At 33.0% G+C, this 72089-nt stretch overlaps 1 protein-coding gene across 1 annotated transcript; it reads right to left on the reverse strand.

Annotated features, from left to right (window-relative positions):
* Positions 1–908: 908 nt before the first annotated feature.
* On the reverse strand, positions 909–58301 carry LOC114330847 (facilitated trehalose transporter Tret1-2 homolog). The gene is made up of 3 exons (XM_028280270.2): positions 58071–58301; positions 13864–14676; positions 909–5781 (listed from the first exon to the last, which is right to left on the reverse strand). The coding sequence occupies exons 1-3, from the start codon at positions 58213–58215 to the stop codon at positions 5258–5260; spliced, it is 1482 nt and encodes a 493-aa protein (XP_028136071.2). The 5' UTR covers positions 58216–58301; the 3' UTR covers positions 909–5257.
* Between the last annotated feature and the right edge of the window lie 13788 nt (positions 58302–72089).

The following is a 72089-nucleotide window of genomic DNA, read 5'->3' on the forward strand; positions in this document are numbered from 1 at the left end:
CCTACGAAGGTAATTAAATCCATTTACTAAGGCTGAAAATCAGTACACAATGAGATATAATATTTTTCCAAAATTAGGCATTTTAAATAGGTCAAACTCATTGAGTGTATTGATAATATGAATATAAAAGGAACTACAAAAAAGTGAAGACCAATTTTGAATTAGGAAGGTAGTTAGGGGGTTGATTTCATTGATTTTTTCGTAGAGAAAAGTAGGTAACGACATTTATTTTTATTATAAGTCGCTTAATTTTCATGCTAGAAACTTTTTATTATTTTTTTGAAAGGTCTAATTGTATGCTTGAAAAAAGATATTTTAAGTTTTCCTCGAAAAATGCAAATTTTTCCCATTATTTGGCTTTAAATATTTCAAATTATGCATTTGACGAAAAAAGCTAACCTTTAACATGCCGTATCTCGGTTTGTATTAGTCCTAAAGGTATTATTGGAAAATAATTTGGTTTGTGTTACTAAAAGACACAATTTTGATATCTACAGTTTTTTTTATTAAATGCATATTTTTCGAGATATTCTCAAAAAACACTCTAAAAGAGTCGATTTTTTCGTCGAAAAACTGTTATTTTCAAGCGCGAATAACGCGAAAAATATTAGTTTTACGAAGAAAATGTAAAAAGATTTTTTTTCTTAGAATCACTTTTTCCATCGAATTACATGGTTAAATGTAATAAAATATTCCCACCCCCGAGATGGGGTGGCAACCACCCCCAAGGTTTAAGCGTATGATAGTGGCATGATATATAAAATTATCCTTGGACTATTCCCTACCTTCTGTGAAAATTTTTAAGTAAATCCATGCTGGACGAAAAAATTGCGAGCCAAAATGCTTCATTTCCTCAATCGACTATTGGAGCCGACCGACCGGCTCTGTCCCGTCATACAGATGACCGACTATAATAACTTTTATTTATATTTAATTTAGAATGTGTGTACTGATTTTCAGCCTTAGTAAATGGAAATAATTACCTTCGTAGGAAAGCAACTTTGATACCCTCTCAGTAACCCCTGTTCTACGTTTCGCTTGACCGACCGCAGTATGTTTCTCTACACACTCACAGTAATCAACTGTGAAAAATCTAGCTTTAGTAAATTTAAATAGATTTTTCAGCGCTGCCTCTCCGTCTATAACAATCTGAAAGATGTCCCTCGAAAGTGACTCTCAAACCTCTCAATCCAACACTCTGGGCTAGAAGATTTGATGCAGTCAATGCATTGAAACACAGATTTTGCGATGTTTTGAAGTGCCTGTCAAATCTAGTTTTTACAAGTAGTAACAAAAGAAATCAAAGAGACAAAGCGGCACAACTGAAAAAAAAAAACTAGAATCATTCAAATCTGTTTTGTTACTAGTTGCGCAAAATAAAATCCTTGAAATCCTCAACTAAGTCTCGAAAACACTGCCATCAAAATCTTTGGACCTTTTAAGAGTTTACAGTTTACTTGAAGAGAGCCTCTTAAAACTAAATGAAATGAGAGGACAACTTAAAACTTTCTTTGAAGAGGCTTCAAATATGTGTCAACGTTGGGGAATACCAGTAGGGTTCGCTTCAAAAAGAATGCAGAAGACGAATAAATATTTCGATGAAATGTGCGAAGATGAAAGACTTCCAGATTCCACTGGAATCTGGAAGTCTGATTTTGTTGATTTTAACTGATTTTATTTTGAATGGAAACGAACAAGATCTTTAAAACGAATTAATCAACTTCGTAAAACGTTTTCCAGATAATTACAGATGAGAGATGGGGACCCCCCGGTAGGGGGCCCCCAGATCACGTTTGCCTCGGGGCCCCCAACATTGTACTTACGGCCCTGTGCCCTGTATAATTTAAAAGTTACGATTTGTTATGATTTAGTTTTTAAATGATTGTCAAAATTTATAAAATTAATTGATTTTGCTAATATGCTTTAAACCTAATACAGGACAAGTCAAAACACAAATTCATTATTTGCTCAATATTTTTAAATGCATCGCTCTGTATTTTATATCTCTGTCATAAACTAAAGTCAACGTTGTTTAATTTTTGTCCTAAGTATTTCATACGCGTATATCCAATAGCTATCCAATAGGGGTATTTCATGAATTAGATTTATTATTTTTATTTACGTTACTATTTATAAATATTTCAAGCAACACACAAACAAAATAAAATAAAGGAATTATTTTCTTTATAGAATGTGTTTGAAATATTCGTTCAGATCAAGCTAGCTATGAAGGTATGTTTCACAAATTGACAGTTCAGTTTTAGATTACATAGTACATTGTTTTAACATTGTATTCAATTTTAATTATTTTACAACAGTCAACAATGAATTTTGAAAGGAAAGAACTGATAGTAGGTAGACATAATATGTCATGGTAAACATGGTAAATACAATAAGAGCTGTTTACCTGGGGCAAGAGTCTATTATCAGCGATATGCAGATAGTTGGCAACCGAAAGCCAGCATTTCAAAATGAAACGGATAGATTTTTCAATCACAATGGCTTAGAGTTATATGTTATATGAGACTAAAGAAAAAAACAAAAACGGTTATAACAGAAGAAGACGAATTAAATATTACATATATGAGGATACTTAGTATCATCATACAAGTATCCGAAATATTACAAGTGAGCAAGACATTACGTATTTACGGATCTATTTTTACGGACTGCAAAAATGGTTTTGAAAGAAGATAGATTTATGTGAATGGGCACAGCAAAACATAAATTGTACAAAGAAATTTTTCGATTTTGTTTTATTGGAAGATGAAGCAACGTTTCACAAAAACATATTGTCAATTGGCTTATCTTTCCCTATTACTCCACATAAAATCCGTACTACATAATTACGAAGAGTTAAACTAGGTGATTCTTAAATGTTTGAGACGGTAACAGTAAACGGAGAAGTTCTTTGCTTTTTTTTAGTAAAGCATTTAACTATTTTATTTGAAAACCTGTCACTCAAGATCCGTTAACAATGCCTGGGCCCTTTTGGCTCTGCCAGCGCCAGCTCTGCCAGCGCCATTAACTTAGGGAAAAAAGATTCTTTAACAATTGAGGGGGTTAGAAGTAAAAGGGTTTGAGTGCACTTTTCCAAAAATAAGCTCAAATACAGATTCGCATACTTAAATGGTATTTTAACTTGGTGGTAAAAGGATTCAAGCATATTTCGCCCTACAGTCGCGATCTATCGCCATTACATTAAATTTAATGAAAACAATTGCATTTTGCATTGGTGGTAAATGGGTTTAAGTACGCTTGAACCGTTTTACCACAAAATTATTTTTATAATTCTGTAAAAACAAGTAGTAGTAGTAAACGGGTTTAAGTTTAAGCACTTGAACCGTTTTACCACAAAACTATTTTTAGTATTCTGTAAAAACCTCAGGTTAATACAGGACTAATTTCAAGTAAATAAATATTAGATTTGTACCGAATTTTGAAAACTAATTAAGTATTATGCAATGTGCCAGTTGTAGTTATACTGTGGATAACAGCTGGGATAAAAATGATTAGTATAATAGTTAACATCTGCATTTGAACCGTTTTACCAGCAACATTTATCAACACCATGTACCGATTCAAGTACATTTTTTTAATAATTGAAAAAAAGGAAGGATATAGTAAGAGTAATAACGAAATAATAAGAGATATTTTTATCATTTTACAGAACATTGTGCACTAGACATATTTTAGTTTAATGACTTTTAGAATTGATGAAACTCAAAGCTTTGAAGCTGATTATCTCACAACTATCAAAACTGCACTTAAACCCTTTTACGTCTGACCCCCTCAATTATTATGGTATTGATTACATGACCGAACTCCTCATCATATGTCACTTATAAGGTAAATTTAATGAGCAATTTCCTAATTGATGGATAGTAACAGAAGGATCAATCCAATGGTCAGCTTGATTACCAGAATTAAGTAAAGTCAATTTCTTCTGCTAGGCTATATTGAAGATCTAGTATACCGTGACCTCCAACAACAACTGATGACAGGCAGGTCAGAATTTATGTAGAAACGAATTTCATAACGTTCCCCCACAAATGCTTACAAACGTAAGTAGATCATTTGAAAACAGTCTTCAAGTCTGAAGCTAAATTGGAACAACTTCTTCTACTTCTTCTTCCTCTTTATAAGCAATTTCTACTTGTTCATTGCCGGATTGATACATCTATGGAAGGTTCCATCTTTTGCGGGGTCGGCCGATAATTTTTTACTGATTGGTGATTTATCTCTCGCTATTTTGACCTCATGAGTCTCCCTTATTCATTCTGCTTATGTGGTTATTCCATTCTTTTTTCTATTTAGTGTCCATTCGTTTATAAACTGCACGTTAAATTTTCTTGTAATATCTTCACTCCTCTTTCGATCTCTCAGCGTATTTCCTGTAATTCTTCTCAGTATTATCATCTCTGCAGTTTCCAGTGGGTATCGTCATATAGTGTTATTAGTGTTATTGTCGCTCTCTCCTTTGGGGGTATCGTCATATAATGTTATTAAGGCATCCTGTCAATCTCTTTACTTTTGGTACTTGATTTCTCACATCTTTGTTCAAACCTGTGTAGCTGGATACTGTTATTCCCAGGTATTTTATTCCATTAGGTATTTGTTCAATACTGATGTCATCAATGTCTATTTTACATCTGATTCGTTCTTTGTTGATTATTCTTGCTTAAGTTTGCTGAGATGATGATTGTCACATTGAATTCTTTTGCTCTTATGTTCGAACAACAACTGCTACAACAAAATACCATTTCTTTAATTAATTTTTTTTTAATTTGTATTGCTTTTAAATATTTGTAAATAAAAATAATACATTTAATTAATGAAATACTACTTTTTCCACTACAATTTAAAATATCTTCAAAACTGTTAAGTATACCTAAGGATAGGAAATACTTAGGAAAAATTAACCTACAGTTAGTTAAGGTTATGATGGTGAAATAAAATGTAGGGTAATGCATTTAAAAATACTGAGCAAATAATAAATTTGTGTTTGGACTTACCCTGCATTGGATTTAAAGAATATTAGCAAACTCAATCAATTTTAAAAATTTTGATAATCATTTAGAAATTATAGCCATAACAGGTCGTAGTTTTTGAACCCCTTTTCAATTATATAGGTCGTTGAATTGGTTAAGATTTTCAGTGAAATTTGGATATTAGTCTTTAAATACCCCATACAACAAAAACAACTTCATATTCATGTCTAACGGTTTTGTCAGAAAAGTTGATCACCCTGTATATACTATTTATTTAACAATTTTTGAATTTCACTAATGCTTTTACCCTTAGTTTCTGGTAGGTAAAAATAAATTAAAGTTGTTCCCCCAAAACAACAAATACTAAATAACCACATACAACAATGTGTTCCAAAATTGCGTTCTAGAATTGGGAACAAAAAATTAAGAGCAGAAACAAGAATGCCATTAAGAGTTACTAAAAAAGATAATGCGACTGGTCTAAATTTGCTATCAAATAATTCACTCATAACTGCCATAGGAATCGGTCCTAAGCCTATTGAGTATACAATTAGATTTAAAAGTAGGCACAAAATTGGCAGCCACACTACGTGAGATAAGAACTGCCATTTTATATGGTTCCAATATAAAAAAAGTCCAAGAAGGAAAAGGGAGACTCCAGTACCATATCCAGATAGTAACAGCAAGGGTCTTCTTCCAGTCTTTTCAACAAATAGGGCCGTGATAATGAACATTATAATTTTTATTGTTCCTGCTATCACTGATACTGTAGTTCCAGATAAGTTAGTTCCTAAAATTAAAATATTTAGCCATGAGTTACTACAAAAGAAGAAGAAAAGAAGGAGTGAAAATGAAAAAGTATTACAGTTTGGATATAAATAAAGTCCCCCTACAATATTAATAAACTTTTTAAAATTATCAATTCACAAGTAGTAGGTTTTCATGACTTATGTTTTGTAATAATACATTAGTTTCAAAAGTTATGCATCACACCTGGAATTCACGATTTTTCACTTTTATAAGTCCGTATCCTTATCACGTAATATTTATTTTTATACAGTCGAACCCGCTTATTAGAATCCCTGTTACAGGAATATCCCGGTTTATGGAATATAAATTCGAGGGCACGAAACGTTTCCATTTACTCCTTAATAAATTTGTCCGTTTATTGGAATATGTTCTAATTAAATAATACCGCTTATTAGAATATTTTTCAGGTTAACGAATAATTTGTTTTTTACAATTTACTAAAAATTTAAATTGTTTGTCGTCAAAGGCATGTAGTGCTGGATTATATATTATTAGGATAATAAATATTTATTACTTTGTTACGAGTATCAATTCGATATTTAGCCGACAAATGCTTGGGTTATAAAGTAATTTTTATTTGTCTACAAAGTTCTGTACATATTCTCACCCACTTAGATGCCTGTTATAAAATTTTTAGAAGCAGTTTATTTAGAATTCACCCAGAGGGTACCTACTTGTTTGCAAGATATGAATTATGGCTTTGTTAAATTCGAAAAGAAAAAATCTTACTTTAACCCGACGCGACATGAGGTTGAATAATGTAACAAACCATTTCTTGCCGCCAATACAACTTCGATTCAACCAATGGATTAAGGACGGCCACACGGATTAACAACAAAAAAGCTATAATTAACGATAATTTCTTAAGAAAAAATAAGTAATTTTGTTATAATATGCATTTTATTAAAAAAATATTTACGTATCTACATATTGCATACATTTCATATTAATTACTGTATTAATTATATTGACATAAAAAGACCTAAAACCATTTACATATACTGATTATGTATATGATATACATATTGGCATAGTATGTAAATACTATTATTACGTATATTCGGTACACTTATTTCGGCTAGCCACCAATGATCGGTTATTAGAATATCCCGGTTATAAGAATATTTTTCCCTGGCACAAAGGCTATTCCAATAAGCGGGTTCGACTGTATAAAATACACATTTGGTTTTTTTATTTTATTTAAATAAAATTGATTGACCCGGTTTTGCCAAAGTGTAAACATTTGAAAAAATTATTCTGGTAAAATTTTTGAAAACATGATTTATAAGCTTGTTCAATTGAAACATATCTTTGGTCAGGATAGCCATGGAAACAATTGTAATCACTCAACTGACGTTTTGAAATGTTAGTTATGATCAGTTCCTATCATTTGAATTTTACTGCTATTTTAAGAAGTATTGTGACTTCAAAATGGCATTTAATCCGTCCAAATATACTCAGCGTGCAGTCATACCAATTTCAAAGCGGGCAAGGCATATTAACATGTTTTTCAACAGTTGCTCATGAAGTTTACAGAACCTAGAGCACATTAACGAAAACCTGTATAATGAAACTTTAAACAAGGTTAATCAAGCAATATGACCAAAACGTCCAGAAAAGCTTGTCATTCTTCTTCACGACAATGCTCGGCCTTATATTGCCGAAGAAATGAAAAAATCTATAACGAAATAAATAGAGAATATTAGAGTATCCACGCTATAGTATCGACGATTTTCACATCTGTGGTTCACTGAAACATCGTTAAAAGTAATCGTTTTCAGACGGACGAAGAAATATAAAATGCTGCAAAAGAATTCTTTGACCTCAGCCACAAGAATTCTATAAACAGAGTATACACGGGTTGGTGAAACAATGAACTATGGTCCTTAAATAAGTAGTAATTATTTGTAGTTATGTTTACCGATAAATTTTTTCTGGATCAAAGATACGTTTCAATTGAACAAGCCTAGTATAATGAATCGTAATTTAATTTCTTAATTGGACCGTGCAAGAATAAATTATCTCTTTAGTTAAAGAAGGCCATTCACATCGATTCGTGGTGGAAAGAGTGGGTGTTTCCCAGAGTGATGTCGCACGGATGTGGAATAGGCTTCTGGAGACAAATTCAATACAGAATAGAACACGCTCTGGTAGAACCGAGTTACTAATGAGCAACATAAGATATATCAAAATTTTTATTCGGAGAAATTCTTTTATGTCTGTACCAGCCCTCCAAAGATACTTCAGGCATGCTACAGAACTCAGAGTGAATTAGATAATTAGAAGAATTTTAGAACTGATTTTAGGCGTCGTCGACCAATAAGAGTTCCTCAGATACAAACCTAGACATGTTTTGTACCGTCTCCAGTGGGTTCAAAAGCACATACAGCTCCATTAATAGTTTTGGAATTTTGTGCTTTTTCATAGGAGACCAGAATCTGTTTAAATAGTGATTGTCGGCGAATTCGTGTTTGGCGAGAGCAAACAAGAGCTGCACAACTAGCAAATGTTCCATACTTCCTTTCGCTGGTGGCAGTGTTGTTTTCAGCGAGTATTATTGCAAGTTGGCGCATGGAATTGGTGGTTATTGACGGGACTCAATAACCACCAACAAGTAAACAAGACAAATGTACATCGCACGGATTTTAGAACCTGATGTGAGATTATGGCGAGGAGCCGTGGGCAAAGATTTTGTATTTATGGATGATAACGCCCACCTACATCGAACTCAAGCGGTTAATGACTATCTTGAGATAGAAGGTATTCATCGTTTTGAGTGGCCTTTCATGTCTCCAGACCTGAGCCTCATTGACCATGCATGTGATGTGTTCTCCAGAGCTCTTCATGCCCGAAAGAATCCTCCTAGACCACATCATGAACTTACAATAATTGCCTGTAGAGAAGAATGGGAGGATCTGCGACAGGAAATGATTGATCGACTTGTTAGCAGTATTAGAGCTCGAATTCAGGCGTGCATCGATGCTTGTGGTGGAAATACACGATATTAAATTTTAATTTGTTAAATCCATTTTAATTAGAAATACATTTTTGGTTTTTATTTTTTTTTATTAAAAAACCAGTATCTCTTTTAAAACAAAAAATATCTGTCAACGTTATGACGTTTTTTTTTAACAGTAGTTTCTGAAAATAGTTAATGATAGCGAAAATTTTGGGTAATGCTGATGCATAACTTTTGAAACTATGTGTATCTTAGTTTCTGTATTTATTGCCGCTGATCTGGAATTATTTCTCCTGATGTTTCATCTTCAATTGCGGTATGTTATGAAAGGCGATGAGGCAACGGTCGGAATATTTTATCTTCTGATCGACGGCTGAACGCCGATTGACAGGAAGGTGTATGAAACCAAATGAAATTCCAGAGGCATCAATAATTTTCATAGAAAATATCCTGACAATAATTGTTTTCACAACGTTTTGAGAAATTATGTGTATTATTTTATTAAAAGTTGTAGCGGTATCATGAATATTTTTTGAGGATTATATATTGGGACTTTATTCTTAACATAAACAATTTTCTCAGTTGCGGCCATTCTGAATAATTTACAGAGTATGAGATGATGATTTCTGAAATTTTCGACGAAGTGTTACAAGAAGAAACTAGCTGTTTGATTTGGAATATGTCCAATATTGTACTTGAGATTGAGATTACAGTATTAAAAACAAACTGTAATGACACTCGTGGGCGCCGTTGAAGTTTTTGAAGTCTCGTTTTGTAGAGGCAGCCATCTTGTTATCTGTCATTTGTGGCGAAAAGTTACGACTGGACTAGCTCAGTGAAAAATCTTTATGGTGATCAGATCTTAGGGTTAGACATATTAGACGAATTAAATAGGTCAAATAAATTATCAAATCTTTGAATGATCTGAGTAGTTCAAGAGACAACATGTTAAAACGAATGATCCCAGTAGTTCCAACAATAGTTCAAGAGGCAACATGTTAAAAACGAATGTACAAGGTTAAACCAGCAGCAACTGTGCTACTACGCACCTGTGTTGCTAGTTAGTGAAACCTTCAAGATTGAAAGTATGCAGAAGCGCAGTGAGTGCTGCGACTTTTCGCCGCGATCTGTCTGCGCGGAAAAAATGCGTGACTTCATCAAGGCGTAAATATGTATATATTGGGTTGAGATATTCAGTCCAATCAAAAAATCATTTCGACGATGAATAATTACAAAATGGGTATTTCCAAAAAGGTGAGATACAGCACATGTCACCAGACACTAGAATATCTTTGTACCTATACCTATTAAAGGTGACGATAATAACCCAACAAAAGCAGAAGTGACGATAAACGAAGAAATAAATATTGAGCAGGGTGAGGAAAAGAAAGAATTAAGTAAAAAATGGAAAAGCGCCAGAAGAGGGCAGAATAACGAGTGAACTCCTAGTCCTACAGCTCGGAGGACCAGATCTAACCAAAGAACTATTCAGTAAAACTAATCCAAAAAATAATAATAGAACAAAATAGAATACCACAAGAATAGAGTTCAAGCACCCTCTCTTCAAAAAGGGAGACAAATCTGACCCGGAGAATTACAGAGGAATTAATTTGTTAAACACAACACTAAAATTAAAAACTAAAGTGATAACAAATAAACTGAATGAAATTATAACTCTAGCAGGAGAACAAATAGGAGAATATCAGGCAGGTTTCAGCAGTGGACGTTCAATCCTTTTATCTATTTTAAAGCGGCATATGACAGTGTTATAAAACCAAGTCTTTACAACGCTCTGAATGAGTAAGGAATTTTAAAAAACTTATGCATGATAACTGTAACGATTGCCAATTTGCTATCAGCAGTAAAAATTCAGAAGGACTCGTCAACTCCATTTTAAATATAGAGAAGTTAAGGTAGGGAGACACGCTGGCATGTCAGCTCTTTCAGAGAAAGTCGTACTAGACGCTAATTTAGATAGCAAAGACATTATATTTAATAAATCAGCATTGGCGGCCGGTCAGGGTCGGCAGGGTCGGCAGTGCCGACCCACACAATTATAAATATTATAGATTTTTTTAATATTCAATTTAATCAGAGTTTATGTCATTTTTTGTATCTATGAAATAAAAAAAAAACTGTCAGATAATACAGACTAAATATTATTCATAGTTTTTAAAAGAATTCGATCAATCCGAGCGTTAAGTGATTCCTGCGCATAAGAGACTTTTCAAAAATGAATGATCCGAGCCATTCATCAGACTGTTCGGCTAGCCGACCTCAGCTCATCCGTAGCTTGACGATTTACACGTAAAACTCAACGAGAAATACAAGTCGATGAGCAACCAAACATACATTTCTCCGTAGGCAAAGTAGGCATTAAGCGGCAGGTACGGCACATTTCAATCTGCCGGTTTCATTTGGAAGCATCGGCAGAAATTGTAAAAAATAATCACGCCGTTTTACGTCATTAAATTGATATTGTAATTTTTTTAAGTTATCAGGAATTATCATTTATTTATAGATATATAATATCGTATAATCGTCATATCATATAATTATAGATAAGCAACTAATAAAATTGTTTAAGAAATACGATTTGGATTTTCTAATTTACTTTTTGATTCTAAGATATTTAACGGCATGTCTAAAACAGTACAGAATGAACTAATACAATCAATTAGTTACATTTTGAATAACGTTATTGGATCTGAGATTCAGAAAACCATTTGCTTTTCGCTAGAAGTAGATGAAACTTCTGATTATCATGTCATTTACAATAATTATCAACTGTTGTCCGATACGTGGTAATGTTTATGAGAGGTTTTTAGGTTTTACAGACGTGAGTAAAAGCAATAAGGCAGAATATGATTTTGGTGTTTTAAAGAACAAATTAAAATTTTTTGATATCAAAAATAAATTGGTAGGGCAAACTGGAGCAAACTTATAACGGCGCTGTCGTGATGTCTGGTGAATTGAACGGTCTCCAGGTAAAAGTTAAAGCTATTGCACCACAAGCTTTATTTACTCACTGTCATGGGAATAGAATGAATTTAGTTTTGCAGGATAGATACGTGTAAAAAAATTAAAGAATATCATGTTTTCTTGGCAGTTTAGCTCGCCCAAACGGACTACTGTTTTAGAACAATTTGTTTCTAAAAAAATGCGAATAGTTTGTCAGACGCGATGAAATTTTAAACTTCGGTTAGTTTCCACTGTATCAAATTTTCGTGAACAGCTTTTGGAAGTTTTTAAAATTTATTATCGAAGGAGACGGTTTTGAAAGTTGTGATGTGATATCTTGATCCGTGAAGCAATCGGTTTGAGAACTTTATTAAATGATTACTCTTTTAATATTATTTTAAATATTTTTAAGAAAGTGTTTCCAAACCGATTTGATATGCATTGTTGTTCAAAATCAGTCAACTGACATTATTTATTCCAAAGATAAAATAAGAATACTGGTGCAAAATCTCAAAGATTTTCGTAATGATTAGTAGTTTCCAATATATAAGCAGTAACGTTTTGGGTTTGCTTGATATTTTCGAACCACCCCAAAAAATACACAGGCATGATACATATCTCGAAAAACGAATATATTTTGAAATTTTGGATACCTACTATGTATTATGCAAATAGATACTCGTTTTTCGAATTTTGAAAATTTGCAAATTTTTGACCTCTTTGACGATTTAAAATTTAAAAGTTACCTTCTCCAAAGAATTTTCAAGATATTTATTATTACAAATTACTTAAAAATTACGCTGATCCAAATATTTTCAGAAAGTTGGATAAGTTACAAAATATGTGTAATTTTATATAGTAAGTACTGCAATTCGTTACACCAAACGGATCATCAATTCTATTATTACCACCCACTTCTACTTTAAAAGAACGAAATTTCTCTTGTCTCAAAAGAATCAAAACATATTGTCAAAACACCATGAAACAAGAGAGAATGTCAAGTAAACCAAACAAAAAAATTTCCTATGATGATTTAAGCCTTTTAATTAGATGGTATACCTATATAAGGAGACAAAAAAACCTTGCCGGCCCTGTCTCTACGGTCACGAACCGCCACTGTAAATCAGTCCAAATTATAGCATATGCTGACGACGTGGACATTATAACAAAAACCAGGGCGAGAACCACCGGAATCCTAGCCAGGCTAGTAACAGCATCAGAACGAATGGGATTACATATAAATCAAAATAAAACCTAATTTAAGCCGACTAAGGCAAACACAAGAGTTGAAAATGCTGACGCAGGTCTAAATTGTTAATGACCATAACTTCGAAGCGGTGAAAGAGTTCATTTAACTTGAAACATCGGTTAACCCGTATAATAATACATCAGGGGAAATAGACAGGCGAATTATAATTGTAAACAGGTGTTATAATGGTCTATCAAATTACTTAGCTAACAAACGCCTCTGTCTCAAAAACTCGTAAAAGACTATAAAATACTGAGTCCCCGTTCTCACATACGGATCAGAGGCGTGGACCCTAACCAAAATAGACGAATATTCCCTTTTTGAAAGAAAGGTCCTGTCATCTTTCTTTTCTCCTTCGTAAGAATGTAGTGGCGTCATGTAATTTGTTTGAATATTTCTGTCCAATTATCACTCCCTATGCGTGTTGTTTTGCTTTGGAGAATGAGTCATGTCCTTTATTTGGTCCGACCATCTTACTGGAGATCTTTCTCTGGATCTTTTGTCCGCTAAGTTGCCTTCAACTATTATTCGTTCCATGCCATGAAAGAAAGATACTACGCAAGATATTCCGAGCGGTCTGTGAAAACGGAATATGGAGGCGTAGACATAACTTTGAACAGCAGCATATTTACAAGTATAAGTTTGGTGGAAAAGATCCTAACACCGCAGTGGGTGACAATGAGAAGACGGGATTGACCAAGAATAAGGTGGATAGATGGGGTAACACAGGATGCTGGGAAGATCGGTTTTACCAACTGGAAAATTCAAGTAAGGGATCGAGCAGAATGGCGCATAAAGCTTAAGAATGTCAAGGTCCTTTAAGGGCTGTAGCACCGTAGTGATGATGATGATGATATATTTGCATATTCGAATATAAAAGATTAAAAACGTACCTGCTTCGTCAAAAATTGGCACCATAAACTGCATAATAACAGTAACTCCAGATAAATGCTGAACCCACATGGGTAATATTGCCAGTATTATTGCTTTTCGATTTACTTTTGATTTTAGCAATACTACCACAGATACTGTTACACTGTTTCGTTTAGTTTTATAATTATCATTTATTTTTTCAAAATCTCTTTCAATTTCTTGTTGTTGTTTATTTCTGCGTAGTTTTTCTAATACTTTTAAAGCTATTTTTATTTTTCCTTTGGCAATCAAGTATACTGGTGTTTCTGGCACAAATAGTAAAACAGCTATCAAGAATAGTACTAATGGTGCTGCACAAAGTAGTGTATATACCGGTAGACTTGTTTTAGCTCCTGTAACATAACTGTAAAGATGCCCTGCAGGCATACTTATACCCATTAAACAACCAAATTTTGCTCGGTTGTGATCTTCGCAAACTTCTGTAAGGTACAATGGCACTAAAACAAGTGCACTTGAGTAACAGACGAAAATAATACATCTAGCTACTATGTATACATAAATATCTTTGCTGGCTGATATGGTTACGCTACACATTATGACTGTTATGGCTGCATATAGCATAACGCTCTTTCTACCAACAGTATCAGCTATGGTGCCTGAAAAAATTGATCCCATCAAACCAACGAAGAATGGAAATCCTGCTAGTAAAGATACTTCCAAGGTATTTATTGGTCTGCCTACTGGATTGATTAATGTATCATTGGATAATAATTTGGGAAGAGTTGGAGATGTCCAAACATGGAAATTTGAACAGGAGAATAACAGTAGATTTGCTAAAAAATAGATAGAAATATTAGTAAAATCCTTGTAAATAAAAAAATACAAAAGTTTTATTTAACTTTGTGACAAAATTTTATACTGACAGAGAAGAAATTAAAATATTTCTAGGTATACGTTAGGGAGTTATTGCCAACGCAAAATAAAGGATCCTTTATTAGAGGATACTTATAAAGGACAAATACAGGACGGGTCTAAAAGAGTGGTATTGTAAATGCAGTTAAGGAATCCCTTATTTTGACAAATGACATGAAATATTTTTGTAAATATAAAAATACCCTATAAAATTCCATTTGTTAATAAAAATTAAAATAAGATAATTGAAAAGAGTAAAACGTTAAATTTAATTATTTTGTCATTTAAAAATGTTTAGAGAACAACATAATATATCCCATAATACTCATCGTTCAATAATATGGAAGTGTAATTGGAAATACTATTTTAGGAGTTTTTAAATACTTTTGCATTATAGGTATATAAAATGGGGAATTTCTGGAGAATATACTATTAGGGAATAGTGGATATCCAGTCCTCAACTAAAACTACCTAATGACACTACTGCAGAATTTTTAGACAGAAGTTGTGTTTTTATAATCAGTCACAAATCCGTTCAAGAATTGTTATTGAAAGAACATTTGGTATTTTGAAGAGCTTTCCCATTTTAACATAATATGTAATAAGATGCAAGTTACCTTTTGTTCAAAGAACAATGTCAGCTTCTTCAGTTTTACATAATATTGCAGTAGATAATAGAGAAAACGTTGAAATACTGGCAAATAAGTGTGCTGTTGATATTGATATAGAAGCTGTGGCAATACATTTTCAACCAGGAGCTAATCTAATGCAACTAAATTGTGTGTGTGTTTGTTTAAAAATATTGTTCGACATTATTTAAAGCTAGCTTAAACTAATTTTATTTTTATTGGACTGCAGTTTGTTAATAAATTTATAAATCAATATAATTATATTGGTGACTGATCTGAAGTATTTTATGATCATTAGCAGGTTTTAAATAATAAATTTATAAATACTATACATGCTATTGATGTTTGATCTTTTATCGTTTAAAATGTGTTCATTACGAAACCTTTGTTTTATTTTGTTAACCTGTTGTTATCTGTTAAATTGAACCAAATACTATTGACTCTAATACATCCAACTCCCACAGAAATCTGGAAGCACGTTGCCACTAGCGCCACTGTCGGCTTGAGTTGAACAACGTTTTGACAACGTAAAATTTGACGGAAACATTAAAATTTAATTTTATAAATTTTTGAATAACGAACTAATTTTGCTGAATTAAATTAAAATAAAAATAGTTCCAACACTTATACAAAAACAATAGTAAAGCAATTTTATAAATGTAAGGTTAAATTGCTCTGGTTATCCTACTCATACCGCTAGATGGCGCTATTTTTTTGCTTCCTCAAAATTAATGGGAAATGTCAAGAGTTGTATGTATTACAGTCTAGTCTATATAGTATTTGATTGAACTCTATTTTGAATCTAGAATTTTCCTAACCTTCTAACCTAATAATCCTAACCTTCATTAACATTTATTGAAATTACCTCTTATATCTATAATAAAGATTTATTTCTATACAAAAATGTAAAATATATTGAGTTTAATAAATGAGTTAATGATATTCTATGTCTGATCATTGTAATTAGTAACAGTTTAAAATTATTTACATAACATTCCTTTTTACAACTTCTTGTAATAACTAAAGCTTCAATAAAATGTTCTTTTTTATATTCGTTTGGATCAAAACATCAATAATCTATATCTGAGAATATTACTTAGAGTTCTTTTTAATAAATAAAACCCAACATACAACTTGAATGATGAAAGTTTAATCAAATATCAATCCCACAATACATAAATTATCAATCCAAAGAAGCACGGTGACAAGATAAATTCAAAATACAAGTGAAGTTAGAGACCTAGACCTTTCTTCACATTTTTGACACGTTATGTCAAAATAAAGGAACTTTTATTAAAAGAAGGGTGTCCTCTAATTTTCCTTAAATACAGGCGGCCTGTATTTTATTAAAGGACAAAAATAAAAGACGCAATACTGCGCATGCTTATATGTCAAAATAAAGGATATTTTATTACAGATCGACTTAAAAGACGTTGGCAATAACTCTATATTATAGTACCTACTTAAAACTTTATTTTGGTAATTAGATTTATAAGGGGTGTTCGTTAAACAAATCATTCTTCTTCTTTGAGTACCGTGCCTAAATTTTAGGCGTGGGTAGCTTCCTTGACAATTTGCCGATAGGTACAGTTCTAGATCTTGCCCGGCGTGTAACAATTCATCTGCTGAAAAGCCAGCCCATTGACGACAGTCAATTTCGGATCCACGAATATTTTTTTCTACCAATTCCTCCTTTTCCCTCGATCTTTCCGTTGAGTATTAACTGGAATATCTATTATCTGCTACCTCTCATTATATGCCCCAGATATTCAAGTTTTTTTATCATCTTCGTCAAAACAGAACAATGTCAAGAAATAGAGGAGTATCAGAGTCGATATGACAATTTCAATATCCATCGAAAGGTGAAGGAAATAGCTGGAAAGTTCCGAAAACGCAGCAGCGGAAAAATAACAGATGATGAAGACAATCTTGCCATAACCAAAGAAGATAAAAAGAAAGTATGGGAAGAATACTTGGGGAAACTTTTCCACGACCTTAGAACAGGAAAAGAACACACAATTGAAGATAATTCAGGTCCCGAAATCCTACCAGAAGAAGTAACCACAGCCATCAGACAAATGAAGGATAGAAAGGCACCGGGACTTGATGAAATACCTGCAGAACTGCTAAAGCTATTAGATGGAGCACAAATAAAAATAATAGCTGAAATATTTAATGACATATACAAGGCAGGAAAAATACCAGCAGAGTGGCTCAAATCTGAGTTTGTACCGTTGCCCAAAAAACCAGGAGCAAAAGTTTGTGAAGACTATAGGACCATAAGCCTAATGAGCCATCTTCTCAAGCTGTTTTTAAAAGTTATCCATAATAGAATTTACCGAAAATGCGAAGAACAAATTGCGCCCAATCAGTTTGGAAATGTGAACGCCGTTGGCACGAGGGAGGCTTTATTTGCGTGCAGGTGTTGTTTCAGAAATGTAGAGATGTCAGCTGTGATGTTTTTGCATGCCTGATTGACTACAAAAAGGCTTTCGATACAGTCCGACATGAACAAATGATGGAAGTGCTGAAGAGGACAGGGATTGACGGAAGAGACCTGAAAATAATAGCTAACCTCTATTGAAATCAATCAGCAGTGCTCCGAATAGATGGAGAATATACAGATCAGGTCAAAATCTTAAGGGGAATGAGACAGGGATGCATAATTTCACCTCTGATATTCAATCTGTACTCAGAGCACATTTTTGAAGAGGCTCTAAAAGATATTGATATACGCATCTTAATAAATGGAGTCAAGCTCAGTAACCTGCGATATGCAGATGATACAATAGTGTTTTCCAATACCATAGAAGGGCTGCAAAACTTAATGAATAAAATAACTGAAACCAGTAGAACATATGGACTAGATATAAATACCAGCAAAACCAAGCTAATGATCATCAGCAAGCAAAACATAACTGGAGTAAATCTGTATGTGAATCAAATGAGAATTGAACGTGTCTCACAATACAACTATTTGGGAACTATAATCAATGAGTCGTGGGACAATGCTCAAGAGATTAAATGTCACATCGGAAAGGCAAAGAGTGCATTCTTGACTATGAGCTCTGTGTTCAAGAGCCATGACATCACTCTAAAAACAAAAATAAGGCTCCTTAAATGTTATGTGTACTCAGTGCTTCTATACGGAGTAGAAACGTGGACATTGAAGGCGGAAACTCTATCGAAACTTCAAGCTTTTGAGCTATCGTTGTACAGAAGGATCCTGAAGATACCATGGACAGACAAAGTCACCAATGAAGAAGTACTACGGAGGATGAACACAACCGTAGATTTAGTCAACATCGTGAAGGGCCGTAAGCTGCAGTACTTGGGGCATATAATGAGAAATCAAGGCAGATACGAGCTACTCCAGTGCATTTTACAAGGTACAATTGAAGGAAAAAGGGCCCCAGGACGAAGAAGAATATCCTGGCTTGCTAACCTGAGAGCATGGTATAGAAAAACCTCAACACAACTATTCCGTATAGCAACTAACAAAGTCATCAAGGCCAGAATGATCGCCAACGTTTGGAACGGACAGGCACCCTAAGAAGAAGATGAGGTTTTAAGCATTCTACGATACGACCACATGGTGAAGGCTCCTAATTTGTTCATCATATTAACTTTCATGGTTTCCATCCAGGTTTCACATCCATATAGTAATACAGGATACGCATAACATTTTCGAAACTTGATTCTTAGGGTAAAAACATGCCGAAGATACATGGATGAGCGCGGTGTAGGTCGCGATCGCGGTTGAGGTTTACATCGATGACGGGAAGAACATACCGAAGATACTTTCCCTATCCTGTTTTGGCATCGACATCGCTGTAAACCGCGATGCAAGGTCGCGAGGGTGAACGGGTGAGACATCTTTGGTATGTGCGATCTCATAAGAAAATGAAAGTTTGTTTTGACATCGATGTAGCGACCGCGATCGCGACCTACACCGCTCACATCCATGTATCTTCGGCATGTTCGTACCCTTAGTTTTAAGTTCATCTGAGAATTGCACAGTATATATCTAAACAAATCCATCTAGTCACATTTGAAAACAATAATTAGTTCCATAAGAATTGCTTTCAAAAGCGACTAGATAGTTTTTGAACGAACACCCATTGTTAATCTTTTTATTATTATTCTAATTATTTTGTTTTGTTTTAGGTATGCTTATATTTATTGGACTTGTAAACTTTCCTGCCATAGAGTGACACTGGAAAAAGGACTAGTGGTCTCTATCACTGTGACCTATTCCATCGAATTCCTATAAGGTATAATCGATTTACATTATTGTTAATTATGTTGACATTTTGAAGTCAAACAATGCTTGGAATTGTAAAAAAATAATGCAAGTTGTGTATCTATCTTTATGCCCTTGTATTGAAAATCAATAGGAAAACAGAAATTTTCATTCCAATTATTATTAGGTTAGAGATTTGTAGAAATTCGAAAAAATTTCTTAATTTTACTTTTAAAATTTTTAATAAACCTAAAAAATTAATGTTGTTCTGTAGCTATTTCCTTGTGGCATTTTTATGATTAACTATTTATATGGGAAATAAGCCACAATTAAATTGAAAAAAAATTTTTATTAACGTTTCGATGCCCAAATGGGATGTCGTTGTCAAAATACAAAATACTACTAAATTAAACAAAAGTGTTGTTGCTAAGTAAAATATTCTTCTAATAATTTATTTAACCTGACTCATTTATATTGGCAATTCAGACATAATATATTATACATTTTTAAGTACAAGACTTTAAAATCATATTGCCAATATTTATAAAAAATAAAAGTGATTTATAAAATTGAAAATAATTGTTAGTAAAATGTACACTTAAATAAAAATTCCATTCCTTTTGCCATTCTATTAGCGTGTTTATTCGTATGGTCCTTCTCACCTGTGGTAAGTGGCCATCGTGGGCTTCATACAGCATTTGTCTCTCTTTGGCTAACAGGTGAATAGGGAGCGTGCCCGCAATCACCTGTAAGGCCAACGTAGAAGTGGTTCGGTACGCGCTCACCACTTTTAAAAGAGGTTTCCTTTGGGCTCTTGTTCTGATATCTTTGTACTTCTGGTATTTTAGTACGTTGATACAGACGGGAGTTCCATATAGAAGGGTTGATTGCACCACTTGGAGGTGCAATCTTCTCTTGTTGCTGCTGGGCCCACCAATGTTAAGTATTATTCTCTGGATAGCTGCTGTCCGTTCATCCGCCTTCTTAACCACTCTTAGCAGGTGTTTCGTGTATCTTAGGCCTCTGTCCAAGTCGACGACTAAATACTCTGTTTCATCTGTGACATTTCTGGGCACTGAAACATGTCTCTGGCTTAAATATCTTTTTATAATGTTGATCAGATATCCCGAGACTTCAAGGGTTTCTAATTTAGTAATAATATGAGCCCAGTTAGCCGAGTTAGAGGCGTTCTTTACGTCAAATATTACTAAAACGTCTTATCTTTTTCTGGTGTTCTTCACAGTGTCTGTAATATGTTTGACCGCATCTATAGCAGATTTTCCTTTCCTGTACAAACCGTACTGTCTGGTTAAGATGATGTATTTTTCTCTCAGTTTTCATTCAAGACGGTTTTTAACAATATTCTCATACAATTTTCCTAACTCTTTATTGTGTTGTTCTGGTAGATGTTTTCTATCGTTTTAATTATTCCCGGAGGTACCTCTCTCGAGTATAACAAGTGGATAACGTCCTTTAATGTGACCCTGTCAAATGCTTTCTTAAGGTCCACGAAACATAAATATGCCGGTTTTTTGTATTCCAACGATTTCTCTTGAACTTGCCTCATTATAAATATAGCGTCAGTGCATGACCTTCCCCACCTAAAACCTTGTTGTTCTTCTTATAATGTTATAATTTCATTCAATTTGTTTGTTATCAATTTTGTTGTTAATTTTAATGTTGTGTTTAATAAGTTAATCCCTCTGTAATTCACCGGGTCTGATTTGTCTCCTTTTTTGAAGAGAGGTATTATTAGGATGGTTGATCTCCATTCTTGGGGTATTCTGTTTTGTTCTATTATTTTTTGTATTAGTTTTAGTAGTTGTTTAGTTAGATCTTGTCCTCCGTACTTTAGGAGTTCGTTCGATATTCTCTCCTCTCCTGGAGATTTTCTATTTTTTAATTTTCTTAATGCTTCCTTTACCTCTTCCTCCTCGATGTTTATTTCTTCGTTTGTCGTAACTTCAGGTGTTGGTGGTTCATTATCGTCGCCTTTAGCAAATAGAGATCGGAAGTAGCCTACCCATGTTTCCTTCTGAATGTGTTTCGCTTTTATTAATTCGTTCATCTCCTTTCTTTGCCCTCTGATCATTCTCCATACTTCTTTTTGTGTTCCGTAGAAGTCGTGTTCCATCTGTTTTGAGAAACGCTGCCAGTGCTCCCTTTTTATTTGCCTCACTAAAATATTCGTTTCGTTTCTGATTCGTTTGTAGTGGTTGTATGCCTGTTGTGTTTGTTTTGTTTTATATTGTAAAAAGGTTTTCTTCTTTTCTTCGCATTTTATCTTAACTTCCTCTCTAAAGCACGGGGTTTTCTTCTTTAATATGTGACTATTCGTTACTTTTCTCTCTCCAAGTGATTCTGTTGCAGCGTCGATTATGTTATCTTTGAGTTTTTGTCAGCTTTCATCGATGTTATCGTTTTTTAATATTCCATTCTCAGCAATCTTCTCTGATATTCTTTTCCTATATAAGTATTCCGTGGATTCCGTATGCAGTCCTTCGACTTAACAGTCATCAGACCAATAATGACATACGCGGCAGAAACACGACCCGACACAGAGAGGACAAAAAGATTGCTCGAAACAGCGGAGATGAAATCCCTTCGAAAAATCGATGGTAAGACTATATGGGACAGAGCTAGAAGTACAGATATACGACGGAGATGCAAGGTGGATAACATTAAAAACTGGGTAAGAAACAGAAGAATAGAATGGAGTGACCACATAAGCCGAATGACAACAAATAGGGTAGTCAGGACAGCGAGTGACGGTTCCCCAATAGAAAGACGATCAGTGGGAAGACCACGAAAACGATGGAACGACAACTTTCTAGAGGCACATGAAAAAAACAGACAGAGCCACAATCTTAGGACAGCATTGTATATGTACATTAGTAGCTTTATTGCTTCTTCAGATAGTTCTTTGAGAATTAGTCCTGTTATCAGGTCGTATCCACGGGGTTTTTTTGTATTTAGGCTTTTGATTACTTCTTAAATTTCGGTAATTTTAACTTTTCTTGTGGGAAGACACATCTGGTAGGGTTCATCTGCTAGATCTGTAATAAATTTCTCTTCGTTCTCTGGAACCTCTCTAATAATGTGTTAGGCATATACTACCCAAAAAACCCATTTGCAACCTGGCTGGTCAAGTGTCCCGACAAAAACCTTATTTCTCTGGACTATTACTATTTACGATATATTTACTCTTTAGAGAAAAATACGCTTTGGCCGATAAAAGGAATGCACACTTGTTGGGCGTATTTATTATTTATCATAAGGGTTTTTGCTTTTTCACTTTTTGCGTTGAACGTCAATCAATTCTCATTCGCAAACAAATTTTAGCGTGAATACGTGGGAACACGTACCTCGTTTTCAGCTCAGTTCTACTCTGACAGAGAAGTCTACTCGTTCCTTATTTTTATCCAAGGAGCTCAAAGCTATATGTAGGATACAGAAATTTACAAAGAGTATTCATCTCAGATAAACGGTTGCAGATGCTATTGGAGTTATTACGTCAACGAAAAAGAAACTCTGAGATAATATAAATTTATGGAATAAACAACGGGTAAAAAGAGGGCTAAAATTAAATAAAAAGAAGACTAATGTACTGGTAATAAGAGGAGAGGAAGAGGTAGACTTTAATATGTGATATGTGAGAAGATATGTGATGATAAGGTTTCGAAACTGTTTTCTTGTGGCATGTTTAATTTAGTATTATATTTTATATGGATTGCACCACAATTATTGGTGCAATTAACAAAACATTTTTTTAATTAACTATTTTGGACGTTTCGATTTCTACTCCAGAAATCGTTCTCAAGAAGAAAGTAAAATATTCTCAAAACATTCTGGAAAGATTTAACCTTTTTTAGGTTTTGTAGGTATTGCTTTTCAAACAATGACACTTTTGTCTGGATATTTTTGACCTTAGCAATGTGTGGTTGAAAAAATTGTTTGAACATTGCCTTCGCCCTAGAGGCAGGGCCGGACTGGCTCATTAAAAAGGCGCCAACTTAATCTCTAAACAAAGGAGTCTAACCGTCCCTTCCTCTTAATCCTTTACTTACATCAAACTTTTTTGAAATCCTAGTGCATGTAAAGTATGTAAATCAATATTACTTGTAAATTTTTAAACGCTTTTCTTTAGTTCAATAGTTTGCGTCAAATCTTTAGACGTTAATTTGACTGCCTTTTCTCCAATGAAAATGAATGAAAATTTGCAGACATGTATTCGTGGGAACAATACACGAATAGTCAATAATTTTTTTTTTTAATTTATTAATTGTTTAAATAAAAAAAACGATTTTAATGGAAAATGCTTAAATTCTCTTGTTTTTTACAATGTAAAAATTTGAAACTTTTACAGATTGTAGCTAATGATATGAACTATACATAATTTCACTTTTTACCTTATTTTTTTACGTTATGCTTCATAAATAAACAGCAAAGTTTCAAATTTTGAACGCTCATATATTTGTTTATATAAAAATCGGCGCTTATTCGTGTCAAATTTCAATACGATACGAAATAGAACTTCAACCAAAACTCGAATACAAAAAATTCGTGTTTTTATCGTAGTCTTAGAAAAACCACCGGTAGAGACGTTTTGTGCTACAATTAACATTAGAATTCATTTTGGCGTATTAACTAAACTCTTTTCTTTATCTCAATCGTTTGGGTCAAATCTTTAGACCTTAATTTGATTTCCTTTTCTTCAATGCAAATGACTGAAAATTTGCAGACATATGCATTCGCGGGAACAATACACGAATAGTCAATATTTTTTTTTATGTGCATTAATAATTGTATAAATAAAAAAACGATTTTAACGGAAAATGTTTAAATTCTCTTGTTTTTTACAATGAAGAAACTTGAAACTTTTACAGACTGTAGCTAATTATATGAACTATACATAATTTCACTTTTTACGTTAATTGATTACGTTATGCTTCAAAAATAAACAATAAAGTTTCAAATTTTTTGCCGATTCCGACTACTTTTCATGTTAGTACATTATAAATATGTTTTATACATATATTTTAATAATCATGATGATATATTTTAATGTTTAAAAACTGTAAGACTAAAAAGTAAATAATAAAAAAATATGAAAAAAAAATATTTAAGAAACGCTTTTCTTTAGTTACTAAAATTATAAATATTATACAAAAATCAACTAAAAAGCAAAAAATAAAAAAAATGAAAAAATCTAACACATTCGTTAAAGAAAAGCGTGGGGCGAAAACCGTTTATTCGATGAAAAGCGTGGGGCGAAAACCGTTTATTCGATGAAAAAGCGCCACGCTTTTCTTTAACGAATGTGTTAGATTTTTTCATTTTTTTTATTTTTGGCTTTTTAGTTGATTTTTGTATAATCTTTATAATTTTAGTAACTCGTAACTACAGAAAAGCGTTTCTTAAAAATTTTTTTTTCATATTTTTTTATTTAGTTTAATTTTAATTTAAATCCATCAAATAATTTACTATTTTTATCGAGAATAGTAAATTCTATTAATACGCTACAAAAATATTAGTTTCAGTTTCCCAGTATCCCTTTTACTCCGTTGCGCTCTTTGGTACTCTCTGGAGACTCCAAACAAATTTTTGAAAAATTTGAGTAATTTTTCAACTGCTTCTGCAGAAGAATGTATGGGTTCAAAAACATTTAACAAAAATCATGATGATGATTTCATGGTGTTCAGTAGAAGTCACCTTTGAATTTTTTCAAATTTTTAGAATGCTCTAGAACTCCATATATTAGAAGAGTAAACCTCGATAAATAGAAATCCGCAACCACACGATGTCAGGCGATCCGTGCCCGAGTTGTGAATGGCCTTGCATCAGACGGCCGCAAACGGAGCCCTCGGAGAACTGGTGAAACCTTTTGTAATTCAAGCCTTAGCATGGGCAAGCGCGTACTGCCTCGCGGGACAATGTAGGTTGACCGTACTTGTGGGAACTATATGGATAAGTATTATTTAATCACGCAGAAAAAAATAAAATAAAACGAAGGTACAATGGACCGAGTCACCAGTGGTGGTGCAGCTGGAACAAGCTATGAATGAGGTGATATGGGGTTCATTAGAAGTGAAGGGAACAATAGACCAGGGCGCATCTGTAAAAATATTAGTACATTTGGACGTTGAGAGGTGACTCAAATTTTTTTGCAGAAATTGCTTAAAAATAACTCAAATAATAATATTTGAGTTATCCTCCCTCTCCAAAAAGGTCCGGAACATTGTTTAAATAATCAAAATATCAAAAAATTAAGGAAAAATTCTATTTTTTTTGTTTTCGTTTTTTGATTATAACTTTAAAAGTATTCATTTCCGAGAAAAGTTGTACTGACATAAAAGTTGTGTAATTCAATTTCTTATAATATAGAATTGGTTAAATATTTAAAAAATAGTCACCCTTGTTGCAAAATAGCAATAATTGCGAAAAAATCATACAAAAACAAGTATTCGCATTTTACGTTTTTCAACCATTTATGCTACACTTAGGATTGTCATATTTCACCCAGAAAAACTTTATGATATAGTAAAACAGTGCTGTAAATTTCATAAGATCGGTTGAACAGATGTTGCAAAATAAATTTTGCAATCCAGCTTTCTCAAAAAATCATTTTTTCAAAAAGTAACAGGACTGAGAATAAAGCAGATAGCAAGTTGAATTTTTTTTTGCATATAGAAGTGTACTGTACCTTTCATTTCCAATTTGCAAAATTAAAATCGATTAACTACCACGGCGTCAGCAATTTTTTTAAATAAACATTAATTATTGGTGCTACGCGCAGGACAGCGGATAGTTTGCTGTGATTGGGCATTCCAATGACCTTTGATAATGATTGATACATTTTAATTTTTATTACATTTTGATATAAATAAATAAATTTGTTTATTGCAAAATAAAAACACATACTCTATCTTTTGAAATAACACTTTTTTAGCAAAAACTTTCTTTTTTCATATATTTTAACTTGGAGAATAAAAGTTTATTATTTTTAAACATATGCAATTGTTTAAACAATATTTCACAAACAATAATAAAATAAGTTTGATTTTTGTGGAATTAAAATAATAAAATACAACAAAATATAGAGTAATAAAATAATATATTAGATAAAGATTGGAAGAAATTTTGGTGGAAATCAACTTGTGTGAATCGAACACCGCTGTCTTGCGCGTAGTATGATTCGCGCGGAGATCGGTGGGAATCTGTAAAAATGTTTTTATCAATGTTTGGTATATGATTTAATTGATTCGTCTTCGAGCGTTCAACGAAGCAACACCTAATTAGTTTAATCACAACTAGTTTTTGCGGTTTGTTTATAAACGTTGAGTACTAAAAGTGAAAAGTGTAAATTATCGACAAAAATTACCGATACTTGGACATTTACTGTAAGTTATTTAATTTATTTAATTAAATCGACTTATTACCAATGATTGCGTGTTGGTGTAAGGACCGTACTCAGGTTCCGTAGATCAATATGAACGAAGCTTCATCATCAAATGTTTTTCCTCAACAAGAAATTCCCAAAAATGATACTACTTCACCAAAGTTATATTCAACAGTTTTAAATGAACCTACCAGTATATTATTCCCTTCCAAAAAAACAAGCGGTTGTATTAAATTCAGTTCCAAATTCAAAAATCGAGGATTACCTGAATGCTGTAGCCAACTCAGTTGACCCCAAAAATATACTTGCAATATCCCGAATTGTTAATGATCGTATATGCATCTACTTCACTTCAGAAAATATTGTTGAAACATTTTTGAAAACAGACAATGGGATAATAATAGTAAATCAACATCGCATTCAAGCTAGAAAGCTAATTACTCCAAATGAAAAACTAATAATTTCTAATGTACCTCCTTCCATACCACATAACGTCATAGAAAATGAACTCAAGAAGATAGGAATCTATCAAATAACACCAGTAGATTTTCTACGGATCGGAACATCAAATCCTAGTTTTAGGCATATCATTAGTTTTCGACGTTTTACTTATATAGCCCCTAAAAATCTTGAAAATCTTCCCGATTCAATATTAATTAACCACGATCAATCGAACCACCGAATATATTTCTCACTAGAAAAACAAACGTGCTTTATTTGTAAACAAACTAATCATTTAGCATCTCGATGCCCAAATTCTAATAACCAATCCACCGATGACAATACAATAAACATTTCCCAATCACAATGTGATCAATCTATTAGTTCACTACAAAATAAAACTCAACCAACAGCAAATTCTCCCGTACTTACTAAACATATCAGTAATTCACAACCTACTGAAACAACCACTTCAACCACACAACAAAACTCTACTGAAACAATCACTTCACTCGCACCACAAAACTCTACTGAAACACTCACTGCACTCACACCACAAACCTCCACTCCAACAATCACTTCACCCGCACCAAAAAACTCTACATCTTTCGATAACTCCCAAACAATGGTGACGGAACCGGTTAAAACAAATGAAACTATAGCAGCAACTCAAACAGAAGGGCAAACACCTAAAAGAAATGCTTCTGATCTAACTTCTCCTGAAACAGAGGGTGGAAGTCCTTTTAAAGAACCCATTACAAAACACAAAAGAACAAAAACAGATCTCCAAACCCATCATAACGTAGCTGAAGATCTTACGACCTGTACAGTGAATTTTTTCCAAGATAAGTCGAACAGTAGCTGTTTAAGTCAAGAAGAGTTAATAGATTTATTTGAAAACGCTCACGGATCTCCAGATCCACTTAGTATTGCTAAAATATACACGGAAGATATCGAAGGGTTAATAGATCTCTTAAAAAAGCTTTATCCAGTGCTATCACATAGATACTTGAAATCTCGATGTACAAGACTGAGGAATAAGCTTAGCAAACTACAGGATGACTATTCTTCTACAGATTTTAGCGACACACCCACTAATTAAAAACATTCAACTCCATAATTCAATGGAATCTGAACGGGTTTTACACCCGTCTAGAAGAATTCAAATTACTAATGTCAAAATTCACACCGTCCATCATTTGTCTACAAGAGACACACTTTAAACAGCAGAAATTTTATAAACTAAAAAACTATACACCATATATTAAAAATAGACTTAATGCAAACCAGGCTAGTGGAGGGACAGCTATTTATGTACATAACCAATATAATACTGAAATAATAGATTTAAATACACAATTAGAGGCTATAGCAATATCTCTGAAAGGACCTCAAAAAATAAACATCTGCAATATATACATTCCTCCCGGTACTGATCCTTCAGCTCGCGAATTATCAGACCTTTTTAATCAAATTCCTCAACCACGAATTATTTTAGGCGACTTCAATGCACATCATGTCCTATGGGGCTCAAGTAAATCAGATAGTCTAGGGCGTAAAATTGAACAAATTATAACTAACCTTAATGTCAACTTACTTAATGACGGTAGTATTACAAGATTTAATGTCTCTACAGGTGGCGGTTCAGCGATTGATTTAACTCTATGTGACCCTGTTTTACAACCTGGACTGTCTTGGCAAGTAACACCTTATCTACATGGAAGTGATCACTTCCCAATATTAATAACAAATAATAATGTAACTCCCTCTTCTATCCCGTCTAATAAATGGAATCTAAAGCATGCCGACTGGTCTTTATATTCTTCTTTAATATCTCGATCCGTATCTGAGCTAACTCCTCCCAGCGATGACCATGCAAGTATTAATCATATAGTTTCCAGTTTTATTCAGCTTATAACAACAGCTGCAGAATTATCCGTAGGTTTTATAAAATTTCCAAAAAAACACCCTCCAGTTCCTTGGTGGAATCAAGAATGTAAAGTAGCAATCAGAGAGTCAAAAAGTTCTTTTTACAAATTTAAAAAATTTCCTACACTTCAAAACCAACTCGAATATAAGCAAAAGAGAGCCTACTGTAGATATATATTGAAGAAAAGTAGGCGAGAAGCGTGGAAAACATATGTCTCGTCCTTAAATTCATCTACTCCTATTTCCGAAGTTTGGAAAATGATTAATAAAATGAATGGTAAAAAATCCTTCAATACAATCCATTATTTAGAATATAACAATCTTACTTGCTCGACGAAAGAACAAATAACTGCTCTACTAGCTGATACATATCTAAGACACTCCAGTAATGACAGTATCTCTACTAAGTCCATAATACACAAACAAAATTTAGAGAACACTTACATAGATTTAGAAGATCATACAGATTCTCCTCTTAATGCCATACTCTCAATGGATGAGTTACTATATTCATTAAACTGTATAAAAGATACCAGTCCTGGACCTGATAACATTCCAGTTACATTTTTAAAATCATTACCAGAAGAAGGTAAACAATACTTACTAAAAATTTACAATTTTATCTGGACAAAAAATGTATTTCCAGATAGTTGGTACCAGTCAATTATTATTCCAGTCATTAAGCATGGGAAAAGTAAATCAGACCCTGAGTCCTATCGACCGATCTCGCTGACATGTTCTATATGTAAAATTCTGGAGAAAATGGTAAGCAACAGACTACTGTGGTATCTAGAAGATAAACAACTTCTTACCCCTATTCAAAGTGGTTTTAGGAAATCAAGGTCTACTTTAGATAATCTAGTTGATATAGAATCCGAGATTCATGAAGCATTTGGATGCAATCAAGAGTGTTTAGCAGTTTTCTTTGACATAACTCATGCGTATGATACAATTTGGAGATCTGACATATTAAAAAACTTATCCAGATGGTCAATCAAAGGTAACATCCTCAAATTTATAAAAAATTTTCTAAAATTTCGTCAGTTTAGAGTTCGTGTAGATAATGTTTTTTCAGAGCCAACAACGCAAACTAACGGTATCCCACAAGGTTCTACACTAAGCGTAATACTGTTCCTTATTGCGATTAATGATATCTCTAAATCCTTTAGTTCATTAGTAAAAGCACGCTTATATGCTGATGATCTTGTCATATTTTCTAGAGGGAAAAATGTTTTAACACTTACCAGATATATACAAGCCTCTATCAATCAACTAGAAAATTGGTCAGAGAGATGTGGTCTACAGTTTTGTCCAAACAAAACAAAAGCAATTTTCTTTAGCAAGAACCCAAAAAACATCATATTACCACCTAATCTCACCTTAAACTCGTTACCTATTGCTTATGTTGAATCAACTACCTTTTTAGGAATGAAATTAGATCATAGGTTAACCTGGAAAGATCATATCTTTCATCTTCGACAAACAACTCAAAATGGCCTAAGTTTATTAAAAAGCATATCTCACAAACAATGGGGAGCCGATTTCCAAACACTCATAACTGTCTACAGAACGCTTATTCGTTCTAAACTAGATTATGGCGCAGTTGCTTACAATTCAGCCAAAGCACCAATACTTAAATTACTAGATCCTGTACATAATACAGCGATAAGAATAGCGCTGGGAGCTCATCATACTAGCCCGATTGAAAGCTTATACTGTGAATCAGGTGAACCTTCCCTCCAACTAAGAAGAAACTTCCTCAGCCTTGTATATGCAGCTAAATTGTCGGCTAATCCACATATACCGACATTTAAAAACACGTTTGCCGACAGATTCACATCGACATTTAACACCTCACAAAGATTAAGTCCGCCGTTTTATATCCGGATACAGAGATTACAAAATAGCTTAAACATACATTTTCCTGAGACATACAATGTAACTAACCTTAAACATCAACCTCCTTGGAGAATACAGCTGCCTATTTGTGATACAAGTCTTACTATCCACGACAAATATGACACACCACATAGCATAATTAAAAAGAAAGCAGCAGAGAAATTAAACTCTGCTAAGAACTTCCACATTTTTACAGATGCGTCTAAATCTGACAATGGGGTAGGGGCTTCTTTTACAACTTTACACCAAGACTTCTCCTTCTCACTGTCCCTTAGATCAACCGTATTTTCAGCAGAACTTCTTGCTATTTTGCAAGCAATAACATTTGTAAACAATAAAAACATAAAAAATTCTTTGATAATAACTGACTCTTTAAGTGCCCTCAGCTCTATGAAACAGTTATACGCAAAACATCCCATCTTATTGCTTATAAAGTCAGAACTAATGAGATGTCAAGAAAACGATCGATTTGTTAAATTTCTTTGGGTTCCGTCACACTGTGGTATAACTGGAAATGAAAAAGCTGATCAGTTAGCAAGGGAGGCAACAGAAAATCCACAATCAACATTAGTCACTAAATGCGTTCATAGCGACCTGAAGCAACATTTTAAAAACAAAATAAGTGAGAATTGGCAACTTCACTGGAGCAATTCAGAGACATCTATGAAGAACATTAAAGAAGAGGTAGCTGTATACAATCTCCCACAAAAGCGACGAGACCAAGTATGCATCTCTAGGTTGCGTATAGGTCACACGAAGTTGACACACGATTACCTTCTAAGTGGCGAACAAGTTCCCATTTGCTACAGTTGTGATAGTGTAACCACCGTGAACCATGTGCTAGTGGACTGCCCTTTATACACCCTAGAGCGACATCAAGTTGGATTACCGACTACATCTAAAGAGTGCCTAAACGGGTTAAATAACGACAGCACTATAAGCTTTTTAAGAAATGCAAGACTCGTTCACAAAATTTAATGTAACATTTTAGCCATTTATGTAATTATTGTACCATGCTAATGACCCTTAGTGGTTGATGCAATTTTGTAAATAAAAAAAAAAAAAATGTTTGGTATATGTTTATGTAATTTGAGTAGCCGGCACTTTGAAGATAAATAACCACTTGCGCCGGTTTTAATCTCTTCTGTGTCATATTACTGATAACTGACTGCAGAATAAGGGGTCCGGACTTTCTCACAATAACTTTTGCGAACGTAATAATTATTATTGGAATGGGAATAATGTTTAATCTGCTAATCACTTTAACCTTTGAAAGTTTGTGAATCGTAGATATATCATGTTTTGATAAATTAATATTTATTACTGCAAATAGTTGTGAGTAAGACATACATACAGTCGGAAAAATGAAAGAATACCCATGAATGAACATATAAAACACGCTGTATTTTCCTGTCACCGTGTCACAAAGAAAATTGTCCAATGCAAGTACATGTAATAATAATTATTACATGTACTTGCGCTGGCCAATTTTTTGTGTGACACAGTGACAGAAAAATACAGCGTGTTTTATATGTTGGTTCATGAGTATTCTTTCATTTTTTCTACTGTACATAATATTATATTAACATACATATTGTTAAAACCGTTATTGGTTACATATTCAGTTGTATTTCAAACTTAGCCTGGGATATATTGATTTGCATGTGCTTCTTGTAGGGAAAATTTTTTAAAATTTAAAAAATTCTTTAACTAGTTCCGTGTACTTGTTGCAGTGAAAATTATTTTATTAATTCTTTGAAAAAATCTTTAATTAGTTGCGTGTGCTTGTTGTAGTGAAAATTCGTTAATTAATTCTTTTAAAATTTCTTTATTTAGTTGCGTGTGCTTGTTGTAGTGAAAAGATAGTGATAAATTAAAATGTGGCGTCCTTGGGAGAACAATAATTCCGAGTATGAGGTTGGACCACCAATAGAAGGAGATCCCTATCAATTAGAAGATTTATAGGGCGACTATGCGGAAAGCAGGCGAAATATTAAATATCTCTCGAACGATGTCAAAGGTATAGTGAAAAATGTTTATGAAGGGCTGTGCTCTGAACTTACTAAATTCGAGGCCATTAAAGAAACTGTTTTTTTAACAAAAGTGCCAAAAACAACTGTATATGCCATTATAGGAGGGACATCTGCATCAAGAAAAAAGAGAAAAGATAGTGGTAAGTTCCGAAAAATAGAAAGCCATTTGATTGAACCTATCAGTACAACAATATACAAAATGTATGTAGCCAACATTTTTCCCACGATTGAAACTCTTCGACTAGAACTAATTCGAAAAGATATCGTTTCCTGTTCGGCAACAACACTTCGGGTTTTCCTTAAAGCTAATAATTTTAAGTATAGAACTATAGATAAATGTCAGACACTCATGGAAAGCAGCAGAATAATTTCTTTGCGAAACGAGTATGTTCGAAATATCATGGAGTATAGAGAAATGAAACGAAATATTCTATATTTGGATGAAACATGGTACGATACACATGACACCGTAAAAATGGCTGGAAAAACAACAATATAAAATGTTCAGTTGCATTACCTTTCAATAAAGGTAAAAGAATAATTATTTTACACTGCGGCGGAGAAAATGGATGGATCGACGACGCACTACTAATATCTGCCAAAAAAAATTAAAGATGCGTCATTGGACTACCACGATGATATGGACAGTGCCCTTTTTGAATCTTGGTTTGAAAATATTCTTATCCCAAAATTGCCCAAAAACAGCGTACTTGTCATGGACAATGCTTCATACCATTCAAGATTAATCAAAAAGATACCGAATTCTACTTGGAATAAATCCCAAATCCAAAACTTTCTCTAGGAAGAAGACTTATATTTTGAAGAGACGTATACGAAAAAGCAATTATTAGAGGTTAGTCAAAGTAAACAATTTCAAAAGAAATATTTTGTTGATGATTGTGCTCTGAATAATGGACATAGCGTCCTTAGACTGCCTCCTTATTTTTGTGTATTAAATCCGATAGAATTAATATGGGCGCAATTAAAAGGAAATATAAGAAGAAAAAATGTGGCTCCTAAATTTTCATCAGCGGTTCTCCAATTAATTGCAGAAGAAGTAAAAAACATTACAGCAACAAGTTGGAAAAATGTCATTAAACGGGCACGCGAGCTTTCCTCAACACGACTCTACCTTATCGGCAGAGTCTACGAGAAGTGTACGGTAAATTAAAGCTGTAATTACAAAAAAAGAAATATGTATGTCTTTGTACTCACTTTATAACGCTCATAAAATTACGGGATCTGGATTTCAATGCATATTTTTTTATAATTCTCGTATCAAAATTACGCGTGAAGTTAGTCGTATTGATGACAGTTGGGGAAACGTCCGCGACCCTCATTAAACACGTAATGGGGGTGGAAAACGAATACGCTAAATATTTGCCAACATTAACAAATTTAATTACAACTTTAGACAATAGCAGTGATGATAGTGATATTATGTGCGACAGTGATTCCGAATAACGTGTAGTTCAATTAAAAGATTTAGTCAAACGCTTTAAGAAGCGGTTCGTTTGAACACATCTGTTTTTTACACTCACCCAACCGGATCGACCAGACATTTATAAGTTTTGTGCAAAACGTTTAGTTTGATAGCAGTGCCTTGCTGTAGTGTAGGTGTGTGGTTTACAGTTCGATGATATAGTGTAAAGCTGTAAAGTGCTGTTTGCTGTAATTATGTTTAGTACTGGTCTAGAGATATTCATTTGTAGAGTGTAACGTGTTGATTACTTTACTTACTTTACTTTACTCCTCTTGATTCCATTTTGGAACATAGGGCCTCTACAGTCCCCCTCCATTCATCTCTGTTTCTGGCCAGGGCTTTCACTTCTTTCCATGTTAACCCATTGTCTTCTAGCTCTCTGGTAATATTTCTTTTCCAGGATGTCATTGGTCTGCCTTGTTTTCTTTTTCCAGTTGGTTGGTAATCCAGGGCTTGTTTGGTTATATCATCTTCATTTTTCCTTAATGTGTGTCTAATAAACTTCCATTTGCGTCTGTTTATCGTTTTGGCTATCGGCTCTTGATTAGTTTTTCTCCAAAGTTCCTTGTTACTTATCCGATTTGGCCAATATATTTGCAATATTCGTCTAAGGCATCTATTTACAAATGTTTGAACCTTTTATGTAATCTTTTTCTCTATTTTCCAAGTTTCTGCTGCATATAGCAAAACACTCTTTACATTTGTATTAAATATCCTGATTTTGGTTTTGGTTGTTAATCTATTGGACTCCCATGTTTTCTTCAGCATATAGAACGCATTTTGGGCTTTAGTTATCCTTCCATTAATTTCCTCTTCTATTCCACCGCTAGCGTCAATTATGCTTCCCAGATAGCAAAACTTCTGTACATTTTCTACTTCTTCTCCTTCAATGAATATACCCATTTCTCTTTCCGTATTTATCTTCATAAGTTTGGTTTTTCTTGTGTTAATCTCTAGTCCTATTTTTCTTGCTTCTTTTGTCACCTTTTCTGTTTTTTTCTGCATATGTTGTCTTTTTTCGGATACCAGACATATATCATCTGCAAAGTCTAGATCTTCAAGCTGACCGAAAGCATTCCATCTAATTCCTGTTTTATTTTTCGTTGCCTTCTTCATGACCCAGTCAATTAAGATCAGAAATATGGTTGGAGATAGAATACACCCCTGTCTGACTCCACTGTCTATGTTGATTAGTTCTGTGAGTTTCCCATTGTGCATGATTTGTGCGGTATAGTTTTCATAGAACATTTTGATAATTCTTATATATTTTAATGGAATTCTATATCTCTTTAATATTTCCCACATTTTTTCTCTGTTAATCCGGTCAAAGGCTTGTCTAAAGTCAATGAAATTTATATAGATTTTGCTCTGCCATTCTATTGTTTGTTCTACAATGTTTCTTAATGTGTTAATATGATCTGTGCATGCTTTATTACTTCTGAAGCCCGCTTGGTTTGGTCTTAACAACTGGTCTATAGTTTCTTTCATTCTTTCTAGTATCATCCTTGTCATGACTTTACTCACTGTAGAAAGTAGTGTTATTGCTCTCCAATTGTTGCAATTCGTTTGATCTCCCTTCTTGGGTATCTTTACGTAAAGATAACGTGTTGATTACTGTAACTTAATTATTTTAAAGTTATATTTTTAGGTTTTGTATTACAAAAAATAAATAAAAAAAAAGAGCGGGGACATTGCATTTTTTAATGAATTTTAAAATTTTTGAACTGTATACCTAAGTTAGTTTTACATTTAACTGTTTTTTAAGTTCTTTTTTATTAATAATTCTAACAATAACAAAAGTAATTACAAAAGCTATTCTAATTCAGTTACTAATGCAAGCATGCGGTAAGAGGGAGGGTCCCTGAAAGTTTAAATGTAAAGAAAAAATAGTTAAAATTAATTTTAGCGCATACGATATGCCCTGCGTTAACGGTATATAAGCAAGTAAAAAATAAATATTTTTAATTGCATATTTAATTACCAGTAAAAACCAGAATCCGGACTATAGCTTAAGATAGAACTACCAAAACCTACAAATCTGTCTGTTTCCAATAAATCTTATACTTGACGTATAATTAGAAATTGACATTTATTTTCCGTATCTAGTATTTATACTTGGATTAATATATTTTCTTGTTTGATACTTATGTAATGTATATGTTACAGTTCAAGTTGATTATCCAGTTGGAGTTGACTCCAACTAGTTGGAGTCAACTCTAACGGCTGGTTTCAGTAAAAGTTGATTATAAATATAAAATGAAGATTTATATTCAACATTTACTAGTAAAAGTAGACTCCAACTAGGAAAAGTATACTCTTCCCAATGCCATTTAGTAAAAGTTGATTCTGATTCACACAAACAGCCGATTCTAGAAATTAAATGTTACTGAATATGTTCAAATTAGTCTAGGCTGTATCGTCGCCCCCGTTAGGTAAATTACTCTGATTCGAATTTTTTGCACAAACTTACTCAAAAAGAGGTCCTTATAACAAATCTACTGGGTGCCAGGCAGTACCTTGATCGATAAATTGTTTAAACATTTTTTTTAGACAAATTCACAAAAATAATTTTTTCACTTCGAACAATTTTTTTTAGATCTTGTGATTTTTCTCTAAAATTGATTGTTGTCGACTTATACGCGATTTAAAATTTGAAAAAAATGCGAAAATAGCCATTTTCAAGGCTTAATAACTCGGTTAAAATCCATTATTATGAAAGTCAGAAAGTGACCAAATCAAAGTCCATAGCCCTCTCTACAAGATCCAGCAGGAATTTTTGTCACTATTTTATTACTAAGCTTTATCTTTAATTATTAACAATGAGCGCTAAGTGCGTATTAGGCGGCCGTCAATAGTGAGTGCTAAAGAGATGCACCATTCCAGCCGTCCACTGGTGAATCTCATTCTCACATTGACGGCCGCCTCAATACACGGTTAGCGCTCATTGTTGATAATTCAAAATAATATCTTATTAATGAAATAATGACAAAAATTTCTTCAGGATCTTATAGAGGTAGCTTTAATCTTTGATTTTTTTAGTTTCTGACTTTCCTAATAAATAATATCGTATGGCATTTTTGCCTTTCGGACAGTTCCGGCGACAATTACATCTTTAACCCTGTTTCAAGTAACTAGTGTCGATGTACACTATCGATGTACACTAGCCCAGGGGGACCGACGGCTTAACGTGCTCTCCGAGGCACGGTGAGACGGCTCGTGTCATTATTGTAAATGAAAATGGTTTGTCTTTAGCAGGGCTCGAACCCACGTGCACTGGCGTATGAGGCCAGCGATTATGCCGTTACTCCACGGCCGCTCGCTCGACTTTCACAATAATTATCTTTAACCGAGTTATTAAACCTTGAAAATGGTTATTTTGGCGTTTTTCAAATTTTAAGTCGCTAATAACTCGACAACAGTCGAATTTTAGACCCGTGTTGAGCTGCCCCCCCCCACTTGCAAAAATTAAAAAACAAATAGCCCTGATTTATGAGCTATTTATGAGCTCTCATATTCCGCAAACTAAAAATTTTGAGCTCGTTCCACTGAGCAGGAATTTAATACCCTAGTGGGGGGGGGGGCTGAGTCAGCCCCCCCCACTACTTAAAAATAGGAATATTGAATCGGTTTTTGCGGCAGAATTACGAGCTATTTATGAGCTCTTGAAATTATATAGTTTCGATTTTTGAGCTCATCCCCTTCACCCCCAAACAACCCTTTAATTGATTTAACTTAAGAGAAAGATGCTGAGAAAACTTAAAATATATCGTATTGCGAATATAATTCCTATAGCTTATATACTCTAAAAATAAACTATTAAATCAAGAGCATTTCGATTATTGAGCTACAACCCCTTCGCCAGAAAACCACCCTATCTTCCCGGCTTAAGAGAAAGTTGTATTTAAAATGCGTTAAACTAATTATTTGGCGACTACATATCATTTAATAATTTATAAGCTTCCAAATTACGCGCATTTAGATCAGTAAATTGCAATTTATTTTGTATAGTGCAGTCACTGAAGGTAAAAATCAACGATTACCTTCAATTTCGGTGAACCTTCATCGATTTTCACGAAAATTGGTCAGTGGTTAGAGGATACGTCAAGAAACAAAGGTGACATGGTACCACCTTGCGCCTTTACCCTGAGGGTGGATACCGCCCCTTCTCGGGGGTGAAAATTATTTTATAAAAAATAAATGCACAAATCAATAAAAGAACAAATTAAAAGCAAAATTTATTATACAAAGTTAATAAAATAAGTCAATACTTTTTAAGTTATTAAAGATCAAAGATTTTAATTATTTGTGAAAAAAATGCATGTTTTGAAAAGGTTTTTTGTAAATCACTGAAAAACTTTAAGTTTTTACAAAAAAGTTAATAGTAGTTTAATTCGTATAGCTTATATTCTAAGAATAAACTCTTAAATCACGCGTCTTTCGATTATAGAGCTACAACCCCTTCGCAAGAAAACGACCCCATATTCCCGGCTTAAGAGAGAGTTGTTCTTAAAATAATTTAAATTAATTATTTGGCGACTACATATCGTTTAATAATTTATGAGCTTGCAAAATATACGCATCTCAATTATTGAATTGCCATTTTCTTTCTATAGTGCAGTCACTGAAGGTAAAAATCAACTAGTACCTTCGATTTCGGTAAATCTCCATTCATTTTCACGAAAATTGTTGAGCGGATTTTGATACTATCAACTTTTTCTGCATCTTATTTTTCATAGGTATTTCTAAGTACTTTGACAAGTATTTAGTACCTAAGTGTTATAAAATGCATCTCTTTCCCGTTATTTAAGCTTGAACCCTTAGATTTTAACAGTCGCGGAAAAAATATACATTTAATTACCAATATCTTACTTTAAATTAACATTAAAGGGTTTTTCAAGTAAGCAATTTATTATATTTTTTATTAGCTTCAATTTTAGTGATGAAAACTTTTTTGTAAAAACTTACAGTTTTTGAGTCATTTATGAAAAATCGCTCTAAAGCATGCATTTTCTTTCCAAAAATTAAAATATTTGATCTTTAATAACTCAAAAAGTATTGATTTATTTTAATCACATTATATAACAAATTTTGCTTACACTTTGTCCCTCTCTCGATTTGTGGGGTTATTTTTAATAAAGTAATTTTCACTCCCGAGAAGGGGTGACATATACCCCAGGCTAAAACCCCAAGTTGTTATTGTCAATTCGTGAAAATAAATGCAGATTTACCGAAATCGAAGGTACTAGTTGATTTTTACCTTCAGTGACTGCACTATAGAAAGAAAATGGCAATTCAATAATTGAGATGCGTATATTTTGCAAGCTCATAAATTATTAAACGATATGTAGTCGCCAAATAATTAATTTAAATTATTTTAAGAACAACTCTCTCTTAAGCCGGGAATATGGGGTCGTTTTCTTGCGAAGGGGTTGTAGCTCTATAATCGAAAGACGCGTGATTTAAGAGTTTATTCTTAGAATATAAGCTATACGAATTAAACTACTATTACCTAAAGTTTTTCAGTGATTTACAAAAAACCTTTTCAAAACATGCATTTTTTTCACAAATAATTAAAATCTTTGATCTTTAATAACTTAATTGACTTATTTTATTAACTTTATATAATAAATTTTGCTTTTAATTTGTTCTTTTATTGATTTGTGCATTTATTTTTTATAAAATAATTTTCACCCCCGAGAAGGGGCGGTATCCACCCTCAGGGTAAAGGCGCAAGGTGGTACCATGTTACCTTTGTTTCTTGACGTATCCTCTAACTACTGACCACTTTTCGTGAAAATCGATGAAGGTTCACCGAAATTGAAGGTAATCGTTGATTTTTACCTTCAGTGACTGCACTATACAAAATAAATTGCAATCTACTGATCTAAATGCGCGTAATTTGGAAGCTTATAAATTATTAAATGATATGTAGTCGCCAAATAATTAGTTTAATGCATTTTAAGTACAACTTTCTCTTAAGCCGGGAAGATAGGGTGGTTTTCTTGCGAAGGGGTTGTAGCTCAATAATCGAAATGCTCTTGATTTAATAGTTTATTCTTAGAGTATATAAGCTATATGAATTATATCCGCAATACGATATATTTTAAGTTTTCTCAGCATCTTTCTCTTAAGTTAAATCAATTAAAGGGTTGTTTGGGGGTGAAGGGGATGAGCTCAAAAATCGAAACTATATAATTTCAAGAGCTCATAAATAGCTCGTAATTCTGCCGCAAAAACCGATTCAATATTCCTATTTTTAAGTAGTGGGGGGGGCTGACTCAGCCCCCCCCCACTAGGGTATTAAATTCCTGCTCAGTGGAACGAGCTCAAAATTTTTAATTTGCGGAATATGAGAGCTCATAAATAGCTCATAAATCAGGGCTATTTGTTTTTTAATTTTGGCAAGTGGGGGGGGGGGCAGCTCAACACGGGTGAATTTTAGAGAAAAAAATGCCCAACGGATCTAAAAAAAAATGTACTAAGTGAAAAAATTACACACACCGCGCACCGGCAAAATTAGCCGAACACCTTAAAAATGGGACATGTTTGATGTCTCGAATTTCCTAAACCTGTTGTCCGATTTGAGTGATTCTTTTAGTAAGTTATAGTCTTATTAGTTAAGAATATCGGTGTAATAATATTGTTGCTAGACAGGTACACGTCATTTTATACGGGGTGTTACAATCATACTGTGTTTTTTTTTAAAGGTCGGAACACCCTGTGGAATATTCTAGTATATATAATATTTTAAAATTAAAACTCGATTGTAGACTTACGCTTTCTTAACATCTTCTTTTTTGATCCATTTGCTTATGTTGGAAAATAAAAAAGTTATGTACTTTAAAAACTAGCCATGTTTTTTATCAATAAATCCTCATAGTAGGGGAGGAAAGTATGCTAAATTTGCAGTTTGTAAAGATGTCTCCTATTTAAGATTTTAAAGTAACCCCCCAGCCCACTTCCGTCGGGGTCGTGTTTGGTGCCATTCGGTAGATTTTTGAAAAATATTGAATAGGCGTATTTTGCAGTTTTACGATCTGATGTTCATTTCGCTAAATATCGCAGGGTTCGTATTTAAAATTTTTAATTTACCCCCTCCCCTCTCCGTGGGGTGGGGGATTTAATTTAAAATCCCAAATAGGAGCCCCCAATTTTTATTGCAGATTTGGATTCTTTACGTAAAAATAAGCAACTTTTATTTGACACATTCTTTCTAATTATGGATAGATAGCGCTATAATCGGAGAAAAATGATTGTTTCAAATGGAAAATTAAATAAAAAAATGAAAAGTCCCCCACTTTATGGAAAATTAAAATTAACCTTTTTCTGATTTTAGCACATTCTCTTCACCATCCAATAGGTTCCCATAAAGCTCGAGTAACTGCAAATTTAGTATACTTTCCTCCCCTACTATGAGGATTTATTGATGAAAAACATGGATAGTTGTTAACGCACATAACTTTTTTATTATCTCACGTAAGTAAATGAATGAAAAAGAAAAATGTTAAGAAAGCCTAAATCTACAATCGAGTGTTAATTTTAATATTTTATATGTGCTAGAATATTCCACAGGGTGTTCCAAACTTTAAGAAAAAAACACAGCATGATTTGTACACCCGGTATAAAATGATATTTACCTGTCTAGCAACAATATTATTACAACGATATTCTTAAATAATAAGGCTATAACATACAGTAGAACCTCGAATATCCGTCGGCACCGGACCAAGAGTATGACGGTTAACAGAATATTTAAAAAAATTAAAAATTCATGGTATGTACAACTCTCAAATTTCATTTGTATGTTTTGTTTGACAATATAAGAGGGATTTGTGTTCGTACAATCGAATCAACTTAAAACATTCTGAAATCTTTGTTTCACATTTTGCGACTGTTGCTTCACATTTTGCGACGGCTGAATTTCTTAATCAGCATAAGATCATGCAATCTACTTTATTGGCTTCTTCTTGTTGAGAATACCACTCGATGAATTATTGCATGTGCGATGCAGCTTCTCTAGATTATTTACGCAAATCTTTGTCAGTTATGTCAGTTACAATAGGTTCATCAACATATCTACGGTCAAATTCCAAGTCTGTGTCAGTTTCTGAATTTGTTTGGTCTGCCTTTGTTGCCATTTCAACGATTTCTTTATCTGTCAGCCATGTATAGCCGTTTGTGTCCTCATCACGAATCAAATTAACTTTCTTTTTATTTTTTTACATTAAAATTTTTTGCTTATGTAGTCAATACAACGTCTGTATGTGCCCTGACGGTTAACAGAGCTGATGGTTAATGGAGAGACGGATAATCGAGGTTTCACTGTACTAAAAGAATCACTCAAATCGGATCAGTGGTTTAGGAAACAAGACATCAAACATCCAAACATATCTCACTTTTAAGGTGTTCGGCTAATGTTGCCGGTGTGTGTATTTTTGCGAATTTGTTTAAAATCATTGTTTATCGCCAAACGCCACTAAAATCATTCATTATTGTGCTCATTTGCCCTCATTTTCGGCAGTAAAGTAACACTTTGTTGTATTGAAAGAAGAATGTTACTTTGCCTGCCGCGATAATTAATCAAATTAACCGAGATTGAATGTAAGTGGTCAATGGCAGCAATCGATTATTTATTTGAGTGAAGTTAAAATTTATTTACTTTAATTATTAAAAATATTGTACAAAATTTATCTTATTATTAATAAATTTATGTCAAAAAGTAAAATTCTGTAGTGTTTCGCAATTATATTCATACAAAATAAATAAAAACTTAGGTAGGTATACAATATTGATAATGATAACTATCGATTAAACATCAAAACCGGCCATCATGCAAAAGTCATCTGTGATTACTGTCATTACTGTCATACGAATTTTTTATTTCGTCTAAAATTTAAAAAAATTCCTTAAAGTTGTAAGTAAGTGTTAATGTTTTTTATGATTGTCGATACAATTTTGTACGCACCACCTCAATACTCTTTATCGAACGCGTCTCTTCCTCTGCTCGTAATATCAGACTCGTTCGATAAAGAGTCACTTTACTGACTGACTTTACTGAAATTGGTCAAACAATTTTTCGACCGCGGTACCGCGTGACACCCTGTGTATTTGTTATAAGGATTGTTATACGTATGTATTTCTTTGAGTAAGTTTGTGCAAAAAATCGAATCAGAATAATTTACCTAACGGGGGCGACGTTACAGACTATACTAATAAGTAGTTGAAACGGTCAAAACAAAGAAACGCACACTCATTAAAAATGCACTTGAGATTCTCGTATAATCAACATTTACTGAATCGATCCAGGAAGAGTCAACTTCAACTAGTAAAAGTTGATTTAAATTTTTAAAATCAACTTTTACTGCTCGTTTCAGTTGAAGTTGACTCCAACTAGTTGAAGTCAACTCTAACTGAGAATCAACTTGAACTGTAACATATATAACTTTTATGTAATGGAAAATGTACATATGCATGCTTTTCTATTTAAAATCATAACTTTTTTTATTTTAATTGAAGCAACATTGATCATTGTAAGAAATTTTAAAGCACAATACGGCCCTGTTGATATACCAGACTACTCACATAATCACACAATGTTGCCAAACTTAATTTTGTTATTTTCAGTGTAAATCTTTTCCACCAATTTCCGGGGGTACAATACCAAAAATTAATGTTTATTTAAAAAAATTTCTGACGCCGTGGTAATTAATCGACTTTAATTTTGCAAATTGCAAATGAAAGGTACAGTACACTTCTATAAGCAAAAAAAAATCAACTTGCTATCTGATTTATTTTCAGTCCTGCAACATTAAAAAAAAATGAATTTTTTTTGCGAAAGCTGGATCGGAAAATTTATTTTGCAAAATCTATTAAACCGATATTAATAAAATTTACAGTGTTGCTTTACTATATCATAAAGTTTTTCTGGGTAAAATATGAAGTTCCTAAGTGTAGCGTAAATGGTTGAAAAACGTAAAATGCGAATACTTGTTTTTGTATGGTTTTTTCGCAATTATTGCTATTTTGCAACAAGGGTGACTATTTTTTAAATTTTTAACCAATTCTTTATTGTAGGAAATTTAATTACGCAACTTTTATGTCGATACAACTTTTGTCAGAAATGAATAGTTTTAAAGTTATAATCAAAAAACCAATAAAAATATCGAATTTTTCCTTTATATTTTGACATTTTGATTATTTAAACAATGTTCCGGACCATTTTGAGTGGGAGGATAACTCAAATATTATTATTTGAGTTATTTTCAAGCAATTTCTGCAAAAAATTTGAGTCACCTCTCAACGTCCATCTTAAAACAGATGCGTCCTGGACTACAAAGGGAAAGTACTCAGCGAAGAGGAAAATAGGAAGGAGACTATGATCTTCGGAAGAAGGGGATCTGTTGGAAAATCTCCGGTCAAGGGTAGAGATCTGACCGAGACGAATTTTCCAGGAGAGGCAACCTTGCAAATGAGCTCCTCACTTACGGAGAAAACATCTAGAGAGAAGGAGATCTCCGACATAACAGCCATCGTAAGAGTAACGGAGAAACTTACCAGAATTACAAAAAAAATAGTGAAACTAATTTCCGACAATACAAACACGAAGGTCGATATCAAAAATGGAGAAAAAACCTTGAGAGTCACCGAAGACATGGTGGGCACTTTCAGACCCTCTGCAGCATTGAGAAACGAAATAGAATAGTGGAGAAAACTGGTGAGGAAGGAACGACTAAGGAGACGGCAAGTGTGTTTCTAAAAGTAGTAGGAACCTCAGGAGGCTCATGGATGTCACTTTTATGGGCATGGACCACCACCTCGGGCTGGACGGGTATAAACTAGGGGAAAGAAGGGTGACGATGCAGAAGGTGATTGTGAAGGGAGGTGGAAAATCCTACGCCAAGTTGCTCAAGTTAATCAAGGGTAGCGCAGACACGAGGAATGAGGGAATTAGAGTCAGAAGCGCTAAGAAGACTAGAAACGGGCACCTCAACCTTAAAGTGACAGGGGAAGAACTGGCTGAGCGCCTGAAGAAGACTATATTGGCCCACACGAAGGGAATCACAGTAGAGGACGTTCGGGGCAATCAGGACCAGGTGAACATATTTGATATAGACCGCGATGTCACAAGGAAAGAAATACTGAGGCAAGTTCGGAGGTATATCGGCAGCAGGAAGCTTAACGACGTCAAAACAAAATCGTCTCTGTAAGGGAAAATAAAGAAGGCAATACAAACGTCATAATCGGAATGACACGCATCGCAGCAAAGAAGGCACTGGAAAGAGGACATATACCCATTGGCTGGAACTTGTGCAAGATACGAGAGAGACGGCACGTCCAGCGGTGCTTTAGATACATGCAGTTCGGGCATATTAAAACCGACTGAAAGGGAGAAAACAGAGTGGACTCAGATTTGGCTGCTACAGATGTGGCAAGGGGACATTTTGCCTTACTTGTAAATAATCCGGTCACAAAGCCGACAGCTTACAATGCCCGGAGTATAAAAAACTGATCCAGGAAAGCGGGATCTCAAGAGAGATCCTACCACAAGGGATGAGGAAAGGCTGGGTGAAAGCACCTAGGACCAGGAATCAGACAGAGTAAGATTAAGTTAGAGAGATCAGAGAGATCAGAACCATCTAATACGAAGTTTCTTCAAATAAATTTGAGAAGGGCGAAGGCCGCTCACGACGTTACAGAGGCTTTCGTACGAAGGGAAGGTTATGACATGATCCTCTTTCAGGAACCCAATGTAAAGTTTGTCTGTCGACAAAGAATCATTAAAGGCAACACAGGAGACCTCTAAAAGGGGGGCATGAAATCAATGAAAAAATAATGATTTTATTATATTTTCATTTTTTTGGAATTTAAAAATTATTATTAGTGGCCATGTAATCTAAGACAAAAGAAATCAAACGGAGTAACAAGTTTAGAGGACAAAGATGGTAACATATTATTAAAAAATGAAGAGATTACCGAAAGATGGCGAGAACATTTTATGAAGTTATTAATGGGAGACAACAACGAAATAGAGAATGATAGGGAGGAGTACAATTTAAATGAACAACAAGATGATGATGACATAACATACGAAGAATACAGGGAAGCAATTTTAAAATTAAAAAATGGCAAGGCTGCAGGACACGATAATATTAAGGCTGAGCTAATTAAATATATGGAAGGAGAAGGATTACAATTACTATGGAAGATCATAAGGAGCTGTTGGCATACCGGATGCATACCTAGAGATTGGACGCTTGCAACTATTCTACCATTGCACAAAAAAGGCGATAAACATAAGTGTTCTAACTATAGAGGAATATCACTGTTGGTAGTTGCTAGTAAAATCTACGAAATAATACTAGAGAAAAAGCTGCGAGCAAATATCGAGGCCACACTGGATGACAGCCAATGCGGCTTTAGACCAGGACGAGGTACAACCGATCTCATATTCACGGTGAGACAGTTATCAGAAAAAGCCCTAGAGCATAACAGTAAGTTGTTTCTCTGTTTTGTGGACTTGGAAAAAGCATTTGATCGGGCGCCACGTAACAATATCTGGGAAATATTAAACCGTAGAAATGTGAAACCGAAGTTAATCCAAGCAATAAAGAGTATATATAAATGTACACGTAATAATGTAAGAACGAACAATTGCTCATCTCTAGAATTCTACACAAGGACAGGTGTAAGACAAGGTGGTGTTCTGAGTCCTTTGTTATTCATCACTTTAATGGACGAAATTGCAAAAGAATGCAGGGGTAAGGTAAAAAGAACTAGGGTTGGGGTGTATAAACTTCAACAAGTTTACGTGTCAGAGTTGATATATGCCGATGACCTGGTAATTGTGGCAAAATCAGAAAAAGACTTACAAGTGAATGTGAATGTTTGGAATGAAGCCTTTAAGAAATTTGGGATGAAAATAAATATTGAAAAACAGAAGCTTTAGTAATATCGAAAACACAAGAAAATATAAATGTTAAGTTGAATAATGAGACCATTACACAAGTTGAGGACTTCAAGTATCTAGGATCAACAATGAATGGGCAAGGAAATATAGAACCAGAAATAAACAGCAGGGTAATGAGTGCAACAAAATTATACTATGCACTAAATAAAAGTTTTATTAGGAAGAAAGAAGTAAGCCTGAAAACTAAAATGAAAGTATTTCAAACCGTATACGAGCCGGTGCTACTCTACGGTAGTGAAACGTGGACAGTGAACGACAACATCTGTAGTAAAATTCAAGCATGCGAAATGCGATATTTACGTGCGGTATCCGGGGTGACCAGACGTGATCGTATAAGAAATGAAGACATACGTGAAAGATGCGGTGTTGGAAGGAACTTAGACAGACTTGAAACGAAACAGTTATCGTGGTTCGGACATATGGCGAGAATGAGTGAAGGTAGACCTGTAAAGAGGGTATGGAAAGCGGCATCTGACAACAAACGACGAAGAGGCAGGCCAGCAAGAACGTGGAATGCAAATATTGGAAAGGCTTGCGAAAAAAGGAATATTGGGTGGAGAGAAGTAGAAAGACTAGCTACCGACCGAAAGGCATGGATACGTCTCATTTCTCCACTTACCTCGACACCGTAAGGTACAAGAGGACGGCTTAAGTAAGTAAGTAAGTATTAGTGGCCAAAATAAAGTTAGATATGTTTCTGCGTAAATTTAGGGGTCCAAAAATAAAAGTAGTAAATTATATTCATATACCCAATTGTTGCAAAAAACCGTGAATAGTAAATTAAAGCCACACACATAATGGCTGCGAATTTAGTGGCCCAAAACTGTGACTGCTAAGTAAAACCCATGTATTAAACTCTAAAATTTACACCTATTAGGTATATTGTATTGACAGCAAAAAGCAGCGTGCGAGAAAAAAATTGTTAGGATTTGGGTGCCATTTATTAGGCCCATAATTCTGGTTATACTACAGTAATTGTCGCTTACTATTTTTTCTGCAAAACCTAAAGTTTAAGGGCACACAAGGGATAAGGAACGAATTAAGTTAGAAGAAAATGGAAAATTGTATGAGCAGTATTACCGAATGACGTCCACCAGAAATGAATTTCAGAATAGTGGCAATGCAGTAATAAGAGAGGGATCACCCTGGTCACCGGCCAGAATTCCGGCCACAAAGTTGTAAACTCCCCTATAGGAGAGAAAGAAAATGGAAATATTTTCCTAAGAAACAGTGTATACTTAAAACACTCAACAGATGAATGTCATCGAGGATATGCTGGAAATGATGTGGTGATAACAATGCCAGTGACCAAAATAGACTGACATTATATAACGAGAGGATAATCAAACAATGACTGGCCCTAAACATGAGAATCAACAAGTACTTGATTTCGCTCCACGCATGAGTAACTGGGGAAGGGTGATTAAGCAACCGATTAAATTTCAAGATTACGTATTCTAAAAAAAATAAAAAGGGAAAGATGTCACGTATTTAGCACTATTGTTCTGTTCTATTGGTTTTAAATTTTGTCTTTGATGTACACCTTGTTAAATGTCATATTTTCAAGTTGAAACTTCGTGTTATGACTGTATCACGTAAAAGTTCTTAAATAAAAAATTTAACAAAAATATAAATCCTACGTTTATTAATAATACAACACTAACCATGATAGCGCATCACTGGTTAAATCTTTCAAAAGTAGTGTCATAATAATGAAGAGCATATTACTCAAAAAATTTGAAAAAAAAAATAAGTTGTTGATCTATAATACCTTCTAATTTTCGTTTAAACTTTTAATCGATTGTGTATCAATATCGATAAAAGTTATCATGCGTGTTTATGGTATAGAATATTTAAGCCTATAGTATAGAATATTATTTATGAAGATAAGTTGAGATATATAGAAGAGAACTATTATAAGAATAATATAATTAGAAATTTATGTCAAGGAAACCAAAAATCAAAAAGGGAATATATACCGCAGCCCACTTATTACAAAGATTAAGAAGGAATATTGATATTTGATGACCAAAAAATATTAAGACGATGTAAATAACATTTTATAAATACATAGTTAAAAGGAGAGTATAGAAATAATGATAATGAAGAAAGCGCAGGTAATGGAAATGAAGAAGACATAGTTCGCGATAATTAGAAATACATACTTAACAATTAATAATGAATACGCAAAGCTGCAGTACGGAAAATCTAGCGCCATCCTTGAAAATATCCTGGAAGTGATCCAAAGTATCCAAAATTCAAAATATTAATGTTGTTTTAAAGCTGTTTCTTGTGGCATTTTTATGATTAACTATTTAGATGGGAAATAAGCCATAATTAAATTGAAAAAATAATTTTATTAACGTTTCGAAGCCCAAATCGGGTTTCGTTGTCAAAATACAAAATACTACTGAATTAAACAAAAATGTTGTTGCTAAGTAAAAAAATTCTTCTAATAATTTATTTAATCTGACTCATTTATATTGGCAATTCAGACGTATATTATACATTTTAAAGTAGAGGACTTTAAAATGATATCGCCAATATTTATGAGTTGCGTTCCTGGGACGACTTTACTTAAAGGTAGTTCATTTGATTACATGAAATCAATCCCAACTCAAGAATATCCATTACAAAAAATTATAGCATGTGATCTGTCTTTAAAAAGACAGTGCAACTGTCCAAACCAAATGCAACGATGACAGTAAAATTCTCGCGTTAGAGATCCCATAGTAAATCAAGAGGGAAAACCAGAAAAAAACCTCGTGATACTATCCTGAATTGCCAATATAAATGAGTTAGATTAAATAAATTATTAGAAGAATTTTTTTACTTAGCAACAACTTTTTTGTTTAATTCAGTAGTATTTTGTATTTTGACAACGAAACCCGATTTGGGCTTCGAAACGTTAATAAAATTATTTTTTCAATTTAATTGTGGCTTATTTCCCATCTAAATAGTTCATCAAAATATTAACAGGAAAAAAACTGGAACGAACATGTAAACTGAATGGGACCAGATAAATTAGCGAACATCTGTAAACACAACAAGCCGTATTGCAGAAGACCAGTTGGAAGGCCGCCGAAAAGATGGAAAGACAATGAACAGTCAACAACATCTGAAACAGCATAAGAAGCAGACAACGACAAACAGGAGTAATCCTAGTCGCAAGAAGAAGAAGAAGTGATTCTATAACAGCGGAAATGTTAAAATATGGAGGAGCGTAGCTGACCAATGGAATGGAAGCGATCAGTTCTACGTTATCTCATAACTATAAGGGTGTGGCAGTATTAAACCTTAGATATAAGATATTAGCCATCCACATCAAAAAAAAGTTAGCAAGAAGTCTTTAAAATAGCACAGGAAAATAGCAGTGTAGCTTTAGAAAAGGTAGAAGTACTATAGACTAGTGACTAGACAATATTTAAGAGAAGTACAAGCTGGAAGTCATGAATACAATAAACCGACAATGGCACTCTTCATATATTTATGTTAAGCAAACTTTTGATAGAATAAAAACAAAAGAAATATACAAAGCATTAAAAATCTAGTAGTTTTACCAAAAATCATAAGAACGATAAAACTAATACTTATGAAAACAGATTATAAAGTCAAGGTAAAAAATAAACTACCTATCAGAAAAAATTGAAGTGAGAGAAGGAGTACTACAACTACAAAGAGATCCGTTGTTATTATTGTTATTTATTGTATTGTAGTATTGTTAATGGTAATAAAAGAAGATAAATATTAACAGATCAAGTCACATATAATGGATTTAAAAAATATAATGGAACAAGTAGACAAACTCGTGAAAAAGAACTATGTAAACAAAATAAAAACCAATGGAATGAAAGGACAAGGAATTTTAAATAGAGACAGTATTAAGTGATAACAACAGATGAAGAAAAAATGTATAAAATATATAAATTTGAACAGGTACATAGATTTGAATATTTAGGGGCTATATTTTTGAGTAAACTAAGTATTCGGGAAGAACTACACAAAATACTTATGTCAAGAAATCGTTACATGTATACACTCAATAGAATATTCAGAAGCAAAAATATGTCCAAAGCAGCTAAATTAAGAACATATAAAACTGTAATAACTCCAATAGTTACGTATGCCTCAGAAACCTGGACTATGTAAAATACTTCGAAGGATATTTGAGGGGAAATTGAAAAACAATCAGTGGATATGAAGAACAAATAAAGAGTTAGAAAAATTATATAGGGAGCCTAATATAATTGCAGTGGTAAGTGAACAAAGACTTAAGATGGTTAGGACACGTCGCCAAAAAATATCCCAAGATAGAATGCCAAGAATCCTGTTAAGCGGTACAATAGGTGGTAAAATGAAAAAAGGAAAGCGTAGGACCAGATGGAGTCATGGCGTTAATGACTACCTGAGGTATCTCAATGTAAGCAACTGCAAAGAAATAGCAAAGAACAAACAGGAATGCAGGAAGATTGTAAACCAAGCCATGAGGCTGCTTGGCACGAAGTGCTTTATATTATATTATTAATTACTAATATATTATTACTATTTCCATTTAAATCTTAAAAGTTAATGTCCACTTATCTCCTCAAAAAACGTTTCACATTCCCTTCGAAACACCCTATACAGGGTGTAACAAAAAGGTAGGGCATACATTAAATTACATATCTTTGGACTAAAAGTACACTCCTGGTAAAAAAAATGCGGACACCTTAAAAGTGGGTCATTTTTGATGTCTCGAATTTCCTAAACCTGTTGGCCGATTTAAGTGATTTTTTCAATATATTATAGCCTTATCCTTTAACAATATCGCTGTAATAATATTATTGCTAGATATGTAAATTGTCATGGTATACCGGGTGTACGAATCAAACTGTGTTTTTTTTCTCAAAGTTCGCCACACCCTGTGGAATATTCTTGCATTTATAAAATATATATATATATATATATAATAAAATTCCCTTCTACCTATTGGTGTCCGGATTACAATAATAACTTAGATATTGTGTACAAATTTACGCCACTGACTTCTATTTTGTGCCAATACTTTTGCTTCTTTCCAGGATTTGCCTCTCTTTTGTAGAACTTTTCCAATAGCTTGGTCCCATGTTTCTCTTGGTCTTCCTCTCTTCCTCTTGACGTGTACTTTCGCTTCCCAAATCATTTTTACCGGTCTTCTATCGTGTAGTCGTTGTAAATGTCCCCACCAGCTGATTTGTCTTTTTTCTATGAATTCTAAGATTGATTCCACCTCCAGATCCTCCCTTATCTGCTCATTTCTTACCCTGTCAAGTCTTGTGACTCCTCTCGCTCTTCTTAGGTACTTCATTTCCGTCGCTTGTATTCTGCTCTTCTGCCTCTCTGTTAATGTCCACGATTCACAACCGAAGGTGAGTATGGGTCTATATATTGCCTTAAATACTTTCACTTTTGTACTTTGCGCTATTTCCTTTTTTCCTAAAAAAGTTGTGTTCATTGCATAATATGAATTTATTGCTTTCTCTATACGTTTATCGATTTCTAAACCTTGTTGACCTGAATCTTCAATTTTTACACCCAGGTATTCGAAGCATTCAACTTGTTGTATATGTATACCATTGATCTGTATACTCACGTTTTATTTAGTTTCTGCTACTACCATCACTTTTGTTTTTGTTAGGTTTAGTTTCATGCCACTTTCTTCTAATATTTCACTCCACGTTTGTAAGTTTTTTTGTAGGTCCTTTTCTTCTGCTGACATTATAACGATGAATTTATAAAATACTAAAATTAAAACCCAACTATAGCCTCAGGTTTTCTTGGCATTCTGTTTTTTTATTCATTCGGTTATGTTGGATAATAAAAACGTTAAGTACTTTAACAACTAGCCATGTTTTTCATGAATACAGGGTGTTTGGGTGTTTTTAAATAAGTATGCCAAACTTTAAGGGGTAATTCTGCATGAAAAATAATGGCAGTTTGCTTAATAAACGTATGTTCGCAAATGCTTCGTTTCCGAGATACGGGGTGTTGAAATTTTTCTCACAAACTGAGGATTTATGTATTGCTCTAAAACCGGTTGAGATATGCAAATGAAATGTGGTAGGTTTTAAGAGGTAGTTATTTCGCATTTTTGACATACAATTAAGAATTTTATATTCACCATTGGCGCGCATACGGGTGATATGACCCGTACGGGTAATGGCTTGAATTTTTTAATAAAAAAATAGTACGCCACTGAGATATTTCAAATAAAAAGTCATTTTTTAATTTCTCGTTTAATTTACAAGAAAAAATCTTCCTTTTTTTCATATGAGGCGCCGTTTTTGTGCAAAAAAGTAAAACATCTTAACGCTTACAAAGTATTCGATATAGTAGTTTCCATATGCATAGAAACTTATTTCAAATACTTTGTAGAATAGGGAACTTGCAAAAATTTTTAAATATTAAAATGATATTAAAAAACATAAGGTAACATGATCTTAAAACGCTTGCACGCGAAAAAAACAAATATTTTTAACCCATACGCTAATTACGACGTTTTGAAAATGCTATAAAATTCAAATATCTTAGGAGGCTCTTGAACGTCCTCCTATTGGTTCGACGTCACCGGCCACGGTGAACAGGCGGAAACAACGCGATTAAGTAGGTATCACAGGTATATTACATTTTAATCGTCTTTAATGAAAAATTCCTAGGTATTATTTATGTTCACCTTATACAGTGAGCACGTAAAGGTTGGAATAAATTCATTTTCTCGAGAATGGATGATTTTGGAAAAAAATCCCGAAACAGGTCAATTTTTATTTTTAAATTACCACTTTTTGGCATATATATCATACTAGTGACGTCACCCATCTGGGCGTGATGACGTCATAGATGATTTTTTTAAATGAGAATAGGGGTCGTGTGATAGCTCATTTGAAAGGTAATTCAATTCTCTATTAAGTAGTATAAACATTAGCATAATTATTTATACAGGGTGTCCAAAAAAAATTTCTTTGGATTAAATTTATTGACATAAAAAGAAGAATGTATGTAATTTACTTACTTCAAAATACATTAAAATAATCATTGCTTTTCGCTTAAATTAAATGTTCGAACTGTCACGAGGCTGGTGGGTGGCGGCTTTAATATTGAATTTAAGCAAAAAACAATATTTATTTGCCAAATAAACATTTTTTCCTGTTTTCTGATAGCAGTAAAATGTATTTTGAATTAAATAAATTACACACATTCTTCTTTTTATGTAAATAAATTTAATCCAAAAAAATTGTTTTGGGCACCCTGTATAAATAATTACGTTATTGTTTATATTACTGAATAGAGAATTGAATTACCTTTCAAATGAGCTATCGCACGACCCCTATTCTTATTTAAAAAAATCATCGATGACGCCATCACGCCCAAATGGGTGACGTCACTAGTATGATACATATGCCAGTAAGTCGTAATTTTAAAATAAAAATTGACCTGTTTTGTGATTTTTTTCCAAAATCGTCAATTCTCGAGAAAATGAATTTATTCCAACCTTTACGTGCTCACTGTATATTGTAATAAGTAGTTCCCCAATCAGCTTAGTTTTAAACTGAAATTGATAAAGTTGAGTGCTACCTTGTAAAAAGTTTAAAACGCATAATATGACGGACGAGGGTTTTTCAAAAGGTCAATCTGACTAACTTACCTACCGTTGATGTCTTCATCGTGGCAACATTTATAAAAAGTAGTAAAAGCTATTCTATTGGAGAAATGCGAGGTGTCAAGGCAAATAAGTAAGAGTTATTAATAAGCATGTTTAAACCGTTTATAACAATAGTTTGGTACCATTGTATTATAGTACTTATACGGTTTACCCCGTGGGTTTGATCTACCTACCTCTAATCGAAGGATTTCGTATATTCTGGAAAAGATTACGGTGTAATTTTCATTAAAATAAAGCTTATATTTTATTGTAATGTTTATTAGTACCTACTGGAGCCTTTCATTATTGTGTTCAAAGCCTTCTGAGAAAAGATTATGGTGGATTAGCAGCAACAAAATCCTTCTTTACAAAGTTAATAATACGCATAAATAAGAAGAATCATTATTGTAATTTTACAAGTTAATATCTTTATCATCTCAGCTTATACTTACACCGCATCCCTCGGTAGACCGCAAGCTATAGTAGAAACCCGACTGTAGACCGCATACTATAGTAGCACCAATACTTTTTAGTTACTCTTACTTTTATTACTAAAAGTTTTGTTTATTTTTAAGTTACTTGTTTCTTCTTTGTTTTTCAACACAAGAAACGAACAAAGTAATTTCATTAAAAAGAACTTTTTGATACGTGTCAACAGAGATAAAATGTTAATATTTTGCCTGTCACAGAAAAAATCATTTTTGCCACAGAGTAAAACAAGATATTTCAACTATATTATTTATCTATGGACAAACTGCATTAAATGCAATGGCCCACCCCGAACGGACAAACGATACGAGTGGCCTGTGACGTCAGACGGTTGTTTAAAAGTTGTTTAAAACGGAAATTTTAGGCGCGGAACTTTAATTAGATGTTGTACGTACACTATTCATTGTTAAGACGTAATATTTTGAATATAACATTTTAAAACATAAATTAACAATTTTATGCAAAAAAATTTTTAGTGCAAGTTCCCTATTGTAGACGTTAAGATGTTTTATATTTTTGCATGAAAACGCCGCCTCATATGAAAAAAAGCAAGGGAGTTGTTATAAATTGAAAGATGAATTTAAAAACTATTTTTTAGTTAAAATGTCTCAGTGGCGTACTAATTTTTTCTATAAAAAACTCAGACAATTACCCATACGAGTCATATTACCCGTATGCGCACCAATGGTTAATATAAAATTCTTAGTTATATGTCAAAAAATGCGCACAAAAAATGTCTTAAAACCCACCAAATGTCATTTGCCTATCTCAGCTGGTTTTAGAGTAATACATAAATCGTCAGTTTGTAAGAAAAATTTCAACACCCCGTATATCGGAAACTAAGCATTTGCGAACATACGTTTATAAAGCAAACTGTCATTATTTTTTCATGCAGAATTACTCCTTAAAGTTTGTTATACTTATTACAAAACACCCTGTATTGAAGAAAAACATGGCTAGTTGAGTACCTAACTTTTTTATTATCCAATATAAGCGAATGAATAAAAAAACAGAATGTTAAGAAAACCTGAGGCTATAGTTGGGTTTATATTTCAGTATTTTATAAATGCTACAATATTCCACAGGGTAACGCAAAATTTGAGGTAAAAACACAGTTTGATTGGTACACCCGGTATACAATGACAATTTACCTGTCTAGCAACAATATTATTACAGCGATATTATTACAACTTACTAACTTAGTACAAATGTGTACAAAAAAAAGTTTTAGCCCTTTGGAGTTGCAAAATCGATGTCTTCCAATATATCGGAAATTTTTAGAAATTTTATATTGAAAATGTACATGTGGCTTTCTTATGGCAGGAACATCTTTAAAAAATAACAGTGAAATTTGTGCACTCCATAAAAATTTTATGGGGGTTTTGTTTCCTTAAACCCCCTCAAAATTTTGTGTACGTTCCAATTAAATTATTAATGTGGTACCATTAGTTAAACACGATGTTTTTAAAATTTTTTTGTCTCTTAGTATTTTTTTGTTAAACCAGTTTTTTTAGAGATATTTTGAACATTTCTAAATTCCACCATATATTTATTGTAAATGGTTCAGAACCTTAGTTCTGAACCATTATAACCAGAACCTGGTAATAATATGAAAATTTTTTATAATTTACATTTTGCTAGGTATTCAGAAATTTTGAAACATATTACAAAAGAAGCCGTATCTCAATAAAAACTGGCTTATCGAAGAAGTATTACGAAGCAAAACAGTTTTAAAAACATTGTGTTTAACTAATGGTACCACAATATTAATTGAATTTCACATTTAGGTGCACAAGTTTCACTGTTATTTTTTTTTAAGATTTTCCTGCGATAAAAAAGCTTAATAGATTGGAAAAAATAACCGATTTTTATTTTGTAACTTCAAAGGGCCGTAAGTTTTTTATGTGCACATTTGTAGTAAGGTAAGTTAGGTTCAATCGAACTATTTTTGGTCCCAGAATATGTGATTTAATTTTTATGACCTACATTTTTGTTACAGCGTGTACACATATCAAAATTTCTTAATAAATATCATAAATTAATTTATATATTAATTATTTTCCTTAAATCACCACACTTTAAAATTTAGACCAAACTAAATCTTAATGACACGGAACGAGTAGTTTATTTTTTAATCTTAACTTACCTGTAAGGGTAGAAAAATACAGAAAGGCGGTATCCGGTTTCTTTCTTGCATCCTGAACCGTGTAGTCTACCGGTGCACGATTAGAATTATTAACTAATTCTTCCAAGGTATTGTTGCGACTGTTACTGTCAAGGGAATCAACCATTTTCTTTAATAACTAAGTACCAACTGAACTACAATAAATAAAGCTTGCATTATTTTATACATATGCAGATATATATCTTTCTAACAACACAGTGTCGTTCTTGAATATTTACTCATTGTTGTTTGATTGACGTTTGTTTATTGTTACAAATATTTCAGTTTTAAAAATAATTCTGATTAAATAGTAAAAACCGACTTTTTTTCCACATTTGACGCCTTTAAATAATATATATCGTTTTTATTATTAATAGTTTTTAGTTTGTTTTTATACATACCTATTAATTTCAAATCAAATAATAGTCCAGGGCGCATCTGTTTTGAGTTGGACGTTGAGAGGTGACTCAAATTTTTTTGCAGAAATTCTCCCACTCAAAATGGTCCGGAACATTGTTTAAATAATCAAAATGTCAAAATATGAAGGAAAAATTCGATTTTTTTATTGGTTTTTTGATTATAACTTTAAAACTATTCATTTCTGAGAAAAGTTGTACTGACATAAAAGTTGCGTTATTAAATTTCCTACAATATAGAATTGGTAAAAAATTTAAAAAATAGTCACTCTTGTTGCAAGATAGCAATAGTTGCGAAAAAAACCATACAAAAACAAGTATTCGCATTTTACGTTTTTTAACCAATTATGCTACACTTAGGATCTTCATATTTTACCCAGAAAAACTTTATGATATAGTAAAACAACACTGTAAATTTCATTAAGATCAGTTTATCAGCTCAAAATAGGTTTTATAGATTTTGCAAAATAAATTTTGCAATCCAGCTTTCGCAAACAAAATTCATTTTTTTAAAATGCTGCAGGACTGAAAATAAAGCAGATAGCAAGTTGAATTTTTTTTGCTTATAGAAGTGTACTGTACCTTTCATTTGAAATTTGCAAAATTAAAATCGGTTAATTACCACGGCGTCAGGAAATTTTTTAAATAAACATTAATTTTTGGTGCTACGCGCAGGACAGCGGTGTTCGATTCACACAAGTTGATTTCCACCAAAATTTCTTCCAATCTTTATCTAATATATTATTTTCTTACTCTATATTTTGTTGTATTTTAATATTTTAATTCCACAAAAACCAAACTAATTTTATTGTTTGTGAAATATTGTTTAAACAATTGCATATGTTTAAAAATAATAAACTTTTATTCTCTAAGTTAAAATGTATGCACAAAGAAAGTTTTTGCCAAAAAAAGGGTTTATTTCAGAGAATAGAGTATGTGTTTTTATTTTGCAATAAACAAATTTATTTATTTATATCGAAATGTAATAAAAATTAAAATGTATCAATCATTATCAAAGGTCATTGCAATGCCCAATCAGAGCAAACTATCCGCTGTCCTGCGCGTAGCACCAATAATTTAAAAGTTTATTTAAAAAAATTCGTGAAGCCGTGGTAGTTAATCGATTTTAATTTTGCAAATTGAAAGAGTACAGTACACTTCTATATGCAAAACAAATTTCAACTTGCTATCTGCTTTATTTTCAATCCTGTAACATTTTGAAATCCAGCGAAAGCTGGATTGCAAAATTTATTTTGCAAAATCTATTGAACCGATCTTAATGAAATTTACAGTATTGTTTTACTGTATCATAAGGTTTTTCTGGGTGAACTATGAAGGTCCTAAGTTTAGCAGAAATGGTTGAAAAACGTAAAATGCGAATACTTGTTTTTGTATGGTTGTTTCGCAATTATTGCTATTTTGCAACAAAGGTATTTCTTATTTAACTTTTAACCAATTCTATGTTGTAGGAAATTTAATTACGCAACTTTTATGTTTGTACAACTTTTCTCGTAAATGAATACTTTTAAAGTTATAATCAAGAAACCAAGAAAAAAATCGAATTTTTCCTTCATTTTTTGACATTTTGATTATTTAAACAATGTTCCGGACCTTTTTGAGAGGGAGAATAACTCAAATATTATTATTTGAGTTATTTTAAAACAATTTCTGCAAAAAAATTTGAGTCACCTCTCAACGTCCAAATGTACTATAATTTTTACAGATGCGCCCTGGTCTATAATTCGAAGGTACTGAAATGAATATTGAAATGTTTATGATTATATTTATATATCTATACTAAATTTAAAATCAAGATGCAGTAGAAATAAACAAACCAAGACACGTTAAATGCTACTAGGAGCACTCCCAAATCATAATTTACAATGTATGTACATATATACATTGTAAATCCCAAATCATGATTTCCAAAGTTTATACATTGTAAATTATGATTCGGGAGTGCTCCTAGTAGTATTTAACATATCTTGGTTTGTAAATTTCTACTATTTCTTTATTTGCTACAGTGTTACATTGATTATCGGATTGATAATCGGTAATCTTCAATTGTCAATTCAGTCATGGCTTACTTAAAATTTAGATAAATTTAAACACCTAAAATAATTTGCTCTGAAAATTGAAAAGATCTCGAAAACTAATAAATTTGGGCATAGGGAATGTTATGACAAGATGACAAGATGGTCCCACCGATTTTATCATCCTCATTCTCTTTCCCTTATAGGTGCCACACCTAGACTTCCCCATAATATATTCATTTTTAATTTTATCTTTTTTTGTCACTCCACTCATCCATCTAAGCATTCTCATATCCGCCACATGCATTCGTTGTTCCTCTTTCTTTGTCACTGCCCAACATTCAGTTCCGTACATCACAACACGTCTTATGGCTTTTTATAGAATTTTCCCATCTAGACAAGGCGAAAACGGCGGGTTCTTTGGAGAAAATACTCCCATGAAATTTTTTTGCATAATGACATTCGTGAGACATTCCAGAAAAAGATTCAAGAAGTCGCCCACACGAAAAGGGGTCCAAATTTTTTTAAAAAAATTTTTTTAATCAAATTGCAAAAATCTGTATTTTGGGCTCGGACAAATTTTGTTTAGGTTTTTTGGACTATTCTGGATAAAAAAGATCTCTTATACTTTTTCTCTAAAGTTGATAGTTTTCGAGGTAAAAGCATTTTAAAATTGAAAAAAAAAACGAAAAATGGCGATTTTCAAGGCTTAATAACTCGGTTAAAATTTATTACTATAAAAGTCAGAAAGTGACTAAATCAAAGTTTAAAGCCCTTCCAAAGTCATTATTTGATTACTAAGCTGTTATTTTTAAGTAAAAATAATGAGCGCCATGCACGTATAGACGGCCGTCCATGATGAGAGCGAAAGAGATGCCATTCAGGCAGTCCAATGGCGAATCTCACTCGCACTCACATTTACAGCCGCGTCAATACGATCTTACCGCTCGTTATTAATAAGTAAAAATAACAGCTTACTAATAAATCAATGACACAAATTTCTTCAGGATCATGAAAAATTTGATTTGATTTCAGGGCTTTAAATTTGATTTGGTCACTTTCTGACTTTCATAATAATATTCTTTAACCGAGTTATTAAGTCTTAAAAATGGCCATTTTCGCGTTTTTCAAATTTTAAATTGCTTATAACTCGAACACGATCAACTTTAGAGAAAAATTACAAGAGACCTTTTCTGTCCAGAATGGTCCGAAAAATCTAAAAATCCAAATCTAAAAATCTAAAAATCTAAAAATCTAAAAATCTAAAAATCTAAAAATCTAAAAATCTAAAAATCTAAAAATCTAAAAATCTAAAAATCTAAAAATCTAAAAATCTAAAAATCTAAAAATCTAAAAATCTAAAAATCTAAAAATCTAAAAATCTAAAAATCTAAAAATCTAAAAATCTAAAAATCTAAAAATCTAAAAATCTAAAAATCTAAAAATCTAAAAATCTAAAAATCTAAAAATCTAAAAATCTAAAAATCTAAAAATCTAAAAATCTAAAAATCTAAAAATCTAAAAATCTAAAAATCTAAAAATCTAAAAATCTAAAAATCTAAAAATCTAAAAATCTAAAAATCTAAAAATCTAAAAATCTAAAAATCTAAAAATCTAAAAATCTAAAAATCTAAAAATCTAAAAATCTAAAAATCTAAAAATCTAAAAATCTAAAAATCTAAAAATCTAAAAATCTAAAAATCTAAAAATCTAAAAATCTAAAAATCTAAAAATCTAAAAATCTAAAAATCTAAAAATCTAAAAGTCGAAAAATCTAAAAAAAATTGTCCTGGCCGAAAATATTGATTTTTGTAATTTGATTAAAAAAAATTGTAAAAAAAAATTGGACCACTTTTCGCGTGGGCGACTTCTTGAACCTTAATCTGGGGTGTCTCACGAATTTGATTATGCAAAAAAATCTCATGGGAATATTTCTTCCAACGAACCCGCCGGTTTTGCCTTGTCTAATTGTAGTTGTCATTGGAATTTTTCTGTCACACAACACACCACTCGCTTCCTTCCACTTCATCCATCCAGCCCTAATTCTACTATCTCCATCTATTTCTCCATTACCTACTCTGTAATACCGATTTCAGGTACTTAAAACTATTATTGCTTTTCACAATCATTTCACCATCCAAAGATACCATTTTATTTGTAGTAACGCCATCTTTAAATGAGCATTCCAATTACTCCGTTTTTGTCCTACTAAGTTTTAAACCTTTTTCCTCCAGAGCTTGTCTCCACTGTTCCAGTTTTTGCTCTAAGTCTCTTTCACTATTTTCTAATAACACGTCATCATCAGCATACATTAAGCACCATGGAAGGTTACCCTGTAGTTTCGTAGTTATTTGGTCCAAAATTAATGAGAATAAATAAGGGCTAATCACCGAGCCTTGGTGCAATCCTAGTTCTACATGAAATTTATCAGTCTCTCCCAAACCTGTCCTAACACTAGTCGTTACTCCCTCACACATATCTCTCACAATCTTTCAATATTCACCAGGTACTCCTTTCTTATATATATTTACTCCTGTATTTTTCCATCAACTGCCTTATAATGAAAATTGCATCTGTTGTTGATCTGTCCTACATAGGCCGATAGACCATTTTATCAAAAAATAAATATTTATTAATTGCACAGTAACGTGGGGTGCCAACCGTGTTCTCTTTTCTTTTCACTAGTATAAAAAATATACTTTATATCTCTCGTTGCCGATGTTTCAATTGGAAACTAGCACCAAACTCCGTTGGTAGCTCTCTTTAGATATCATGAGCTTACTAACTTGTTAACCCCAAATGTTAGGTACGTATCCAAACGAGGTTGCTCCTCGTTGGTGCTCGCCGCTCGGCACTGACCCTCTTCGAGTGGCGTTTAGACGCCGCGATAAATGCGAGCAATTTATTGTAACGATAAATTTCTACGATTTATTGATTTTTTTAAAGCTGTTTCGACGCTGCGATATATTGTCGCGATTGATTATAAACTGAAACAACTCGATCGTTACAATAAATTGATGCAATCCGATCTTCCTCTTCTTCTGGTTCCTATCCATTTCAGATGTTGGAAATCATATTGGCAATCATAACCTTGCTCGCATCGACTCGAAACAGTTCCGTTGAAGTTTTCTTAAACTATGTCCTCAAATTCCGCAGCCATGATATTCTCCTTCTACCGGGTCCGCGCTTATCTTTGACTTTACGTTGCAAAACCAACTCCAATCCAACTCCAATTCCGACAAATCGCTGCGACGTAACGGTTACACACAACGATAAATTGAAACAACTCGATCGATATCGATAAATTGCTCGGATTTATCGCGGTGTCTATAAACGCTGCCTTATATGTAGGGGAGCGCATGCCGTACCCACTTGAGCAGCCCACCGAGCACGGAGCGCCCACGTATGGATACGTACCTTAATATTTTTATGTTACTTCACTACTTGGTTGTATATTAACAGATTGTTAATGTATCTTAAGTATTTCATTGTAAATTCAGTCAGTTTTCTTAAAGGATGACGGGTTCTATTGACATAAGATTTAACAGGATAATCAATCATTATTAACTCTCCAAAACATATTCATGATGTATCACGAAATCGGGATAGTTCATCCCGTAGAGATACATGAAAAGGGTCTTTTCACTATTATTAAATAAGTAGAGACTCTGAACGCACGTCAGTGGTGTGCATTTGGGAATAAATGAAACAAATAAAATACAAATATTTCAGTTTACTAGGGGAGGCGAGGGTATGGTTTGAAATCAATGTTTCAAGCATATTTTGTGATATTTTAACTAGGGTACAAGTATTTTATTTTTAAATTAAATAAGCATATTACGAGCAAATCAAGATTATTAAAAAACATTTAAGGAAATATATTGAAAAGAAAGCCACCGGTGGAAATTTTTTACAGACATCCTCCAAAAAAATGGATTTTGCGATGAACATCAGAACTTCTCACTGGACCATGTGAAATAAAATACTAAAAAAGCTTTTATTAGCTTATGAGTTTCCCGAGCTAACGCTGTCGAGTTTTGTTTTATTTTTAACGATTTTTGATTTCTCGGTATCACTCAAAAATCAAAACAGCGAAATTCTTTGTAACAAAAGGGAGAAAACCAACATAAGTTAAACAAAGAAAAAATATAAAACCAAAATATATCTCCACAGCATTACCTCACGAAATGTCCAAAGAAAATCTATGTAAAATTTCTGGTGGATCAGCCGAGTAGATTTTGAGTTACAATGTCCACCGCCGTAACGTGCTGGCGAGCGTTGTCTTACATAAGAACGAAATTATCTCCAATAATTGGAAAAAAGGCAGGACATTTTCTTCAAGAACCTCTCTTATACACCGATCAGCTATCAGGAACCCCCTACTAAACCCTGTTAATTCTGTGTGCCTTGGAAAGCAGATGCCTCCTCATATCATAATCAAGCCAACTCCAAAATTTTTGGCTGCTCTTATATTACACTGAGTAAATCGCTTACCGGTGCGTCTGTAAACTCGAATACGTCTGTCGGATCCACAAAGTGCAAGTCTTGACTCATCAGTAAAAGGAATATTAGCCCAGTCGTTATTATAGTCCAGAGAAATAAGGTTTTTGTCGGGACACTTGAGCAGCCAAATTGCAAATGGGTTTTTTGGATACTATATACCTAATACATTATACATACAAAAATGCCCGTCACAGTTCGGACGAGAATTTTAGTTATTAACAAATAAGGGTCAAAAATGGCAGTTTTTTCGTTTAAATCGCTACAGGTAAAAATAGGATAATTAAATATCTTATTTATAGTATTCTTTTTTTAGTAGATGAGCCAATGTTTAAAACGGCAGTTTTTTAATTTTGGTCCGATCATTTGTTGCTTCGAAAATTGCAAAATAAAACTAAAATTTTGAAAATAAAAAATTTGCTATAACTTTTGCGAAAGTGACCTTACGACTTTTATATTTCACAAAAAGTTGAGTCAAAGAGTTCATATACTGCACAAAAAATTTTAAGACGATTCGTCAATTAGTTTAAATTTTATTCAATTTGTTTTTCTCAAAGAGCTTTTTTTTGTAATGTTATTGTTCAGAAAATGATAATTATATAGAAATTCTGTGAAAACCACATGAAAGAACAATAGTCTTGTTTTCAAATTATTGAAGAAAATCATTAAAAAGTAATTTTTGTCACTACGAAAACATTTTACTAAAGTAGCGTCATTTTTGGCTTGTAAACAATTTGAATAGTTTTGTTAATATTGACTGTAGAGTAAATTTACCTTGGAATTTCAAAAGCTGGTATTTTTACACAAATTTCAAAAAAAACTTTTCGCCTAGGTTAATTACGGTCAAAGTTAGCCACTTTTATTATTTAATTCACAGTTACTTCAATATACATAAAATTCTCCTGTAACAGTGTTAGTTACCATACTACTCCGAAACGGCTTGGCCGATTTTTATGAAATTTTACAAGTATATCCTATGGGATTGAGAATAGGTTTTAATCTATTTTTCATACCCATAAGTTATAAGTGGGGTTGCCCCTGACATTTTTTTTTTATTTTTTTGGACAAGATTATCTATCTTAATTTTATGTGATGTAGGAGTAAAAATACATACAACCCTTAATTTACACTTTTCCATCACCAACCCCTATTTGTTAATACCCATCTATATATTTACATCTATGAAATTCTGCTGTCACAGTGTTAGTTGTCATACTCCTCCGAGACCGCTTGACCGATTTTTGTGAAATTATATATGTATATTCGGTAGGTCTTAGAATCGGTCGTAATCTATTTTTCATATCCCTGAGTGATAAGGGGAACTCCCCCTAACATTTTGAAATGTTAGGTGGGGATTTACGTACATAACGTACTCTACAAGACTACTAGTACATACAATTTAAAAAAATTATAATCAAAATCCATCAACAAGCTCTGGAGATATTAATCGCAGCATATGTTTGAAAAATCAGTTTCATTTTTTGAGTGCACGGATTTTAATAATTCATTTTCACCGACCACAAATCGATTTCGTTAGAACGTTATTTTAAAGCTTTATTAACAACTCTGTTGAAGTTTAAAGTTTACTCAAACTTTTACACATAAATTATATACCTTCAACTTCGAAATAACGCTAGTTGGGTTGCTTAATTGCTATAAACAAAGTAGCTGTCAATTAAATAAAAAAAGTGGCTAACTTTGACTGTAAATAACCTAAGCAAAAAGTGTTTTTTTGAAAATTCGTATAAAAATTCCAGCTTTTCAAATCCCAAAGTAGTTTTAACCTACAGTTAATATTAACAAGTTATTCAAATTGTTTATGAACTAAAAATGACCCTACTTTAGTAAAATGTTTTCGGAATGATAAAAATGACTTTTTAATGATTTTTTTAAAATACTTTGAAAATATGACTTTTCTTCTTTCATACGATTTTCACAGAATTGCTATATCATTACTATTTTCTGAACAATAATAATGGCAAAAAAAAATCTCATTGGGATAAACAAATTGAATAAAATTTAAACTAATTGACGAATCGTCTTAAATTTTTTTGTGCATTATACGGACTGTTTGTCTCAACTTATCATGCAACACGAAAGTCTTAAGGTCATTTTCACAAAAGTTATAGCAATTTTTTTATTTTCGAAATTTTAGTATTATTTTGCAATTTCTGAAGCAACAAATGATCGAACCGAAATTCAAAAACTGCCATTTTAAACCTTGGCTCATCTACTAAAAGAATAGCAGTATAAATAAGATATTTAATTACCCTATTTTTACCCGTAGCGATTTAAACGAAAAAACTGCCATTTTTGACACTTATTTGTTAATAACTAAATTTCTCGTCCGAACTGTGACGGGCATTTTTGTATGTATAATGTATTAGGTATAAAGGGTGAGGCAGATAAAGGGCCTATCAGAAATATCTCGAGAACTAAAGGAAAGAAAATCATGAAAATTGGAATACAGGGGTTTTGATATCCGAACTATTTAATGAACATAATTTGGTCTCTTTGTTACTTCCGGTTATACCAGAAGTTGATTGTAACTTCGTTTGTTTAAAGGGGACACCCTGTATATTTTTACTTTTTTGAATTCACCTCTATTTCTTCTTTCTTAAAATATAAGGTTTGGTAATATTATACAGGGTAGGTTAAAAGATAATATCGTTTTCTTATTAATTTCGTAGCAACATTCACACCCTGTAGGATTGTAGTAGTTTGACATAATAAACTCTATTTATATTCAAATGATTTGTAGTATAGTCTACCATTGCCAAGAATTATTGGTATAGTTAAATTTTTCATTTTAGTATACAGGGTTGGTCGAAACTCGGAATGAGTATTTTCTGAGTTTTCTTAAATGGAACACCCTGTATTTTAGTATTGTAATGAAATGGTATTTTATGTTACTTTTTAATTTCTTAAGCATTCCCTATACCTAATGCCTTTAATTTGTGAGTTAGTGTTGATTAAATCCAAACATTAATTGCAACACAAAATACGTGAAATTTTATTAGGTTGGCCGTGAAAATGTTCAACCACAAATAATTTTTTGGAAATAAATACATATTAGTCTAGACTAATACTTAAAATTGCCAATAATGGTTGATCTATCAAAATGCCATCGAAGTTAAGATTGTTGGTGCGATTAACAATTAAGCACAAATTAAAGCAGTTAGGTATAGGGAATGCTTAAGAAGTAAAAAAGTACTATGAAATATCATTTTATTACAATACTAAAATATAGGGTGTTCTATTTAAGAAAACTCAGAAAATACTCTTTCCGAATTTCGACCCACCCTGTATACTAAAATTAAAAATTGGGCTATACTAATAATAATTGTTAACAATAGTAGACTATATTAAAAATCATTTGAACATAAATAGAGTTTATTATGTCAAACTACTACAATCCTACAGAGTGTGAATATTGCTACGAAATTAATAAGAAAACGCAATTATCTTTTAACCTACCCTGTATAATGTTACAAAACCTCATATTTTAAGAAAGAAGAAATCAAGGAGAATCCAAAAATGTAAAAATATATAGGGTGTTCCATTTAAAAAAACGAAGCTATAAGCAACTTCCGGTATAACCGGAAGTACCAAATAGATGAAAATATTTTCATTAAATAGATCAGTTTTCAAAACCCCTTATCCCATTTCAGTTGCCTTTAGTTCTCGAGATATTTCTAATAGGCCCTTTATCTGCCTCACCCTATATAGTACCCAAAAAACCCATTTGCAACCTGGCTGCTCAAGTGTCCCGAACACAAGTATAGTTTTGCCTTATTTCCCTAGAGTATTATCCAAATCGGCATGTTCTCGTGCGAACCTTAAATGTGCCATACGGTGTGCCCTCGTTAACGGTGGAGCAGCCGCAGGAATTCTGGCTCTAATTCCAAATTCCCTTAATCTGTTTCTAACCGAATTGACAGTTATTCGAACATTACGGACCGTGGAAAGATCATTTTGCAATTGCTTAGCTGTAACATGACGTGTACGCAAAGTCTGTAGACGTAAATAGCGGTCATCTGCGTGGTAGCAGATGGATGACGTCACTAGTATTATATATATATTATGCCAAAAAGTCCTAATTTAAAAATAAAAATCTACCTGTCTAAGAATTTTTTTTCAAATTTGCCCATTCTCGAGATAATGAATTTATGCAAATTCAAACCTCCTCACTTACACTACAGTGTCGCGCTCGCTTGATTAGAAATTAAAAAACAAAGGGATTTTCGATATTGTATTGCAAAAAACTCTTCGGGATTTCATCAATCGATGTTTACAGAACATACCTTGGCAACATTGAAATTTTTAGTAAAATGTCCGATTCAGGGTTAAAAATGGCCGATTTCGCAATTTTTAAATTTTTAATCGCGTATATGTCAAAAACTATTAACCTAAGAGAAAAGTCACTAAAGACCTTTTCTGTTTGGAATGATTCAAAACCCCTAAAACAACTTGTAAAAAAAAATAATTTTAGGAAAAACCCCTAATCTTTCTCCTCCCCTGGCATGGTCTTATGCTATTCAGAATCGCCCGTCATTATACACATTTCTTCTAAATGACTTACTCAAACACATACTTAAATTTAAACTTTACAGGAGAAAGCTTATTTTTCCTCTAAACTATGCACTTTTCGACTCACCTGGTAGATACACGTGCAGGGCTAATGCCTGCCAGGTCATGGTTTTTAGCCTTGGTGTGCTATGAATTATCACTATGCAAATTTCTAGCCTTACAGGAAGACCGTTACTCGGAGGGTTCACCTAGTTCTTAGACTATGACGTTAAGTAACTCATTTTTTTCTAATAACGCACCTCCGCATTGGAAAATCATGCAGACATAGTGCACAGATCAAATTCTCGAACACAATTTATATTACATATGTCCAAAATAAATTTTATCTATTATCAACGTTTTGTGTACTTTTTTTATGGTAAAAACACGCTACAACTTGAAATGTTATGGGTTTGTAAACACCTAAAGAAGACCATAGACAAGTCTATAACATTCTGCTAAAAATTAAAAATTACTTTTAAATTTTGTTCTCTTTCAAAAATTATGCGATACTTTTTGTGATTAGTGTATTTTCCCGACTGTGAAATGGGTTATATCGAATTTGCTTTTCAAGATATCGAACTGGCAATATGATATTCGTAATATACATACGTGAAAAACACATTGAATTCATATATTATGCCTTACGTCGAAAATTTGATTTTTAGTGTTGTTCTGAAGCTATTTCCTTGTGGCATTTTTATGATTAATTATTTATATGGGAAATAAGCCACAATTAAAATGAAAAAAATAATTTTATTAACGTTTCGATTTTTAGACTTTGAGGTTCGTTATCTCAAATAAGGTTCGAGATATCGACATGCCGTTTTCAGATTTGGATGATGATGATGATGGTGATGTTTGGCATGGAAACTAGTCCATTTGCCACAGATTTTTGCATATTAATATACTCTTATTATAAGTTATTAATTATGGTATATTACGAACTGAAACTTGACTGTTACAAATCTAAATTATATATCCGGAAGCGTATAAATGATTGCATACGAGTTCAAATATTGATTTCTGATTGAGTGACAGCAGATGGGTTATGTTTGCTGGAAGTTGCACCTTACTTTTTACAAGGTTTTCAGAAAATATATCTGAAAGCGATTTATTCTTAAAACATCCAAAAAGGATGTGATTAATATCACACTGGGAAATATTATCGCATGAGCACTTTCCTGATTCGATAATGTTGAATCTAGCCAGGTGAGCTGGAACAGCATCGTAACTAGTTTTTAGTCTAACGATAGTTGCAGCTGATCGTTTAGTTATGTTATATTGAAATATATAGATTTGGATTCAGGAGACAAAACTACAGAGCTCAGTAATTTTTCGATTTTTCAAGTGCTTTTTTGGCTACGTTTCATGGGATATACACACAACCAACCTTATATGGAATCATCTGATATTTCTTATTATTTGTGGTAATTTTTCTTTTAGGCATATCCCACAAATACTCTATAGGGTTAAGCTCGGGTGAGCAAGCAGGCCACTCCTAACAAGGGATACCTTCTGTTTCAATGATGTCTTTAGTCACTCTAATGGTACGTTGTGGAGGTCCACTATCATGCATGGAAATTAAATTTTCTCCTGTTGCACATCTCCAGACCCTAACTACAGGTTATCAACATACATACCTGTGAATAGTTAAAGTTGGTTTATATGAAAATTAAAGGAGTTTTTTACGGATCATAATTCCTCTCCAGAACATTACACTTCCACTTTTATATTTGTGAACAGTTCTGACAGTTTTCGTTCTTGCTTGTCTTCCTCGACTTCTGAGTACACGATTTCGTGGGTCATCAAAATAGCACATTTTGTCAATTCCCAATATTCCAGTTTTGGTGGCGAAGACACCAAGTTAGGCAATCAATCTTGTGCTGTCTGGATAACTTGGGGACCCATAACTGTCTCTTGCTGTATACTTCTTGGCACGAACTGTTCTTCTTTTCGTTTCAACTGAAACAGTTACACCTGTAGCTTCCTAAATCTGCCTTTGGAACTGCAGGTGAGAAATAGTTGGGTGTCTTCCACCTGATTGGACAATTAAACGATCTTGGCGAGCCGTTATTACTTTTTGGTGACTTTCCCTTGCTTTATTTTTGAGCTTTCCTAATTCAAAAAACGACTAAAATCCTTTATAAAAGGTCTATTTTTAAAAATCTCTAAAAAGGGCTACATCACAGAACTATTTTTTGATTTTATGACCAATCATCATCAGTGCTTACGTGATCTAACATGCTAACCATCGAAATACAATATTATAGAAATATATTGGTAAAAACCCTTTAAAATTGATCCGTCATGGAAACATAGATGAAATATGTGAACTTAAACATGGATGTTCAAAATATTCCATGAATATGCTCTAGGTACCATCGAGCTCCAAATCGTGGCCACCGTACAGTCAAAATGTGAACAAGTCGATTTAGAGCTCAGATGGTACCTAGAGCATATTACATGGAATATTTTGAACA

Source organism: Diabrotica virgifera, chromosome 10 (assembly GCF_917563875.1).
Source record: "Diabrotica virgifera virgifera chromosome 10, PGI_DIABVI_V3a".
In the NCBI taxonomy this organism is placed as follows: Eukaryota; Metazoa; Arthropoda; class Insecta; order Coleoptera; family Chrysomelidae; genus Diabrotica; species Diabrotica virgifera.

Coding starts and splice junctions, on each gene's coding strand:
- LOC114330847 (XM_028280270.2), bottom strand. CDS start 58,215: ATGGTTGATTCCCTTGACAGTAACAGTCGCAACAATACCTTGGAAGAA. Junction 14,677..58,070: donor GTATTTTTCTACCCTTACAG/GTAAGTTAAGAT, acceptor TCTATTTTTTAG/CAAATCTACTGTTATTCTCC. Junction 5,782..13,863: donor GCCAATTTTTGACGAAGCAG/GTACGTTTTTAA, acceptor TTTTAATTTTAG/GAACTAACTTATCTGGAACT.